Source organism: Ananas comosus, linkage group 5 (assembly GCF_001540865.1).
Source record: "Ananas comosus cultivar F153 linkage group 5, ASM154086v1, whole genome shotgun sequence".
In the NCBI taxonomy this organism is placed as follows: domain Eukaryota; kingdom Viridiplantae; phylum Streptophyta; class Magnoliopsida; order Poales; family Bromeliaceae; genus Ananas; species Ananas comosus.
The window spans coordinates 3,321,455-3,390,319 of record NC_033625.1 but is presented as its reverse complement, the minus strand read 5'-3'; the positions used below and the strand labels follow the sequence as shown (position 1 = coordinate 3,390,319).

Here is a 68,865-nt window from a genome sequence, read left to right as displayed (position 1 = left end):
GGATGGGGTCCAGGGTCACACAAAAGGTACCGGGCCCCTGCGCCCAGCGCCAATCTGAGCGGGGACTGCCACGTCAGCGATAATGCGCGTGGGCCCCGCACCTCGTTCCTATCGCACCCACTCCACTCGCTTCCGTTTCTGTACCGGAGAGGCGTCAGAAGGAGCCGAAACAAACGTGAACGAAGCGAAACCCAGACCCACCCCTGTTTTTTTATTTTAATTTTTTTCGCTGTTCCTTACTTTTTTTCGTGTACGTACACAATACGAAGCTCTATCGAAGGAGCTCGCAGAAGCGAAGCGTATGGCGGCGATCTCCGCCCCACCGCCGCCGCCTTCGACCGCCGCCGCCGCCCGCGCCAGAGCCCGTGCCTGTGCCCCGCCGCTCCTCGCGGCTGCGCCGCGCCGCCGCGCTCTCTTCGCCTCCCGCGTCCGCTCCTCAAAGAGCCCCAACGGGTCCCTGGAGGACTCCTCCTCGTCCTCGTCGTCGTCGTCGTCGTCCTCCTCCTCCTCTTCCTCCTCCTCATCGGGCGGGGGCGGCGAGATCGAGCACGCGCCGCCGCCGCCCCGGCGGTCGGGGAGTGGGGCGGCGGTCTTCGTGGCGCTCCCCGCCGACGCCGTCGGGGCCGCGGGGCGGGTGGCGCGGCGGAGGGCGATGGCGGCGTCGTTCGCGGCGCTCGCGTCGGCGGGGGTCGAGGGCGTCGCGGTGGAGTGCTGGTGGGGGATCGTGGAGCGGGACGGGCCCCGGGTGTACGACTGGTCGGGGTACCTCGAGCTCGTCGCCCTCGCGCAGCGCCACGGGCTCAAGGTGCGCGCGATCATGGGGTTTCATAGCTGCGGCGCGCACCCCGGCGATCCTTTCTGGTTTGTTCTTCCCCCAATTTGAACCCTTCGTCGTCAATTCTTGAGTTTAAACGCTTTTGATTTATCTTTTCATCTTTGTTTCGCTTTCTAGAGTTTGATGATCTTATGTTGTGCTTTTTGTGAATTGAATTAATGATTACTCCAATTCAGAAAACAAAGGAAAAGAAAGCTTGGTGGTATTGTTTCACTTCACTATGGATATATCTAGCAATATGTTTAGAAAGGCAAACAGATTAGGAGAACGTGATGAAATTCCATTTATAGTAACCATATTCTTAATTTTGCTGCTTGTAGTGGATCAATCCGGAGCGCATGCAAGTGCGCATGACCCATGTCTCTGGAGTTCAGTGACATGAAACACTTTCCTAGTTGGTATGTGATGATGCAAAAAGGAGTTTTTGATCAATAATTCAGTTGCATTTAAGTAGAGTCATGGATTTGGTTAGAATTTATTATGGAATTCGGATCTTTGCGCCAGCCGGAGATGCTGGGCCCTTTCTTGATCCCCTAAACGAGTAGTTGGTCTAATAATGGAAAATTAGGATTAAAGATAATTCGTCAAAAAGCTGCCAATATTTGCCTTTCCCTGGGTTTTGTGTCTGTAAACTTTGATCTTCACTGGAGTTTTTTTAATACATTAAGGATCTTATTTAGTGACAAGGTCAAAGGTTAACTGACCACCTGAAGGGGGTGAATAGGTGGTAATCTCTAAAAATAGTAAGTGAGGCAAATTATCAAACACTTGGTATACACAATATCCATAACATTCCAGGCATAAGAATTAGCACCATTAACTCAAACAAGAAGTCATGGAAAGCAAGTAAACTTCTGAATGAGAGAAGTACACATCAAATTTATGTGGAAACTTTTTTCTGGAAACAAATTGCTAGACCCGAAATACAAGAGATGGTTTAAACACTTTCATCAAGTGCTACAGTGGAACTCAAATCAACGAGCAGGGCGTCGACCTCTCAATCTTCCTCGGAGCTTCTTCATCGAAGACATCTGTGCTGATCCGGTGTACACTTGAGTGCAGAGGTTTACAACAAATTCCTAGTCAGCCGAATCCTCAAGTATTGCGAATTGCTCAGCTTAGTAGGTAAATAAATGACAATATCATGAAATTTGGTTCCTAAGAAGTTCAAATGCCCTAGATCATGTTTAATGGTGTTGACCATAAATTCAAATGCCTTATCACCGAAGAGTAAGCGGCAGTACCTAGCAGATTATACCTAGCAGATTATAGAGGAAATAACATAAACCTTTATGAAATAATATCCCGTTAAAGTTGATTCAAAGACGATAACAAAGCCTCAACATTCTAATCCTTCGGTAGTAATATCAACTCTTTTTGAACTACTCTTCGCTATGTAGTTTACGTCATAGTTAATTGAATACTGTCTTGTGACTTTTCTTACTTTTGATCAGAAGATTACTTTTTGGTCTTGAGCAAAACTAATTGCTTGATAGTTTTGGGATACATTTGATGGAAACCAAACTTTACAAAAATAACTGAGCACTCAAGATCTTTTGGGTTAACAGAAGCATGAGATATTTCCCAAAGAATAGGCTAGTTAGCTTTCAATTGCAATTCAAGATTTCAATCTATAACAAAAATATTAGCTGAAGTACAAGTAATCCCTTTGAAATAAGTTGAAAATTACTTTTCTCTCTAATTCTAAAATTTGAACATCCGAAAGGACGTCAAAAGTAGGAAGAAAGTACCTAGATACACTTTAATTGTATAAAAAGCTTTTCCCCATTAATAAACCAGAAAGTAAAAAAAAAACAGTAGCTTTTGTGCATGCGTAGGTTGTGTACATTGTTACACTCTGTGCTGTCCAAGGTGCTGAGAGGACAGGTTAGATGCAACAAAGCAACAACTCAGAAGTGGATCCCCTATTGACAGCACGACAAAAGACGACCATCTTGAGGAACATCAGGATCAGGAAAGACTGAGGAGACTACTGAAGGCAATACTATTGGAAGTTTTGGTGGTACCTAGATCTTCCTGAAATTCATATATATTATTTTTGTAAGTAAGGTGGACAAGAGGATGGAGAGAAGCTGTGGCGAATGGAGATGACAATGATGAGGTGGGTCCACAACTACAGTGGACCTACCTACTGACCTAGGAACATGGGAGAGGTTGTTATAATTGTGAAACAATTGGTTGTGCTCTGTCAGATGCGTGATTTGTAATTAATGGCTCAACCTGGAAGGTGGTAAGCGCCTAACCATATTTGCTATGGTGCATGGTTGACGCATAAGGCAGCCCAAGTGGATTTGTTTGAACTTCAGGCGGAAGGTCTTCCTCCATCCTACCTTGTTTCACACTAAACCATCACTTTCTTCTCCATTTTATTCCTTCGCACAATTTTGTGATCTTTGGGTCTTGGTGAAGGAGAAAAAGAGGGGAGAGGAAGGGAGTTCAAAGGAAGTTGTGAAGCAATGGAGGCTATTTTTGATATTTTAAGTATCTGTCTCTTTTCTATTTTATTTTTTGAATGTCCGTGGTGGAAAGCGAATATAAGGGTTTGGACATCTTGTTATGCAGATGGGTATACAAGTGCAGAATTTGTTTGTATAGTACGAAGTTTAGTCGCTGATGTTTATGCTTGAAAAAGTGAAAACAGGAATTATTTTTTCCAGAAACCAAGTTATTATAATTTTGTGCTCATTTAAGGCGTGTTTGGTATGGTGGAGCTCAGGGTGAAACTCCATCGGGGCGAAGCTCCATTAGCCTGAGGAATTTCGATGCCAACTAATTTTTGTCATTGGAACATGGCCAACACTTGTGACATTCCAACTACGGCAAATAAGAGCATGCAAGCAATGTGCATGGCTTGGACTTGCGACTTTGTCTACCCTGATATGAGTGGAGATGCGAGTTCACCATGCTTACAACTTCATCATGCCAAACATGCCCTTACTCGAGCTAACATGCTTTAGCAGTAAACCCTTTTTGTGCATTAACTTTAACTAAATTGATTAAGTACAAGGGAGCTATAAATTATAGCTCTTCATTTTATGAAGTAGAGAGTGTATTTTAGTTACGTCAAGGATTTTTGAGTTAATTGGCACTGTCTAGCATATTAGGCAAGTGCCCATCTTGCCACCATGCTAACATATAAAAGTGAATCTATGCTGAAGTTTGTCAGCATGCAACGCCATGCCGGTCTTGGGCCTCGGCAGCTCCCATGCCAATGATACTGCAATTCTCGAGTTACATAATGTTTGATATTATCAGAAATGGTGGTATTTTAGATATACTTTTTTTAACATGTTGGTATTTGCAAAATAAGGATCACCAAAGCATACTTCTACTGATGTTGATTTGGTTAGAAAAATGCAACTTCGGTAATAATAGCCAAGCATTCCATAATTGTTATCGTTTCATGTTTTTCATGTTGGACACTCTTCCTTCTAGCTCTTTATGGATGCATGCCCATCAATCTCCAACGTAGGAATGCAATAATGAGATTTCATATTTGCCTACTCTTTAACATGGACAAAGGCAGATCCATTTAGGATGTGGCTGAAGTTTTATAATTCGTAGGGACGTGATGCACACAATTGTTAATATATTTTTTCGCCTTAAGTTCACCCAAGACATGTCTTGCTGCTAAATCCCTAGTCTTAACCTTTGGGAGTGTTCGATTGGACCTAAGCATACAAAAAGCATAGTTTTGAGAACTTGACTTTCGACTACATGCGGTAGTCAAGTTCTTAGAAGTAAGTTGTTTTTTTTTTATTTTTTGACTGCCACTTCAATATTTAATAGATTCCAAACAAATGGGAGTGATCACATCAATTTAAAAGTGCATTTCCCAGCTATACTTCTAAGTTCAACCCGAAGACCCCTTCAACCTCGTCGATAATTCCTTAATCAACCACCACCAGCACCACCACCACCATGAACACAGCGATTGAGGGCCTCTAGGGACTATTTATTATTAATTTAAGAAACTATGAAAAAAAGGATACTTCTTGTAATTGAGAAAACATATAAACAAGAAACATTTATTTAGTAATTGTGCCCCTATCATATTTGTCCTAATTTTGTTAGATTAGTCGAGTTTCAGAGTCGAAGTTGTGTCATACCACATTTCTTGTGTCTGTGTCCATGCAACATAGCTAAAAGTCATCAATGTTGTAAGTGTTGGTCGATAGTAAATGGCTGTTTGTCGGCACATCCTTGTTGCCAATATTTCTCTAGTAAAATAGTCTGGAGAACTTGTATGTGTTCGCACAAGAGCATCAGCGCGATTAGCGTAAAACATTATGAGTTGAAGGAGGGAGTATCAAGATATATTTTAATATGATTATTGATAAGGTTCTTGCATGAGCACGTATCAAACAACATGGGTCAACTATGCCTAACATGTGTAATTCTTTTCGTTTGACGCTCCAGTGTGTTAAACATAACTTAGGCTGCAAACTGTAGTAATTGCCGCAGAGAAAAAAGAAAACACAGGAAAACTAATGACTAAATTGTTTTATGCTATTTTGGGACATTGGATAAATTGCAAGTGTAAAGTAGCTACCATTGTGACTGTTATTCTTGGGTTCATTTTTGATATTGGGTTCATTTTTGATACTAGCGGCTGATTGTTAACTAGGAGTGAGTATACTGTTTCAAGAAAGTAGAAATGAAGTATACTGTTGCAGAAAAGTAGAAATGAAGACTATCTACTTATCACTAGCTATAATCTTTCTTGTTTGACTCGAGAATCTTTTGGGGGATTAATCCTAATTTCATAAGCTAGAGTTGCTAGAATATCCTACTCGCCAGCTCACTTTACAAAATATTCAGTTTGGTTTGGTGAAGTCTATGAATTCACTACTCTTGTATACGAGAAAAATTTTTTATACTTAACTGTGCTTTATGAACTTACAGCTATATATAAGCCCAGTTGAATGCTGAATAAGATGCCAGAGTAGTTTTAGTGATTGCGATGGTAAATTAACATCCCGACTGGTTCAATGCATTATGTTCAAACCGGCTACTCCAATCTGTCTTAGTTAAAAGCACCATGTAGTGTGAACATAATCAAATACACATGCTGACTGTATGTTAGATTGACGAACATGCTCTGCACTTGAGATACTTCACCATTCATATCAATGATATACTTTATTTGTTTTTTCCATTATAACAGGATACCTCTTCCAAAATGGGTACTTGAAGAGATGGAAAAGGAGCCAAATTTGGCGTATTCTGACAGGTTTAGGAGAAGGAACAAGGAATACATCTCACTGGGATGCGATACTCTTCCTGTTCTCCAGGGCCGGTCACCGATTCAAGCTTACTCGGATTTCATGAGGAGCTTCCGAGACACTTTCAAGGATTTCCTTGGGTCTATTGTAACAGTAAGTCTTTGCTTCCTTTTTCAGTGTATTTATTCAACAGGGTTGAATGGTTTTTTTACTGTTAGGTTACTGTTATTCTGCATTGTATAGGAAGTTCAAGTAGGGATGGGTCCTGGAGGTGAACTCAGATATCCTTCATGCCCTACCGAGAAGCTAATGGAAACGACCAGCGAACCTGAACTTGGTGAATTCCAGTGCTATGATAAGGTGCGTCAGCAGATTTAGTATTTTTATGTTCATGCATGTGCATGTAGGAATGTATGTATGGTGTATTCCCTATGGCACAATGTGGTTTGGTGATATGATTTTCCTTTACCCTGAATTTTTATGCTATTCCAGAATCATTTAGTTTTATGTCGATGTTATGCTTGGTCTGCCTGATTGATTTATTTATTTGGTTGGTATTCAAGTGAACCAACACCTAATTATCTGACCTTTTTTCTTCTCTTGGACAGTACATGCTTGCATCACTGAGTGCCTCTGCGCAACGTGTCGGAATGCATGAGTGGGGAGACAGGGGTCCACCCGAGACTAGCCATTTAAAAGAAAATACTGAGGAAACAGATTTCTTCAGAAGCGAGGATGGCTCTTGGAACACACCATATGGTCGCTTCTTCCTCGAGTGGTATTCTGGCATGCTCCTTCTCCATGGGGAGAGGCTATGCATTGCTGCCAATTCAATTTTCTGGGGCACCGGAGTTTCTATATGTGCAAAAATAGCAGGAATCCATTGGCATTATGCTACGGCTTCTCACCCATCTGAACTAACCGCGGGATATTATAATACCTTAGTTAGAGATGGTTACCTCCCTATTGCCCGATTACTCGCTCGATATAACATGACTATATGCTGCACGTGCTTCGATTTAAGAGATCCGGAGGATAGGATAAACCGTAAGAGTAGTCCAGAAGGGTTTCTCCGCCAACTTGTTGCAGCTGCTAGAGCGTATAACTTGCCACTAACAGGGGAAAATTCTCTCACTAAGCTGGATGATAATTCAGTGAATCAGGTCATAAAGAGCTCGAGGCTCTATTCAAGCGGCGCCCATGAGAGTTCTCTCTCTTTTAACTATGTGAGAATGAACAAAAACTTATTCGAACCTCAGACCTGGAACAGGTTTACTAAATTTGTGAGGCAGATGTCTGATTCCCGAACTTTTCAGGCCAAGCTAGATTTCAGAAATACATCATTCCTCTCTTCCTTGTCGTCAGTGGAGGAGACTGGGCGTTCGCTTATCCATGCTTAAGAAGAGCTTTGGTCCTTTTTTTACCTGCACCGAGCGCCAATTAATGCTAATTTATATAGAAAATTGAACCTGTGGCCCTTTTTAAGATGCCAGAAGAGATGAAAGTCTGTAATTGTCCTTTATTGCGTTAGTTTGTACCTGTAATATGTATATATCAGTTCCCATCTAATCGCGTTGGCTCTGTTATGTTTTTTCATTGTTCTTTTTAATGAACCTGGCATGAAATGGCTAATATTTATGTTGGACAATTTTCCTGAGTATGGACAAGTAGGCTGTTTAGTATCTTTTTTATCATTTGAAACTATTTGGATTCTGATATAATTAACATTTATTCGGAGATGTGGGGTGCAAAAACGGCGAATGTATCTTTGTTCCTCAAGTTTCTTACAATGTATAGTGAGATAAATTTTACTTATTTGCTTATGTTTCTTTTTCGCAATTTCTTATTGAACTCTTCTTTTTCCAAACAAACGTTATATGCAATTTCTGCAAGTAATGTGTCTGTCGTCCACGAGCCAGGCCTATAAGGCTGTATAATTGAGAGTGTTGTAGCTATTAATTTAGTTTTTGTTTTTGTTTTTGTTTTGGTTCTTTGCATTCGGCAGTTGTATTTGCAGATTTTATTTTTGTATATGTGATATTGAGAGATAATCTTGGTAACTAATTTTTTCCAGCAGCTACATTATTTCAATGGAACTTCTATCTGTAGCTCTATCTGCGTAATTTCAGAAGTAACCACAACAAATCAAACATAATTTTTAAGTTTATTTCCAACTTAACCTATAGTACGGCTTGGAATATGGTCAATCAAAATCGTCTCTNGCCAAACATAGCATTACATTTTTTTGTACCCAAATTTAAAACTGTTTACAATAGGACTCAATTTTCCAATGTCATCAGGTGCTACGAAGATAATTTGGGTGAACAAGAGCAAAGTTATAAGACCTTAAATCTCAAGTAGATCTGAAAGATCTCTCGAATTAAAATACTAAAAGCATTGCCATAATACAAAAAACCCTAGATAAATGGCCACATTAAGAACAAAGTTGCCGACTTTCCCATGCTCTCTTCTCAATTCTACAAAATTCACAAAGATTTCTCATTTATATGTAAGATCCATCAAGATCAACGCCCAAATCCCACAAATCGTGATGAAATCAACGGAATCTCAAGATAAAAAACTTTAAAACGGATCGGAAAACGGCGGATCCGTACCTGCCCTCCGACGACGGCGATCGCGGGGAGCGAATCCCACAACGAAGGGAGCGCGCTATCCTCGCCCTGATCCCCGAGGGCGGTGCACGCCCTCTGGATCTTGTTCACCAGGGAGATCAAATTATCCATCGTACCCATCTCCTCCTCCTCCTCCTCCTCCTCCTCCTCCTCCAAATATCGCCCCCACGGACGCCGCCTCCGCCCCGCTTCCCCCTCCTCCTCCGCCTCCTCCTCCTTTTCCTTTCCCCGCAGCGTTCACCACCTCCTTCCGCATCCTCTGCCCCGACTCCAAGGCCGCCGCCGTCGTCGGCCGCGCCGGCGCCGCCCTCCAGGCTGTCCGGCGCGACACAGCCGCCTGGGTCGCCGTCCACCAGCTCGCCCCCGGCGATGACGAGCGCGTCGTCGAGACCGCCGACGACCGCCGCCGCGAGCCCGACGGCCGCCCCCCGGTCGTCTCCCCCGCGCAGGACGCCCTCCTGCTGATCCACGAGCGGATCGTCGACGCCGAGCTCGACGGGGAGCCGGACGACGATAGCTACGGCGGCGGCGGCGGCGGGAGGGAGCGGGAGCGGGAGAGGGGGCGGGTCACGACGCGGCTCGTGGTGCCGCGGATGCACGTCGGGTGCCTGCTGGGGAGGGGCGGCAAGATCATAGAGCAGATGAGGATGGAGACGAGGACGCACATCAGGATCCTCCCCCGGGATCAGTACACGCCGCGCTGTGTGTCGACCGCCGAGGAGGTTGTTCAGGTACTGCCGCAAACCCTGCCCTAACCCTGGCCTACATTTTGAGGTAGATGAGGCGGAACACTTTACAGATTATAGAATGAGCATATAATAAAACGAGTCGTTGAAACAATTGTATATAACAACTAAGAATAGTTTACATGCTGAATTTTCGCACTCGGAATGTGCCGTCTTTCAGGATAATCATGTTAATTAGTCAGTTTTGCCGTATATACTTGGGAAGCCATCAAAATGCCGGTCTCATGTCAATTGCCTGCTTTTCTCTTTCCTTCTTTTACAGATTGTTGGCGACGGTAGCTGTGTGAAGAAAGCTGTAGCAATCATTTCGGACCGCCTGAAAGAGAGCATGCATCGCGACCGTGGTCCCTTTCGTGGACGTATGCATTCGCCGGATGGCTACTTCCCCCCTGAAGAGGAGTTGCTGAACAACGGGATACGCCTGTCTGCCGCTGAAGAGGCTGAGCTGGGCTCGCGGTATTCTGCGGGACCGGATAGAGTTAGGAACAACTTTTATGATGCAGAGCCGTCAGGATATGCTTTTAATTCAGATGGTAATCCACCGAACAACCATTCAGAAACATTTCCCTATGAGGACCTCGTATTCCGAATTCTGTGCCCCAGTAACAAAGCAGACAGCTTTGTGGGATCATCAAATGGAATTATGGACATGCTTCGAGATGATGTCGGCGTCGATGTAATGGTTAGTGATCCTGTTGCTGGCTCGGATGAAAGGGTCATCATTATCACTTCTAAAGAGGTATAAACCATGATATCCCCTTTATTCCATTAAAGACCTTGAAATTTCATTGGACCTTGATAGTTTCCTACCATCCATAACAACAACAGAGAACTAGGCTTAAGTTTATTCTGATAGTTGATTGAATGTAAAGGTGAAAAATTGTTCACTCTCCTGTTAGATTCAAGAAAGCATATGTGCTCTTAAGCATAGATTGTCACGTACGGAGCCTCCGCCTTGCTGTATGACATCCTCTTGTTTTATATCAAATATTCCTCCACCTTGCATTCTTGCATGTTGATTCATATATGTCTGTCAACATATGCTTTTCTTTCAAGGTTGTCAAGAAAACAATGTGTTTCTGCACAATTACAATGCCGAGGTTTTGTTACTGTACGATTTTGATCTTCTTCAATAAATTCCAATACATGATAATGTCGGCTATCTCATTCTTATGTGATAATAACTACTTGATGCTGAGCCATAATTGTGTAAGTGCATTATTCTTTTCAACAAGTTTTATGCCGGTCTTAGCCCTTGTAGATTTGAAAATGTTGTGCCAAGTTATTTTAGTTGGCATGGAGGTGAGCTACTTATATAAGCTGTTTTATTGATTAAGATCTATTTGGTTACTCTTTAGGGTCCGGATGATGAGCTTTTCCCAGCTCAGGAAGCATTATTGCATATCCAAACTCACATTGTAGACCTAGGTCCGGACAAGGATAACATCATAACAACAAGGCTTCTTGTCCCCGCGAGTGAAATTGACTGTTTGGAGGGAAGGGATGGGTCATTATTAGATATACAGAGGTCGACTAGTGCCAATATACAGATCTTACCAAAAGAGGACCTTCCTCTTTGCGCATTGGAAGCTGATGAGCTTGTACAGGTTGGTTGTTATGGCTGTCAAGAATTTAGTCAACTTTTCTAGTTGAAACTTTTCATGAGGGTGTCTTTGCATGTTGACTATTTAACATGCTACACCTATTTAAAGTTGAAATTTGTGCCATACCATTGGAAATTGCCCATATTTAAGTAATGCACGTCTGCTCAACGTTTTTGTCACAACATGTTAGAACGCTAAATCATGAAATGGTCATTATAATGCTATTCATTTGCACCAATAACCTCTATCTATAGGCAATTACTTTGGCACCTTAAATTCCAGATCTAAATTTTCAAGGTCTATTGATGCAAAATAAGGGTAATTTTGTCCTTAACTTACTTTTGGTTTGTGAATATATTTAAAAGAGTATTATGCAAATTCTGTATATTTTCATGGACACAGGTGCAAATATACAAAACATCGAGCAGTTCTATAAATGATATTTTGTGCATGCATATTTCTCAGATTACAGAGCTTAATCGCTATATAATTCTGGAGCAACATGCCTGACACTGACTACCACTTGCAGATTGTTGGTGAGATTAGAGCAGCCCGAAATGCTCTAGTCCAAGTAACTGCAAAGCTGCGCAGTTATTTATACCGTGACATCTGTATACCAAATGATATGCTGCAAGCATCGATTTCTGGCCTAAATCAAATTGGCAGCCTCGCTGGACGTGAATCTAATTCTCCTCCAAAATGTTCACCTCGTGGTGAGAGCAAAGGGGCAGCTCTCTACCATCATAAGCAAACTGCTGCAACTTCGTATCATTCAAAGGTATATTTATTAAGTACAACATTTTTTTTTCATCTTCCACTTTTTCTTTTTTTTTTTATTATGATTTTCCTTCTCCAGTAATACTGAATTCTAGTTTTAGAAAAAAAAGGGAAAAGAAAAAGGAATCTTATGAGTATATATGAAGTGTAGTGGCATTAGTAGATCTTTATCAGAGAGCCTGGATTTTAGAACTTCCCTTTTCTTTGTTCTCTGACATCCCTTTGTTAATTCTGTCTATTATAACCCTTTTGTTACCAGGATACCAGAGCCAGTGCAAGTGGGTCATTTGAACAAGAAGGCAGCAATGGTGATGACGAAGGGAGACAAAGTAGTCTGAAAAGGTCTACAATTCCCTCTTTACATTGTTCTTTCAATTTCTTTTTCACTTGTTTATTAGTCTAATCTTTTGGTGTTGCATCAGATTTCCTGTTCCTTTAGTCACCAGAAGCACGCTGGAGGTTGTCATACCGAAGAGTGCTGTTCCAAACCTCATGATGAGATCTAGAAGCAAGCTTGCACAGATTAGTGAGGTTATGCAACTACTAAAAATTTGTCTGTTTCAGCAATAAGCATGCTACTGTGTTTCCTTGACAATATTCGTTTGTGGCTATTTGATTGAAAGCAGATTTCAGGAGCAACCGTTACGCTTATTGACGATAGACCTGATTTGACCGAAAAAATTGTTCAAATATCTGGAAGTCCAGAACAGGCTGATCGAGCCCAGAGCCTGCTCCAGGGATTTATACTCAGCAGTGCGTCTCTCTCTCTCTCTCTCTCTCTCTCTCTCTCTCTAGGATCCACTTATTTTTTTTTCAAACTTTGAACTCATTCCTGAGCATGACGTCTTACTAATAATTGTCTTTGGGAAATTATCAGCCCAAGATGACATTCCTGCCGGCTAATTTTACACATCGCCGTGTCAAGTTATTCTTCCAGCGCCCTGAAGAACCCTTTTTGCTCTTCTCATGTAACAAGTCGCACTCTGCCATTTTCAAGGTGGTATTGTGACCTGCCAATTTTAGAAGGTAGTTATTCTTCCTTTTCTCATATTGAGAATGTGGTCATATGTTTAAACATCCATATTCCGGGACTTGCGGCTTGTTTAAATCTCAATATCATATTCTAACCTGGTAGTTGATATCATGTAGCATGTTTATATGCGCTCTCTTGATACATTATAAAGCTAAGTTGCATGTCGGGTCTCAGACTTTTTTTCATTTTTGGGGAATGGAGGGGGTGGGTTTTGGTTTAAGCGTGATACACTACCATTTTGAATTTTTCCATTTTGGGTCCCTAACCTTGGTATGTTAAGAGGTTCATCCCGTCCAAAAGTCAAAACCTACGGATGATCCGATGATCCCTTGATTAATTAGAAAATTGTGGCAAGTGCCAACATTTTGTAAATATAGGCTGATCTGTAAGTTTTGATTATTGAGGGAGTAAAGCTCAAATTGCAATATAACCAAGGGGTTATCCGCATTTTAGCTTTTATATTAGCCAACATCTCTTATGAGCTCCTTCTACTCTCTTGACAACTATTTTATGATGTGTGTCTACTTGAGGACATTTCCAGAAGGTTAATTATACTTTGTTTTGTTTTCTCCCCTCTTTCTACTTGAAGATACTTAACCAAATGATACCGGCTCAAGAACGCCAAATCAGTGGCTAATTTTGTCGGAAGTTATGTTACATAGTCATGTTAGTCTCAGGAAGAATTTTGCCCTGGAGGAAGTTCTTATCAGGTATATAATGTAGCAAATTATCGCAGCAATTTCTCGTGCTTTGTCTATGTTTTTTTTTTTTTTTTTTTTTCCTACGTTAATTTATTGATGAGCTAAGAAAAATGATATGATTTGTATTTACTGCATATTCTAATCAATCAAATCTTAATGTTTTGTAAGATCCGCAAATACATCACTACTATGAGAGAGACCGCAATTCCAGATATTTCATCCTCTCAGCTTTTATATTTCCCTTTTATTCTGGGCCATACAAACATTTTTTTAGTTTTGGATAAATGTTTGGTACACAAAGTATTGTGGAACTAGCACCAGTCATCTAGAAACTTTATATCGTACTTTGGTCTCATTTGGCAATTGCTAGGTGCCTACTATAAAGCTTATTGATTGCATAGAAATCGCGGTGGGAATCTCTAATATGCGCTTCAAAACTTTAAAATTATTTTATTTATTTATAAATGACTAAAATATTACGCTGGTTTTAAAATTTTCTTTCAAATCTCTCTTTTTTTTTTTTAGGGTTTATTAATATAATTGAATTTTTAGATGGATATTTAGGGGTAATTTTTTTTTTTTAAATACTAGTAAGGGATATGTAAGCAAAAGATTCAAATATATATATATATATATATATATATATATATATATATATATCTATATAATATATATATATTATTTAGAGTTTGGCTGAGGTCTACTATCGATAGTACTAAGGATTTGGTGCTATCTGAGTTTTTCACTGTTAGATTTAACCCTTTGATTATTTTTATCCGTTTAGATTATACTATTAACCAACCCTCACTGAATCTTAGGGGGCCACATCATTCTAACCACCATTTCTCAATCCAAGAACTAAAAATCAATAGCACCAATAGCTTGGTGCTATTGATAGTATTCCAGCCTAGTTACATATATATATATTATATATATAATATATAATATATATATATATATATAGAGAAGAAGAGAGAGAGAGAGAGAGAGGAGAGAGAGAGAGAGAGAGAGAGAAAGAGAGAGGAGAGAAGGAGAGAGAGGCTGGAATCTATCAATAGTACCAAATTATTGGTGCTATTAGTTTTTAGCCCTTCGATTAAGAAATTGTACGGTTAGGTATGATATGGGCCCCTCAGGTTGAGTGGGTAGTTGGTTGAATAGTAAAATCTAACGGATAAAAATAATCAAAGCGGGTTAATCTAATGGTAGAAACTTGATAGCACAAGCATTGGTGCTTCGATAGCATAGCGCCGGACTCTCTCTCTCTCTCTCTCTCTCTCTCTCTCTCTCTCTCTATATAATATATATATATATATATATATATATATATAGTTGAGCTAGAATACTCTTAAAAGTACCAAGAGAGTGTGCTTTTGAGTTTTTAGCCATTAGAGGGAGAGATGTAGAATACTCTTAAAAGTACCAAAAGTATTCTATATAGAATACTTTTATGAAGCACCAACCCGTGGTGCTTCTAAGTTTTTAGCCCTTTGATCTACTCCTTGATTACTAATAATTTTTGGATCAAACACTATTCACCTACACACATACCACCATCATCTCAACCCTACATCTCTCCCTCAATGGCCTAAAAATCAAAAGCATCATCTTCATGGTGCTTTTGGGAGTATTCTAGGCTCAATTATATATATATATTAATATATATATATATATATATATATATATATAGGCTGGAATACTATCAATAGCACTAAGCTATTTGTGCTATTGATTTTGTAGTCCCTGGATTGCAGAAACAGGTGGTTAGGATCGAATGGGCCTCTAGGGTTGAGTGAGTGTTTGGTTGAATAGTATAATTTAACAGGTAAATAATCAAAGAGTTTAAATATAACGGCGGAAAACTCTTAGCATCAAATCCTTGATACTATAGATAGTACTTAACCGCGATATATATATATATATATATATAGAGTGAGGCTACTATGCTATCGAAAGAGAGCCTTCCGTGCTTCACACTCGTTTTCGATGTGCGACTTTGAATCGTCGGATCGGCTCGTTAAATTGATCTAAGAGTATTTGGAGTACTAGAAAAATAATTTTATTATTTTTTCGATATATTTGCCTATGTGATCGAATGGGTCAAAATCAACAAATTTCAATGACCGTAGTGAGCCGTTTGCAAGTTTACGGTGTAGAAATCTTCCAAATCATGTGAAATTTTGATAGAAAATTCTTTATACTATATAAAACCAGATCAATATTTTTGATTTAAAATTTTAATGTCATATTATTACATTTTGTAGATTTTTATTTTCAGCCGTTGATTTTTGAGCCCCTTCGTTACTAGAGCAAATGATATCGTAAAATCATAAATATTATTTTCTAGGTATTCAAATACTCTAGATCAAGTTTAACGGAGCGATCGATGATTCGACAAGTCGCAACATCGAAACAGGTGGAAGCACGGAAGCTCCGTGCTTCCGATAGCATAGTAGCCTCACTCTATATATATATATATATATATATATTATCATATATATATATATATATATATATATATATATATATATATATATATGTATATATATATTTTGTTCAAACAGGCTAGCAATTTGGCCTTTGAACGTTATCGCTATCTCCTCAACATTTCCTCCTCGCAGTGCGTGAATTCATCGAAGGACTCAAATTGGGCTCTTTTAAGTAGCGGCTACGACCCATACAAATAGAGAGGTTAGCTCGACCATGCTACTTTACTAGCGGAGCATTATTATTTTTCAATTAAAAAGAGACTCAGAAGTAAAATAAAAACAAAAAGTTGAGATCAGTGGGAGATGCTTTCATGGCTTATTCCAACAGCTTAACTAAAACAAAAAACAAAAAAAAAACAAACTTTTCGTAGAAGCTTCAATCTGATCAAAGAAGTTCAAAGAGCGGCCGAAAATTTGCACGTGGATAAAAACATTTTCTATAGAAATAATATTGAGTCACGGAAGTTATGAGCTACTTCCACCTCATTAATAGCCTTAGAAAGTACTTTAATTATAAAAATAGTTCTCTAACAAATGTGTTTACAAAATTAGGTCTATACGGTAAATAAATTATTTATTTTTTAAAATACCTTTCTTCAAAATATTAAAATTATTTTGGAAAAACTTCAAAAACCCTCCTTGTGGTTTCACTCTTTCTCACGTTAGTACCCTGTGGTTTAAAGTGTTTTAAGTTAGTATCTTGTGGTTTCGCACTTTCTCACTTTAGTACCCTGTGGTTTAAAGTGTATCAAGTTAGTATCCTGTGTTTTCGCACTTTCTCATTTTAGTATCCTGTGGTTTAATATTTCATTAAGAGAAAAATAAAACCACATGGTACTAACTTGATACAAAAATAAAATCACATTATACTAACTTGATACACTTTAAACCATATGTACTAAAGTGAGAAAGTGCAAAACCACATGGTACGAATTTGATATACTTTAAACCACATGGTACTAAAATGAAAAAGTGCAAAACCACATGGGTTTTTTTTTTTAAGTTTTCCCAATTATTTTTAGTGTTTAATACTATACATCTTTAAAAGTTTGGATTTAGAAAATATATAAATTAGAATAAAAACGGTGAATCATTACTTTTATTAGCCTATTTTTATAAATAAAAATTTGTAATGCCTATTTTTATATTTAAAAATTTTTGTAGGATTAGTAGTCCAAAAGCTCCTCAATATATAGATATATACACTGTGAAGTTGTGCTTTTCAATGTCTGTAACAAACCATCCCATAATTAAATACACTCATATTGACTTTTCTTTTCGAAGCGGATAAAATGAATAATTTCAGGGGTCTATTTCCAATACCATATAAGTTGATAAAATAAATAACTCTTACAAACAAATTTCACAACACTTTATAAACTATACAATATAATAGTTAGATTTCAATCTCGAAATTGTAAGTCGCGCTTATTTCTCATGATTTATAATTTTTTATCAATTAAATACTTTCATATTTGCTAGCTTATAAAGTATTGTAAAATATGTTTATAAACATAACATTATATAGCATTAATTCTTTATTTATCCTATCAATCTTTTTATTTTTACTAAAAATTATTTGAATTTTTATGAACCCTAGGATAGGAAGTGTAAGATTGATCTACATCATTCTTTTGCGGTGTATATATAAATAAAATTTCTCTTAATATATATAATAACCAACGTTACTGGTATATTCTAAAATGGAGTGCACATCTTAAACCTACTCCATTCAAGGATCGTTAATTTTTTATTCGTTACATCAACTCTTTTTTTTTATTTTCACTAAAAACTATTTGAATTTTTATAAACTCTAGAATGGAATGATATAATATCTACACACTTTTTTGAAGTGTAAGAGTAGAATTTCTCTAATATAATCCATCCAAAACTTGTGGGTGTAAGTTTTACACTCTAGTATATATATAGGTTAATTGTACGTACGGGTAGAATTGCTCTAAAGAGAATATCTCCAGTTGTAAAGAAATTGACACCACAATCTCAATTAATTAAGATATTGAATTGTTGAGGGATGCTTTCTTTTCCTTCCTTTTCTTCAAAAGTTTTTTTTTTTTTTTTGGTGTGTATGTGTGTGTTGAAGTGTATTTTTCTGAAAAGATTTTTTTTTTTTAGAAAAGAAAAGATATATTAATTTGCACCATTATGCAGAGATGCTGATCATAATGTTTTTGTACTTTAACCCCTCCTAGCGTAGGATAGCTTTCTAATTTATCCTTGCGAGGTTTTAATTCGTGTTGGGTTTCAATTGGATATAAAAGAGGTTGATACCACTATCTATCACCCTCAATAATTATAAACTTCATTTTGTTATCTTCTTGCTTTGCATCAATAAGTTTATGTCACTTTACACCACCAAAAAAAAAAAGGGAAAAAAAAGAATAAGCCTATGCTATATTAATTGTAGCAGCCCAATATTCCCCAACTATAACCCAATATTCTTCAACTATAACCACTCCCTAGTGTTTTGTACGTGGATTCTTTTTGCCTTTTATTTTGTGCCTCATGCAAAGGAATTTTCCAGCAATTCAATGGGAAAAACACTATCATGTGACAAATTCCCTGGATAAAACTTGTATGTTGACATTTGTTCCAACTTTAATTATTATATTACCTCTTCCACACACTTAATAGCCTTAAAAGGGCTTAAAATTCCCTCGAATTATAGAATAAAGATGTTTCCACTCACTCTCATGTAATTCTCGACATGACATTAAAAAGTTTTTCTATTAATTGTTTCTAGTGTAGCTTTTAATTTTGTTTTTGGCATAATAATTAACTCTAGGAATGCTCTTCTGAAATTTTGTGGTATTCCTAGATTACCAACTAAACACAACACAAGGCTGTTTGATATGACACTTTAAATGTGTTAAAGAGCTCAAACCAATCTAATTATAACTTAGCCCAATAAGTAGAAATACCGTCGCATATTATATATATATATATATAGATTAAGATTTTTTCTCAATCCAATATAGAACTATTATCCTTAACAATTCCCTTGGCATGCATGTGCACTGGGTGCTACTATCACAAGATAGAACACGTCCAATCAACAGGTTGAGCGCGAGTTTATAGCATCAAGTATAAATGATTTCACATATTTCTGCACGCGACTAGTATGTGATCACTACGTTGGCAAGATATGATATGCATCTCGTTTTTCGATAGGAAAATCTCGTACATCGGACTAATCGAAAGCGCCCTCCCTAGTGATAGTAACCAAGGGAGAAATTGCATTTAAAGAATTGATGTGATGAAATATAAATGATTTCACATATTTTTGCACACCATCAGCTAGTATGTAATCACTACGTTGGCAAGATATGATATGCATCTCGCTTTTCGATAGGAAAATCTCGCACATCGGACTAATCGAAAACGCCCTCCCTAGTGATAGTAACCAAGGGAGAAATTGCATTTAAAGAATTGATGTGATCAAATATAAATGATTTCACATATTTTTGCACACCCTCACTATAGTATGTAATCACTATGTTGGCAAGATATGATATGCATCTCGCTTTTCGATAGGAAAATCTCGTACATCGGACTAATCGAAAACGCCGTCCCTAGTGAAAGTGAGAGAAATTGCATGTAAAGAATTGATGTGATGAAACCAGTGAATTGCACATATAAATATATAGCTGCTGCTTCTGAAAACCTATTGTTATAATTGACTACAATGTAGGTTTAATACATGTAAAGCTCTTGAATCACATCTCACACCCTTTGCTATCTCCTTCATGTCCTTAAACCTAGCTAGGTTGATCAATACGAGTCATACGGATCCAAACCATAGTCGCCTACCGCGAGAACCCATAAGGTTATTACACGTGCCATCACTAAAAGCCAGAATAAAATTAATTTCTTTAATAAATAATGAAATCTAGAGATATGAAATCTGAATCTTATTTGTTCCTTAAAATTAATTAATCCATTGACCCCATAATTAATTATGGTCATATATCCTCACTCCCTTCATTGTAGTAATGGATAAGCACCTCTAATTTACTTGCACAGCAACAAAAGGCACTGCTATAAACATGCAAAACACCCCCTTACTCCGAATCAAATGACAAGTGGAGTTCACACAGAATTAATTGCTTATTAATTGGATTTTTATTTTCCATTAAATGTGCTTCTTTTTTTTTCCTTTTTCTTTTTTGTTTTTTTGCGGAGTGCTTTGACTTATCCTAAATAAATGGCAGTGGATAAGCCTTGTAACGCTCACTAGGGACTGGGAAGAGTAGGTGGGCTGGGTTTTTTTGCATATTTGTGTACAATAAATGCTATTTATTTATTTATTTATTTATTTGGCTCACTGGTGTTGCAAATTTGAAATAGGACTTAACAAGTTTTAACTGTTTGTGGTCATAATGTTGTTCAACATGCATGGGAATACACCAGGTGCACCGTGCGCGAAATCATAAAAAAAAAAAAATTATGTATGTGAAAGTTTAAAATTTTAGATACCTAATCTTTTTATGAATTGAATAATACCTCTGCGCCCTCTGTTAGGGTTGCATGATGTCTATCTACGTACGTACGTAACTAGTCTTTATAACTTACGATATTTTATACATGCATGGACCCCTACAGGTGGTAGCTAGAGATCACATATATATATATATATATACTTTTTGGATTATGTAAATGTATATTGAGTGTGGTGTATGAATTAACTGCATGGATGCGCTTGGTTCAGTTAACAGTTTCTGAATAGGCACTAGGGCTTTGGCATCCTCGAAAGCAGTGCCAAGTCCCCTCATCCCTCTCTTAACTCCCACCCTTACATGTGTTGCATCCTATCCATATCACCCATTACATGTCATGCACCAAGCCACTTAGAGAGAGAGAGAGAGAGAGAGAGAGAGAGAGCAATTAAAGGTCTTAGCCTCATCCCTCTATTTAAGGAGGCCCTTGTTCTCTTCTTTGAGGCATACTCTTACAACAAGTAGTGATTTGTAGTTTGTAGAAATAGTCCTATAGAGTTTTTTTTTTTTTTTTGTTTCCAAGTGCTCTCGATCTATCTCTTTGAACAGCTTGAAACAGCCATGGTTTCTGCTGATACCATCCGAACTGCAGTTGGTGTCGTAGGTAATTTACAAAATTATCTTTTTTTGATCCTTAATTAGGGTACATCTAATATTCTTTTGTTGTTTGTTAGTTTTTTTTATCCTAGTCACTCACCTCATATCCTGAGTGCTTGTTTTCGTTTTATGTATCATGGGGTGTCGATCGATCAAATTAATATTTCTCTTCTTGAAAACTTCCATTATCTTCTGTATATGAAGAACACCTTTTTAGTTTCATTTCTATTGAATTTGTTAAAATCCTATAGTTTTCTAACTTGTTTTTATGAATTTATTTGTTTTTTGAAGGTAATGCAATTGCTCTAGGGCTATTCTTATCACCAGCGTAAGTGCAATCTCCATTTTTACACTTGCACATATATTACTACCCAATTGGGAAATTATTTTTCGTAAACTAGTTAGAGTTTCTTTTTGTTTGTGTGTGTGTATGTTTTATAATATCCATGCATGTAACAGGCCAACTTTTTATACAATATGGAAGAAGGGTTCAGTGGAACAATTCTCTCCAGTGCCCTACCTGTGCACCCTCCTCAACTGCATGATGTGGGTGGTGTATGGGATACCCATGGTGCACCCCCATAGCATGCTTGTCATAACCATCAATGGCTCCGGCCTGGCGATCGAGCTCGCCTACGTGCTCCTCTTCCTCGTATACTCCCGGGGGAAGAAGCGGCTTCAGGTGTTCGTCGTGCTCGTCGCGGAGACGGCCTTCGTCGCGCTCGTCGCGCTACTCGTCCTCACCTTGGCCCACACTCATGAGCAGCGGTCGATGATTGTAGGCGTCCTCTGCGTCATCTTCGGGACCATGATGTACGCCGCGCCGCTCTCCGTCATGGTACAAATTATTATCATCATCTCATAAAAATGTGAGAGAGTTTAGAAAAAGTATCAAAATCATCTTCTAACTATTAGAGTGGGCTACAAAGATATGTAATTAAGACTCAGTATTTTACTCTACTGTGTGAAAAGTTTGGTTAAGGTTTTGTTAAGTCCAACAAATTAAAGTGCATGTTAACAAATGCATGGTTAGTTGGACAAGGCCATGTGCATGCATGAGCTTCTTGGTGTACTATATATGGATTGATCAGATATTTTGCATGAGAGGGATGTATATAAATATGAAAACATTAGAAATAATGGTTACATATATATTTGTGCTTTTTTTTCCTCCTTTTTCTTGAGAAATTTATATAAATAAGGTGTTGATTAATTAATTACCTGGGCTTTTGTTGGTTTTTTGTGTGTGCTGTAGAAAATGGTGATACAGACAAAAAGCGTGGAGTACATGCCCCTGTCTCTCTCCCTTGCATCCTTCTTTAACGGCATTTGCTGGACTGCTTACGCTCTTATCCGCTTTGACCCCTATATCACTGTAAGTTAGTTACTTTTACTAGTAGTTTAATTACTTTTCTTCTTTTGGGGGAGTGATCTTCGTATCACCAAACCACCTTATCTGAGTTGGTAGGATAGCATCTCCCTGTAGGGGAGGCTAAAGTTCAAACCTTAATTTATAACCAAACGTACGGATTTTATGGTTGGTATTTGAGATTCCAAATTTAAAGTCTAGTTGTTTCATATTTCTAGTTAAGTTTTTTTCTAGAAAATAAATAAAATAATAGCTTAATAACTTTCTATCTTTCTCTCTCAAAAAAAAAAAAAAAAAAATCAACACCCCATTGAGCGTTTGGGGCTTCTAGGGGCCTACGGGCACATACCAAAACAAACAAAAAGGAAAAAAAAAAGAAAAAAGAAAAAAAAAAGAAAAACAAAGAAGTGGTCTTTATATTCTGAACACTTTGTCTCCATTTGCATGAAACAGTGAGTTGTGGAGCCTTTAGACCCGGCAACAATAGAAATTATTGCATGCATCTGGTGCACCGTGCACCGCCTTCCTAAGATTTTATTATATTGACCTCAAAATTAGCATTTATTTATTCAATACAATCTATGACATTTATAAGATATCCAAATAAAATTTTTCATAAACTTTGGGCATCTATTTCTTACAAATCGAACAATATTCCTTTCATACAATTGATTTCTCAAATAATTATTTGTACATACATGTGACATATATAGTTCGCTTTGAGTTGTTTCTTATTATATGAATCTTTTCCGTAACAAATAAAACTGTTAACTTTTTAGACATAATCACTTTATAAGATGGCGCTGCAATCATATATATAATCCATTCATTCACTGCAATCACTTACTTATATAATCTCTTTGATTAAAATCAAAATTTTAACACATTGATTATCAAATATATGTTGCGTGTGTATGTGTAAGATGTACCAATACACCGGGTTCTGACAATAATTTTCTGGGGCTGGATGCTTTTATCACTACTATTCAATGCTTTTTGGAATTTGGCCCTCAAAGTCAATGAATTCAATTTATGTGTTGAACCAATTTTAAGTAACACACTTGGATTGGTATTTATGGGTCCAAAATAGTAGTTAGAATTGCACATATTCCATATCCATTTACAAAGGTGTACAAATGAAAAGCTGCATATCGTTAATTTTAAGGTGTATATTTTACACCTATAAAATCCTAGGGTTAAAAAAATTCTATTTGATTTTTTTTTGTTGTAAAAATAGACATTTTTGATAAAAAAGGTAAAAATTTACAATTTTACAAGTACATGATATGTGTACAAATAATACTGCTTGTCGAAACAATTGCATTTTTTTTTTCCTGCTTTTGTAAAAGGAAACAGAGTTTCAAAGCTTTAGAAACAATTGCATTTTGACGTGTTACTTTTAACAACTGCTTTTATCTTTATTCCAAAAATATATGCATAAAAAATTTATGTGACAAGAAATAATTTAGAAATTGTCTTAATATCTTAAACATAAATATGTAAGAAAAAGAACAATGTGCGTTACAAGACACGGGGAATTGAACAATAAATACTAGCGGTGGTTAGTTGAGCTCACAAAACCTCGTTAAATTATGTGGGCTAAGTTCAACTACCATGTTAAAAGCGACCGTTTTGAGGCCTAAAAATAAAAATCCTAATGTGAATGTTCTGATTCTACTGTATCTGTAACACTTTTCTATAATAGTATAACTTGAGCAATATTTTACCGAACAATATTATATCATACAGTTTGTGCGTCTATGACAGATCCCTAATGGGCTGGGAGTGATGTTCGCGGTGGCGCAGCTGGTACTCTACGTCATGTACTACAAATCGACGCAGCAACAGATCGAGGCGCGGCGGCGGAAGGGCGAGGTGGGGATGGAGGAGGTCGTGGTGATCGGGGACGGCCACAGGGTGGGGAGTTCGCAATCCAACGGCCAAAAAGCTCAAACCTAGCCGTGCAAAGGCTAGCTTTAATTTTGAGCTTAATTTTAATTTAGTTAAAAAATCAAACATATAGATGTCCCCAACATTTAGTGTTGTGCTCATCCCAAAGGGATATGTTACTCATATGTGTCTTTGTGTGCTTTTAAATGGTTAGTGTGGATTCCTAAAAGGGACTCAAGAGACTCGATAGGCCAAGGTCTTGGAGTTCCTAAAACCTTTTGCTCTTTGGTGAGCATATATATATTTCTTGTTAACTCCCAATGTCATTGTTAAAAATTTATAAGTGCTTTAGTTTCCCTTGGGTGAAAGTGCATTTATGCTTCTTTCCAATTTTGCTTTACATAGTTGATTAAAAAGATTGATTACTGCTTAGTAAAGTTTTTTCTTTTTTTTTTTCTTTTTTTTTGAGGGATAGGTAGCACGCTACCTGTTCGTTTATTTTATTTAAAAATAAACTTAGCTAGAAATGTGAATCAATTAGGATTCGAACTTAGGTCTCGGGTACCAACCATTAAGTCATTTGTCACTTGCTCTAGGGACGATCAGTGATTATTGAAGCAGTAAAGTTGGTTGTTATTCTTAAAGATTTCTGATAAGTCGATAATTTAAAATTCGGTTACTATGATGCCTTCACGAGAAAAAGGAGTTTGTGCATCCAACTTTTCAGATTATAAAAGTTATATCATCTTTTTTTTTTTAGAGATAGATAGCACGCTACCCGCTTCGTTTATTTCAATTAGAAATAAACTTAGGTGGAAATATGAATCAACTAGGATTCGAACTTGGGTCTCGGGTACCAACTACCAAGTCCTTTGCCACTTGCTTTAGGGGCGGTCAGTAAAAGTTATACCATCTTTATGGTAGTTTTTGAGGTTAATTAGGAGTTTATGGACAAGTTTATAAAAAATGTATATAATAAAGAGAATAGTCATGTTCAAGGTAGAATCTGGGAAGCTTTAGCATTTGGAAGAGTTAGCCCAGAAGACAGGGAAAATAAATATCACTTGATAGTCATTTTGGAACATACAAAACTCAAATAAGCTTATAGAGAAGGTGAATGATAAAAAAAAAAGTAAGGGTTAATTTCATACATGTTACTGTAAATATAGTAAACGACAAATATATTACTACAAAGTTCAATTTTCATATATTATTCTTACAAAAGTTTTAATATTTTCAAGTATTTTCCTTTGGTTTGTTACCGTTAGAGAATCATTTATATTTTTAATTTTGCCATCACAAATATATCCCTCAAAAAGTCATAACAGTATAATATAAAGAGGTAAAAATGTCAAAAACTAACTAGAGTTAAGTATTTAACCTATAGTTAACTAAATTTTTCTAACAGATTCTAACGGCAGAGATATATTTGAAAACATCATAACTTTTATAGAAACAATATATAAAAGTTGAACTTTATAGGGATATATTTGTCATTCACTATTTTTGCAATGATATGTATGAAATTAATCCAAAAGGTAAATACAAAATACAAAATTAAAGAAAAATCATGGGCCACAATCTATAGATCAAGGTTACTGGGCTATTTTTGAATAATCAGTATTCAAAAGTCATACCAAGAACTTTGAAAATACTAATATAAGCTGATAGGGGTAGTCTACAAATTCTTTCCAAAAAGTTTAGCAAACCCTCAATTCGACTCAGAAAATTTATTCAAATTAAAATAATCAAATGATAGGATTATTATCAATAATTAAAAAAAAAAAGTGTCTACATCAAGTAGCCTATAGATTAGGGGCTCTCCATAAATTTTAACTGGGCCGAAACAATGGGCCGGGCTAAAATTATGGACCTACTCTTGGCCCATTCTAATCCGTTAACAAAAGCGAAACTACTACTAATGCTTTATTATCAGCGTCGTTATCGTCTCCAACCGAGCCGAGCTCCGAGAAGCGCCGCGCCATGGCCGCGTCTCTCCTCCACCTCTCACCCCTCCTCCTGTCCCCTCCAAGGTAAAGCTTTTCATGCTCACCACATGTTCGATCTAATGCCTCAATAGAGAAGAAGAGACCTTGCTTTACTCGTGCTTCTTTGTGCCAGTTTCAGAGTCCCTCGTCGATCCTCGAATGCCGATATTGGGGTTTTTGTGAGGTGTGGAGTGTTGGGAGCACAAAGAGATGGATCTTTGAAGCTCCGTTATGCTTATAGGGAGGAGAGCGTTCCTTTCTCTAAGGAGGAGAATTCACAAAGGTCTGTTGTTTTTGTTGTTGTTGTAGTTGTAGATTATGCTGCTTGAGCTACAATGTGTTTATTTTGAGCATTTTTGCCCTAGCTGATTCTTCGTTGAGTTCAGATGAGGTGCTTTGTTATGAGATAGGGAAATTTGTTGAATATAAAACACTAAAACATCATTCTGTAGGAGCCTAAGCTTTCAGAGAATAACAATCATTTAACAGAATTTGTGGTTCGATTCGATGAATATTCATTTAAGAAGCGTTAAATTATGCTAATTGATCTTAATGAAAGTTTGAGTCATCTAGCTGAGTTAGATTAAGGCAGTTTGTTGACATAGCTTGTGTGTTGATGGTTAAAAAAAATATATGTAAACTTGTCCTGTTTCTTGATGGTTGTTCTTATTCTAATTCATGTTCCAACTTTGTTTTTTTTTTTTTGTGTATTTATATTATGCTTTACCTTAATTTGTTATTCTTTACCCTATGGTGGTGCTTCATCATCTTTTGGCCCTAAAATGTTATTCTTTTGGTGTCACACTTCTGTGTCTTTTTTCTCCTCTGACATTGCTGTGCCCTCTAATTTAATTGCATTAGTCTTTTCTATCTCATACGATGTGTCGGAAAAACCATTCTATTCAACTTAGGTTTAATACTTCTGCTAATTTTCCTTTAGCAGATCAAAATTGCCTGATAAGGCATACACTGACATGGACAGTATGGGCGAGTTTGAGAGACAGCTTCAAGATTTCTTTGTTGAGATTAAAAGCCAGCTTGAAATGGGTAATAAAGATGATGCCATTGACCTACTTCGAGCAAATTATGAATCAGTGAGGGAACAAATAGAAGATGGTTTAAGAGGCATAGAGCAAGCTGCTACTCTAGACATCATAGCGTTAGGATATATGGGCGTGGGTGACTTCAAAATTGTTGAACATCTTTTAGACACGGTAATTTTCCTACATTTTCCTAAACACCATTTTCCTATTTCCTTCGACTCATAAGAAAATCAAAATCTTACCTGGAGCAAATGGATTGTGATATTCCCATGAAGCATCACCTGTAAAAGAATGTACTTAAACTTTATTTTTTAACCGGTAAGTTTTTATGGTTTTGGACTGAAATAATTTCATGTCTTTTGCTTTACTTATAATTTCTATGATCTTGTGCATGCCAGTTGGATGAGATTGTGAGCATGCTGAATGATGATGTTCCACTAGTGGATTCAATACTGGTGCATATGGGCAGTATGTTCACCGCTTTATGCAAGTTTGAGGATGCTCTTCATGCATATGAAAGGAGTCTGAAAATTTTAGAGGTGTACTTTGGTAAGTACCAAAATTGGTAAATGCTTCTTTAAACTCTAAAGAGTTTAGTTGAACACCAGGGTTTTTTATGTAACATATGTACCAAAGTGAGATAGTCCAATTTGTTCGTTCTGTCGGGGACCTAACCATAGCACTAAGTTTGATTTGGCCATTAGTTACTTCAGGTAAACAGAAGTGCCTAATATTTTAAATTGCAAGAAATGCTTAATTTCGCTGGAATACTGTATAGGTTGTTTTGCTGGTGCATTTACCACATTATGGAAAGATAGTAAAAGAGGGACCGTGATTGCCATTAATCCATTTCATTGTTCTTTATTACAGTTGGCATTGATAGTCACTAGTGTACTACTGTATTAGAAGAAAAGTCCTTCATGACTTTGTGTATGTAATTTTATATTTACTGGTAAAAGTATTGTAGCTATCCATTTCGCCATTGGTTGGTGTTTCTTGCTTTCAGTTGCTGATGAAAAATTGTTGACAGAAATACAATTTTTGTAGGAAACCAGAGCCCTTTTCTCATACTACCACTTATGGGCATTGCAAAGGTGTTGAGATCAATTGGAAGATCTACTAAAGCTATAGCAGTCTATCAGCGAGCTGTTGATATCTTGGAAAAGAAGAGAGGAATGGGAAGTGAGGAGCTTGTCGTACCTTTATCTGGCCTCGGCAATTTGTTGCTTAGTGAAGGAAAGGCAGTAGAGGCTGAAAATTGCTTTAGCAGGTATTGTAGTACGTGGTATGTTTCTTGGAACATTCACAAGCTCTACTTACCCAATTTAGCTTGTTTCTCAAATCCTGTATTCTGTTCTATTATGGCATAATAAATTATGGGTAAGGGTACTCTATAATACCGTCTAAATTTTCTATAGTTGATGTTCTTTTACTTTCAATACTCAGCAGAGTTTACTAATATCATTGATCAAGTAGCTATCCCTTCCCAAATAAATAAGAATCAAACCATAATCTAAACTAACGTAAACCCAAACGGTCTCCAACTGGGCTCAATAAAATCCAATTACAGTTCGAGTGAATGCAGACTCCAATAAAGACCCAGAAATAAAATACCACTGGACCCTATGATCTTCGCTCACCCATCCAGTATCTGTATCCAATGATGGAAGACTAATTAATTCTTGCAGGACCCATAATAACAAGATTCTAACGAAAATTAATACTATCATATACAAGTTTTTATCCCTGTTGTATTTCCTACCTTTTTGAATAGGATTTAAATGCTACTGTAGCTATCTTTTTTTGGTAAGATATTACTTATTTCCCATTTATCTTCACTTTCTAATTATCCTTTTCTCTTTGTTTCTCTCTCTTTTCAAGAATTTTAGAGATATATAAAGAAGCATATGGAGAGAATGACGGAAGGACTGGGATGGCTATGTCTTCATTTGCACACGCTCTCTGTGCAAAAGGTGGATTCTAGCTTCACTTTGCTATTGTCATGGAACACTAAGAGCCTATTCTGTTTATTTTCGAGTTCGAAGTATCTTCTATAGGCAGCACTTAAAGAACTACTGCTTGTCATATGTTTATGTTTTGTTTTTCAACTTAAAATTAGTTTTGCAGGTAATGTAGAGGAAGCTATTGATATGTACAAAAGAGGCCTCCAAGTTATCAAGAATACAAATTACATGGCTTTGGATGACAGTCTTCTTGAGAAGATGAGGGTTGACTTGGCAGAACTGCTCCATGTGTCAGGAAGGTAACCATTACAATCACTGTAAAAATATTAGTATAGTCACTCTTTTTTTGCTTTTAGTTCTCCATTGACCTTCTTTGTTTCTATCTTTACTTTTTTCTTGTCCTTCGCTTTCATCAGAATAATTAGTATGCGCTTACCCTTAGTACAAGAACCTGCTATATTAAAAGGCAACATTTGTTACAGTAAATGTAAAGGGGGCATCTTATCTAGTTCTGTACTACATATTTTGATTCTATTATTTTTGATATCCTTATAATATCTCATTATTATTTCCAAACAGGGAACAGGAGGGAAGAGAGCTACTACAAGAATGCTTGGTGATCACCGAAAGATTTAAAGGGATTGAACATCCCAATTCAGTGACACACCTTCTGAATCTCGCCGCCTCGCATTCTCGTTCAAAAAATTTTGTGGAGGCAGAGCGCCTACTGAGGACATGTTTGCATATTATGTCGAAATCAGTTCGCCCAGATGATCAATCTATAACCGTCCCTATGTTACACCTTGCTGTTACTCTGTACAATCTAAATCAGGATCAAGAAGCTGAGAGTCTGGCTCTAGAAGCTGTAAGAATACGGGAGGGTTCATTTGGAGAAGAATCTCTTCCAGTGGGTAAGGATGTTATATGCTGCCTTGATTTCGCAGTAGTTGTGTTTGGAAATACTTTGAGACCTCGCAAGTTTTTGTCTTAAATAATTGTGTGTGTAATGTTATCACTTGGAGTAGTATTATATCCATTTCTATTATCTGCAGGTGAAGCTCTCGACTGCCTAGTCTCCGTTCAGGCAAGATTGGGAAAGAACGATGGTGATATATTGTGCAATCTGAAAAGGATTTTGAGCATCCAAGAGAGAGAGTTGGGTTACGAAAGCGAAGAAGTAATGCTCACTCTAAAGAAAATCGTATTCTATTTGGATAAAATGGGGAAGAAGGATGAGAAGTTACCTATTCAGAGGAGGTTATCCATGCTTAAGACCAGATATAAGCAAAATGTTCCAATTTAAGAGACGCTAAAAATCCTCTGTGCGATGACTCTGACAGGTATTTCAGATTTGTCCTAAATCCTTTTCACTCACATTCCAATGTTTTAAAAGTTACCTTCTGGTAGTGTAGTTACATATTGGAACCTGGTATTTGAAATAGGGTTTGGAACTGTGTTTGGTCTCTCACAATGAAGATCCATTGCGCGATGAATGCAAATGCTAAACTACAAAGGTCGAGGACGAAGCTCCATTGTTCGCAAATATCGTGGCATCGACGGTCGCTGATGCCTCGTTTGTCTTTTTCACAACAAAATTAGCAGATGTATAACGCAGCCTGAATTGTAATGCCATTCTGTATTCTTATCTATGTCGGCAAGCCAGCTGAGTTTTTCAGTAAACGTGATTATGTTTCCCAGAGTCAAGACGGTATATAATCGTGGCTTGTGTGCGCAGTTCTCATCTGAATTATTTTCGGGCCTGTAATTTTGAAGCTTGACGGATCAAGTCGGCGGGCCAACGACATTCGTTTATCTTCTAGTAGGGCGAAAACAGATCGGATACGGTCGGAAAGTTGTCGAAATTATGTCTGTATTTTTTTGTTTTATTTGAAGCATAAGGATATGTATTATTGGATGTTGAATTTTTGTTACTATAAATTGAGATGTTCTTTTGGAATTCAAATATAAATCGAATTTGTAGTCCAATAATAATATAAACTAATATGCATATGAACATGAGCTAGAATTAGCACAAAACAAGATATAATACAATTAAAATCTCATGCCCTTGTTCAAATCTTACATATCTGAATCATTATTCGGTAAAATTTAAAGGTTGGTGCTAACTCACAGTGACGAGCGAAATCAAAATAAATCGGAACGAAAAATAGAGTGATGAAATATTCTAACTCGTTTGGTTAATAGCGGGAATCAAAATCACAATCAGCTCATTATTGTAGTTTGCTCAACAAAAATTCAACGAACCATAATAATGTTTAAAATAAAATTCACAATTCAAAATAAAATTACATGCTCAAAATTTTAAAATTCGAACCTAAATTTTAAATTTGAATTCGAATTCATCGGCTTGTATTCAAATTCCTCATACAAACTCGGATCCACAAATTAAATGTAAATTTAATTTAAAGTTTAGTCGCATCCGGATTCGGATACTCTACTCGGATGCGCATAAGATTGAAATATCGATGCGCGGGTATATAATTAGAACAATATCCGATCCGTTTCATTTCATACCGACTTCTACTAGGTTTCGTGATTCCAACGCAACCCTGTTCTCCTGTTTCAACAATATTATATTAAATAATAATATAATAATAATAATAATAACAATATAAATATAAAGGCCTCATCCGTTTTCGCTCTGTTCGATCTAGGGTTTCCGTCTCTCCTCGTCTCTCCTCCTCGTCTCGTGTCGTCTCGTCTTCTATAGAGAGGGTTCCTAGGGTTAGGGTTTGGGAGGTCGGTCGCGATGCCGAAGAACAAGGGGAAGGGAGGGAAGAACCGGAAGCGGGGGAAGAACGAGGCGGACGACGAGAAGCGGGAGCTGGTGTTCAAGGAGGACGGGCAGGAGTACGCGCAGGTGCTGCGGATGCTGGGGAACGGGCGGTGCGAGGCGATGTGCATCGACGGGACGAAGCGGCTCTGCCACATCCGCGGGAAGATGCACAAGAAGGTCTGGATCGCCGCCGGCGACATCGTCCTCGTCGGCCTCCGCGACTACCAGGACGACAAGGCCGACGTCATCCTCAAGTACATGCCCGACGAGGCCCGCCTCCTCAAGGCCTACGGCGAGCTCCCCGAGACCACCCGCCTCAACGAGGGCATCGCCGGCGGCCTCGACGAGGAGGACGACGGCGCCGCCGACGACTACGTCGAGTTCGAGGACGAGGACATCGACAAGATCTAGATCCGATGATTCCTATGGATCATCGGTAGGTACCATCCCCAACTCCCAAACAGAGAAAACAAAAATATTTAATCTTTTTCTTCTTCTTTTTCTTTTTTTGCTCTCTCCCTTTTTCTAATAGTATGTGATATTTGGATCGTATGTGAGCTTGTTTCCTGTTATGGAGCATTTATGTGAGTTACTCGCACCTCTGCTGCTTATATGAATGGTATTACGAATATAATGATGTAGTAATTCTGGTGGGGATTGTAATGGCTTTACATATAATACCGTCATAATCGCTTTGTTATTATTAAGTGAAGATGGAATGTTGCCCAAGTTTGTTATGTCGTCAATTTTTGATGCGATTTGTGCTGTTTCTCTATTATGTGATTGGAGGTGCTGGAAAAAGTGGGGATTATTTTCTTTCATCACTTGCTGCATTATGATTGCTTTTTTTAAAAAAATTGGAATCTTGTTAAGTATGGATGTATTGCATACATGAATTATTAGTTCATTCCCATCAGTCTATTCAGTTGTGTGGTGATATATGGTTATCACTACTTCAAAATATGCGCGCGACAATATTTGTGCTTTGTTTGTTTCTTACTGGTGCTTATTCCTGCGATTCTAAGAGCCAATTTGTGTATTTTCGGTAGTTATCTAGTCTACCTTGTGCTCGTGCAAGCTGTTGTGCAATTTGCATTCTTTTGTGTTGTCGTCAGGGAATACTTGCTTCTTTCGTTCATACTCGAAGCTTATTTCTACACTCTTCGCTGCTGTTGTTGATTTACTTAATGGATAATTCGATTATGTAACCATAACTGGCTCTTCTTTTTTGTTTCTTTGCTAGCGTATCGGTTCCATTTCTCATGAATTGTCGTCATGTTTGAAGTTGGTGCTATTTTCGCCGTAGCTTTATGGGTGATGACCTTTTCCACTTCAATTGATTTCTTCGTGGACTATTTCACTATTTAATTGATAATTTTTACCTCAGATTTTGTTTCTTCTTGGGTTGCTTTTCGGGTTTTATCTGAGATTTATTTTTTTCATATACATTATGCTAATTCATCCTACCATTAGTGTCTGCAAGTGATGGTAATAATAATACTTGTTATATGTGGTAAATATATCTCACGTTGGTTTACAAAGATGAATGTTAACATTCTGTCATCTTGTTGTTGTCGGCCATGCGTAAACTATTGGAAGTGTGTGTATCTAACTGAATGCCCTTTTTCTTGTTTCATTTAATAAGTTGGTATCACATCTTGAAAGAAATTGAAGAAAATGGATTGATTGAGGTATCTTGGCTTGTTGAATCTATCATTTGGTGATGATAGTTGGGGCAATAGATCTTTCGCTGCAAGAGGCTTGTAATTGAAATCTGGCTCTTGAAAACCTGTGATCAGCTGATCACCGGAAACTGAGTGCAACAGATTATTACACCAGAGTGGCATTCATTTGCGCTCGTCTTGCGACAAACCAACAAGATTGCGGTTTATTGTTTGGTTTGTTTTTCATCTTACTGGACACCGAATGAATGTTTTGCATATGTTAGTGAAGAGGTTTGTTGTGTGAGTGGTGCATTGTTTTGGTTGGTGGAAAGTTTTCGCATACGTCCTTTGCTTTTATGCTATTGCACCTTGTACTGCGTATCAGAGATTTCGTCGCTGATATTAGTCATCCACGGCATTGAATCATCTTGGAGTTTTTTGTACTGAACCCTTTACATTTGCAATAAACATGAGAGACAGAACATGGCTACAACGCGGAGACTCTCCTTCGCTTTCTCTAATAATTATGTAGACTTAGATGTTAGCACGTTCTGAGATTTAGTTCAAAATCTCTCACGGCAAAACAGCGCGTCCTTCATTACTACTCAATTTGACAATTTAAGAACTGCCTCGGTACTTTCCTATCTTGGTTTGATGTTCATATGCGCCATATCAACTCAAATTAATTTAACTCATCGTTCAATAGTTTTAAACTGAAACTAACTCAACCGGTTAACTCTATAGATTCTATCTAGTAATCTTTACTCTTCGTAACTTAAGAAGAGGTGCTTTAAAACTGATAGTCTTGCCTACACCTCCAAAAGTAAAGCTTCGACTTTCCACGCGATGGGAGGGAACAGTGTTGGCAGCTTCCCTTGTGTTCGGCTTGGAAAGGCCACATCAACGTTAGTTCTAGTCCAACACTCGAATGCAAGTTGTCAACTGGGACTACTATCTGCCGTTTCGCAATCGGTTGGTTCCTTTGCAAAGTACTCATTTTGTCATCAGAACAATTTTGTTGAGCACCACATTCCGGAAGAAGATTTTTTCTGACGAGATATCCAGCGATTCTATGCTTCCCTTACTCCTCGTCAAGTAGTATTGGCAATAACTAGGACTAGCAGGCATCCTCCAACTGGCTGGGGTGCCTAGGATCGGAGGTACTCGGATCACCCATACAATGCTCTGAAGTTGATAGAATAGCGCAATTTTCTGCATATTCCTTTAATAGGGCATTAGCTCACTAACATGCAATTTTCATAACCACAGAAGTTTCCACATTAACTTTACACTGATATTCCAACCACCAACATCAGGTGTCCCAGATGAAGAACATTCTTGCGGTTAAACTTCCAGCTAGAAAATGTCTCTCAGACGATACACATGGACACAGGCCTAGCTTGAAATTGTAGCGTCTGAAAGTGGGGACTTTTGACAAAGCAAATCCCAAACTAGATATAGAAATGAATGCGGCAAGATTACAGCTCTACATATAACAACGCGAACGATCAAATTGAATAAGAAAAACTATTATGCAAAAAGACCCTAGATACTTTCGGAAAGATGAATGAATTATTTGATAAGCTTAGATGAGGATAGGAATCATCTCCTACAAAAAAAGTGCAGAAAGAGTCGCAATAGTTTGCACTAAGAATTTATAAATAAAGAAAATATACAAACAAATAGAGCAAAAAACATTAGTAGTGAGAATTTTTTTAAAAAAATGATAACAAGTCTTCTACAAAACCTGAACACAAGTCCACTTAATACAGGTAGATAAGTTGGCACAATATATATCTGAGTGTCAGAAAATGATTATCGATACCCCCATTATAAAGCATCCGAGGGCTACCCAAGGGCTTAGGCGTTCACCTGAATAAGAATCGAGAAGACTGATGTATTATATACAGATAGTGAGATAGAGCTTAGGCTACGACTAGACTGAAATAAACTCACAAATTGAAATGAATCAACCTCAACTAAACATGCAAAAGAGCAAATCATATTTCTGCTTGACTTCGATCATTCATGATTTGACAGGAAATGTCATCAATGATTCTCATGGTGCGCATCCAATGGATGCTACTTTGAGCCGGAGAGCTGGAGCTACATAAGGCTGGCTGGATTTTTCATCTTCTAAATGTCGTTATGTTCCCCACGGAACTAGGCACTTGGAATTGACATATTCCATTTTTCTCATTCAAAATGTCTGGAATGAGAAAATCCCTGATATCCATCAACTCTACCTGCTTTTTATCCTGTAGTATTTTCTTTTATATGTGTTGTATCTATGTACTGTAGATTAGATTATTCCCAAATTGGTCTAATTTGAACATTCTCTCTTAAAATGGTCCTGACTAAATGTTTTCTGCCACATTGATCCTCATAGCAGTAAACTAAGCAGTACTCAGTGTGGCACTCTATATTTTGATCCACATCTTAAAAAAAAAAAAAAAAAATTTATCTTTTCATACTTTTTTGGTTTATTATGAGCCAAAACAAATTGGAAAGTGCCAAATCCTTCGGATTACCTGTACTGATCCTCATAGATACCAGCCAAAACCAAAACCCAAACTAAAACTTCAAACTACATATTTCTCGCCGAAACAAACATATATGATATATGTATGTGTGCAAGCATACACATGTATATACACACACACACAAAAGTAGATTGCATGAACATAAATGGATTTGTGAACAAACTTTGGCATATTAGAACTAAATGAGCATACCTATTCTGGCTGCTTTCCAGAAGAAGCCACGAAATCTGCCAATATGAAAAATTTCTTATAAGAAATTGTGAACATTAACATGGATATGAACAACAATTCCTTAAGATCTACGTGCAACGATAATTGAAGGAGTTTCAAATTGAAAGAAAAGGCAAGGTAAAAAAATATGACATAGAAATAATACAATATAAGCTGATTAGCAGCCTTTAAAAGATCATGTAAAAGATCATGTTTGACGCTACATACTAGTTTCTATCTTATTTCGTGCCTACGAAACATTCACAACTTGTTATATCAACATTAGTACATTTCACTCTTAATCTTGAACTTATCACAGACAAAGAGAGTTATAGAGCAATAGTCGGACGGGATTCCTTCCCAGGTGAGTAATCCGATCTACAACATCTAAAAAGAATACATACGAAAAAAAAGTAAAAAAAAATCATAAATTGTGAAAACCTATATCTCGCACATACGAACAACAGCCATTATCGAAACTTATCGATCATTGATTTTGGCACTAATTGATACGGAGGAACTAGGCTTGCAGAACAAGTGATATTTCGTAGGTGGATTTTTTTCCCAGCAATTTAGATTTCAATTTCAGGGCATCAATGCTTGATTTTTCACACTTGTCACGATGCTTTTGTATTTGCTTGCTTGTAGCGGTTTCCGTTGCCGAGAAGGGTATGACTAAGTAAGTCAATTGCCTATTACTAGTTTTTGTTTTTTTACAAAGCTGAGATCCTATTAATCAATACTATAATCATACTATTATTCATCCGGACTCTCGTAAAAGAACGAATCAAACCGAACTCAAAATTTCAGCTCAGCATATTTCCATACCTTTCGCTACCATTCTCTTCAGGAATCTTCCAGACCCTTTCTGGAACATAATCAAGCACTAAATCCTTCTCAATTACAATAATCTAGAAAGGAATCTAAAACACCAAAACCCTAGCTCACTAAAAACAGCCGGGTTTTTATCCCCAGTTTAAGCGAAAGACAACATATACTTGGCATCAAAGTTAGGGTTTGCGGGTGGATCTATCATCAGGATACCAAATTGACGAGGACAAATCGCTCGTTCCAGATATGAGAGTGATTTTTTCACATTATTGTGGAATTGAAAGAGAAATTACCCGGTTTTGCGATCGAGGATGGTGGGGAACTGCATCTTGATGTAGGTGCAGGTGCAGATCACCAGCAGCACCACCGTCAGGAACGAGTGGAAGTTGAACAGCGCCGACTGCAGCCCAATTAAATCCCGATTTCAAGATGATTTATTTACGAGCTCGAAATCGATGGGCGAGAGATGTGAGGGAGAGAGATTACGGATGAAAGGTAAATAGAATATAAAAAAAAAAATGATGAATTTTACGTTACCATGGAAGCTTGATTCGGCGATTCGACGGGAAGAGGAATTTGAGAGATCGAAGTGGAGAGAGAGAAGGAGAGAGGAGTCGGAAGCGGAGGAAAGGAATTTTTTTTTTTATTAATATACTTGAAAATTATTGTATACAATCTTACAAGTAATATTTTAAGAATTTATTTATAAAATTAAATTTATACAGTTAATGAATTATTATTTTGTACATACGTTGAATTATTTGCTATATTTTTTAAAATATTAAAATTTAAATTTGAAGGTAAAATCTTTTAAAATATTTATTTAAAGATATTATAATTTTTATTGTTAAATATTAAAATATATAAAAATTTACTATGTGAGGAAAGAAATTTATAATATTAAGAACCTGACTTGACTCAAATTCAAGATCTTTTTTTTTAATATTAAATAAAGCAATCGTTATACTTTAAAAGTTAAGTTATTAGAGAACGGTGTTTATATATTTTAATATTTAACATTCATTTTACGAGTGAGGATTGAAAAATATTATTTAGATATTAAGTTATTTTAAAATTGTGTAAATAATTTACTGTTTAAAATTTATTTACTATTCTTGTTAAAGATAAAACCACCCAATTATTATTCAACGCCTTTATTAGCGTCGGGGAACAATTTACTGTTGTTTAATTACAGAAATTTTTAAAATATAGATGAGAAGAAAAATTATTCATGGCTTTTCAATTACAGAAAAATTAGAATTATTGATAAAATGAAAAATTATTTAATGCTTTCCAGAAGAAAAAAAAAAGGTGAACTTTTTTCCATTTTACACAATTCTAATTCAGTGTCTATAAGGCAATGATGAAGTAAAAATAACATTAAATTTCCGAATAAATTGTATAGAAAGTTAGATCACCAAAAATAAAATTTTTTAGAAATATTAGTAGAAAAAAACTAAAAAACGAAAGTAAACTTGGTGGTGCCAAAAAATCAAACTAAGCACGATAATCTTTGTTTGATTTTAATTTGATTCGTTGATTTGAGCAAAAAAAAAAAAAAAAAAAAAACTACAAAGCCAGTTTTAGGACTTCGTCTATTTGGCTGGTTCAAGTTTGGTTGGTTTTTTCTTGGAAAGTTTTTTTTTATTAATAAATTAATTTGCCAAATTGCTAATTAAGCTATGTAGCGTGTATATATCACCAACCGTAGCGCGCATGTGACAAAGAATTTAATGCCCAATATACGAGCTTTCAAGCTTGAAGTCCGATTACTTTATATTTTTCAGTCATATATATTTCTAAAAAATTAGAACAAACAAATAGCATATTTTATTTCTCTCAAAAACTTAGTAGACATGGTTGGTGATATTATAATCAGGTTTTAATGATACACAAAATAAAAGAACATCATCATTACACATACTTCACATAGATTTTTTTAATAAAACCTCTTTTTAATTTTTTTTAATCATTTTGAGCTCAAACCATAATTTTTTCTGTTTTCCACCTGATCCAGCCTGGGTTGACCCAAAGTTTAATTACAAGTTTGATTAATCGCCGCATTATGGTTAATTTGAACTGAATTTGGGCCTACAGATTTATAAGTTGCTTCTTGGTATGGCCGGAAAATTAGGCCCAAAATCAAGCATCAGGTATAATTCAAGTTTGAAATCTCACTTTTGTAGCTTACAAAATTTTTTCAAATTGACATTTGAATATTTTATGAAAGTTTGAGATTTATGTATGCGCGTCTGAGAAGTTTGAAAATACATATATATATATATATGCTTTGAATTTTTCCTTTTCAAATTTCGTACAAAACTCTAAAATTTGAGAATATATAAAATAAACATAAACATCTTTCTACGTATTATATACGAACCCCTTCAAACTAGATATTTTTATAAACACTCTATAGCTCTAAAGTTGAAAATTTGAAGTAATCTATATCCTTGCAAAATTATCTATAATTACATAAAATTAAGCGCAGGTCACTCGTGCTATCTTGCACTTAAGTTATCAAATTTTGATTAATTGCATACTAATTCTCAAACTATTTTTAGTTCGCTTGTTCAAACTATAATATTCGGGAACAAATACAATATATTCATACTTATTAGCAACTCTACTTTTGTACCTCTAAACACACTATTGGAGAGCAAACTAAAGAGGAATAGTTTATTCCCTTTTATCAAATTAAAGCTAAGATTTGTATCTCCAGTCAATCAAAACCCACTTTAACTTTTTAATTATTCCCCTAATACATGCATCCAGATGAATCCCTTAGTTGGATTCTACAAGGTAAGCATATTGTAAATCTTTGTCCTCTTTATCATTAAATTACATTATTGATTAGCTGCTTAATTAAGCTTTACTTAGCATTCCGCTTTAGACAATTCTCCCAACCAATTGTGTTTTGATCCTTCTCAACTATTCTAACTTGGTTTAATGTAAACAAATGTTTCCTCCAAACACCTCCAATTAAACAAAACTCAACATCTCTTTCACAATTAGAATATAAAATATAATTAAATGGAGACCTCCTCAGCGATAAACCATTTGGAAATAGCTCTATCAACGTTCACTGTTTTGATTAAGGTTGAGCGCCCTACGTAAATAAACGCCTTATCTCACATCAAAACAAAAAAAACAAAAAAAAAAGAAGACTAAATTACATAAATTTTTTCTATCAATTATCTTTTTTTACTTTTTTTTTTCTCTGTCATTTAAAAATCTACATTCTGTTTCTTTGTAAAATTAAAAATGTTCATAGAAGGGTATGGTGTGAACTATGATGACAAAATGACCAATTTGTCTCTCACCATTTTCGTTCCCTCCCTCATCTTGCTTATCTGCTGCCTTGATCGGTAGCGGTTCGCGTCTCGATCGGCCGCGGTTCTCTCTATTTTTTTCTCTACCTGTTCCCCTTCTCTTCCTGTACCCTCGTCGCCCGTCTATTTCGGCAACAATAGAGAGGAAATCCAGGTGGGTGTGGATGGAGAGGTGGGCAAGGGCAACGAGAGCGAAGGCGACGTGGCGAAGGAGGACGAGGGGTTGTTTGTGGGCACGGACGGAGATGTGGGCGAGGGTGAAGCAGCGGAGGAGGGTGAGGTGGTGAAGCGGCGAGGCGGAGGAGGGCGAGGGAGCAGGAGAGAGAGGGCTAAAGATATTTTTGATATAAAAAATATATAATAATATTTCATAAACTGAATCCTAATGGAGCACTAACGACAATGGGCGAAGTGAATATTTTTTATTTTACAAAAGAGTAAAGTATAGGTTTTTAAATGACAGGGAGGAAAAATAAAAAAGTGAGTATTGACAGAAAAATTTTCTATAATTTAGCGAAAAAATAAATGCCGTAGCAAGGATTAAAGCCAAGAACTTTTAATAAACTTATTAATAGAGCTGTTAAATTTAACAAATTTTTCGGACTCGAACTAATTTCAATAGAGCTACGAATTAAAATAGTTTTTTAAGAGAGAAAGAAAAGGCTTACTATATATTTTATTCATAACGAATATAAATTGAACTACAAAAGTCGGGCAAATGTTCCCGAAAATCATAAATGTTCCAAAACAAGAGCAGACTTAAAAAAAAAAAAAAGAAAAAGAAAAAAAGTATGTAACAATTACAAGCTTTTTTTAAAATAGTTAAAGTTGATGGAACCACTTCGGGGTTTCCATATATTTTAACCTTTTTAAAATAAAAAACCTCAACAACTCTCTCATGATTTTTTTATAAAAAAAAATAGTAATAAAATGTATGTTTGTGTATATGCGGATTAAAAAAAAACCTCAAAGGCCGACCCCTGGTGACCACATCCAGCCACCGCCCGCGAGTTTAATTATTAATCTCCGCTGCGACGCGGCGGTGGGTGCGCGACGCGGTACACGGTGACCGGTGCACGGACCGGAGCGCCACTCCTTCCCTGCGCCACGGCACACGCGGAACAGCCCGGCCGACCAATGACGACCCGCCACGTGTGCAGAAGCTCGCGTCGCGCGTGGCGCCAAAACGCCCCTCGTCGTGGTGGCGGGGGGACCTCGGCTGACCACTCAATTCGCCATTTCCCGTTCATCCAGTTGCGGTTATTTTCATTGGTTGAGATAAAATGTACGAAGTACCCTCTCAATTATTGCGTTACTTTTTTTAAGTGCACCCTCTAATTTTTGTGCTTGTGTGAGTTGTTTTTCAAATTGAATGGAGGATCTGGTAAATGGAACAATTACAGGCCGGTTTAGTATTGAAAATCCATCTAACGCTCGCAATCCAAAAAAAAAAAAATCTTGCGGATGCAGCTTTAAGATTCTACTATTATCCCAAACTTTTGTTGATCTTTTTTGTGATGTTCGATTTAGTACATATGGACATAAAAAAGCGGTCGAGGGGATTCACTTAAGAATATTTTATTTTATTTTATAGTGGAGACTGGAGGGGTCCCTCAGACAGTCAGTCCCTGTGCGCCTCATTTTAACCTTGTGTTATGTTATTCGTCTCGTCCACTGGTAGTTTCAAGTGGGCGAGGCACCAAGTAAAATATATGCGCCCACCACAACCCCAGCGGATGGAATCACCGCCCTCTCCCCGTCCCCTTCCGCCCCCGCCCCCGCCCCCGCCCCTGCCCCGCTGGTGCTTCCTCCTTCGCTCAATGCCGGGTAGGGACGAGGAAGCCGCCGAAGCTCGAGGAGCTCTCATGGACCTCGACGATCTCGACCTCGACCTCGACCTCGACCTCGACCCCGACCCCCCCTCCTGCCTCCTCCCCCCGCGCCGCCCCGCCCCCGCCGCCGACGACGCCGAGTGGCCCTTCGACGCGCTCGTTTCGCCCTCCCTCCTCTCCTCCTCGTCGCCGCCGCAGAGCCTCCTCCACCTCTCCTTCCCCTCCCCTCCCTCCCCGCTTTGCCTCTTCGAGGATCGGCCCTTCGACGCTTCCACCTCCATCGCCGAGCTAGCCCTCTGTGAGCTCTCTCTCTCTCTCTCTCTCTCTCTCTCTCTCTCTCTCTTGCAATTCTAATTTTTTTTTTAAATTTTGATCCTTGTACGAGTACTTTGTAGTTGTTTGCGTGAACAAACGTTTGCTTCGTATTTCAGCGACAATTGTCTCCAATAAAGTATTAAGCTAACGAGAACAATCCAACGTTTCTGCTGCCGCGGGAATTAGAAATGAGATTTTGAGGCGAAAAGTAGAAACTCAATGAGCTCTGCTTCTTTTGCAGAGATAACCTAATGGAGAAATTTTAATATAGTTCGTCCAAGCCGAGATTTTCTTAGGAGGAGGGGAAAAGAGAGTCTTAGTTGAGTTTAGCTCTATTTCCTGAGATTTTCTTTTACTTATATGCTGCCGTTTTTGAGTTCCTTGGATGTAGAGATACCTTTAAATTTAAGGGAACTATTTAGTCTCTGTTTCGAGAATTAGGATACGTTTTTAAGACTTAGTTTCGGTGGATTATTTATTGTTATAGTTAGAAACAATATGCAAGTACTGTGCACAATTGCTTGGCGTTATATAGACATGAGATTTGTTTGGGATCTTTCAGTTTCTTCTTTTTTGTTTTCTCGGTAGTTGATTGCATGCTAGTAATCTTGCATCTGCTTATTGTTGTTTGATAGATCAATCTACTAAGAAAAGATTCAAGAATAGTCTTTGTCCTTCTCTCTAGTAGTAAAAATGTGTTCTTCTTTGTGATTATTTTTTTTAAATTTTTTGTAGACTAAGATGTCTTGTAAGGTAGAAATTGGATGGACTGGTTAGAATATATAGAGCTTTCATTGCTTTGAATTTTGTGAAGGTATGGTAACAACATGGCTTGCATTAAGTTATAGTAAACGAACTTGGAGTGCTTATCTTCTTAATTTCATGTCCTAATACCTCCATCTAGTTCTCACACACTTTGGAATGGTATTCACCTCTTTGTCGTGTTTGCACCTCTTTACTTTTTGCTTCCTGCGTAGATGATTTCTTCTTCTGCATGCAAATGCTTAACGCCATATTGGCTAAACTCATATCCGCATTTCAGACAATCCCGACACTGTAAGCAGAAATATTAATGGAACCAACGATAAAAGAAGGCCGCTTCAATTGCTAGTAGAGGAGGATAATGCCGACCACACCTATATCATCAAGGAGCGGATGACTCAGGCACTTCGACAATTCAAAGAATCAACAGATCAACACTTACTAGTCCAAGTTTGGGCGCCAGTGAAGAATGGGGACCGATACGTACTTACTACATCGGGCCAACCTTTTGTCCTAGATCACCAAAGTGTCGCTCTGCTCCAGTACCGCACAGTGTCCCTGACTTACATGTTCTCAGTAGATGGGGATAATGATGGTGAACTGGGTCTTCCAGGCCGGGTTTACAGGCAGAAAGTTCCGGAATGGACTCCCAATGTGCAGTATTATAGTAGTAAAGAGTACCCGCGGCTTTGCCATGCCCTCAATTACAATGTACGGGGCACTGTAGCCCTTCCCGTTTTTTATCCTTCTGCTCACACCTGTGTTGCTGTCATCGAGCTCATAATGACATCACAAAAGATCAACTATGCGGGTGAAGTTGGTAAAGTCTGCAAAGCTCTCGAGGTTAGCATCTTTTCGATCCTGTTCTTTTGCCTTTTGCCTTTTTTCCTTTTCTTCTATGAGTTTATGTTTTTAGTTAGTCAGTTTTCTCTATCAGTACTTTTCTTTAAGTGAGTTATTAATTAGATTTTATAAGATCAAACAGTATTGAAAATGCATTTTGTTCCTCAACAAACAGAACATATTGTCAGTGAATCCTTTACGGCATAGTGCTGAATTCACCATTGCTTATAACTTTTAGTCTTGGAAAGTAATGATAAAGGCCTTTTATTATTGGAACAAGGAAAATACACAAGGTGATTCCTTTTCTGATATAATTCAGTCTTGTTAAGGATTTCTTTCCATTCATAAATTCTATTGCTTTTTGCTCACGTGTATTCTTTTGTCTTATTGAAATTTTTTGGATCCAAACAATAAACGCCAAGCTAGAAAAAAAAAAAAACAGTTTTATTATTTTATGCAACAATGGAGAATCATAAATTTTAGTGAAGGGGAGAGAGTCATCAAGTTGAGGCGTAGGTAAGGACATGATTCTTTCGGCATTTTCTAATATCTTTTGGCATGTAAGCAGGTGGATATTTGACGTATGCTAAAGTTGGTTTAAGATCCGCACTTAAGCTTTTTCAACCATTAGGACATGAAAATTGTCATAGAAAGCTTTAGTGCAATAACTAGTTATAATCTGCTAACTTTTCTTTTATTTAGATCTACTGTGAATTTTATTCGATAACCGAGTCAAAGTCAATATTAAAGTCTCGAAGTTTCATTTCCAAGGCATCACTAAATAGTTACTGAATAAGCTTATCTTATGTATTAAGAATGCATATATTAGTTGGGTGGTTGCACTTTGCTTAATATAAGTATTTCATGCAGGCAGTAAATTTGAAGAGCACCGAAATTCAGGATCATCCAAGTGTTCAGGTAAGACCCTAATTGTCGCAAGTTTAGTAAGGGTCTATTCGGCCTGGCTTGAGCTTTGGCAGAAATGGTGTTTGAGTAGAGCTGTTCATAAAAGCATTAATTGCTTTTTTATTAAATTATTTCCAACAACTTTTGCTACAAGGAAGCAAAAGATTCCTATTGGAGCTTCTGCTTTTGGGGCCTAAAAGCTCAATTCTGCTTTTTTACTATTGCAAAAGCTTTACTTTTTTTGTTTGCCAAACACATGGCTGCTTCTCAAAGCATAGAAGCTGTTATTAAAGCCAGGCCAAACACCCACTGAGTCATGTCTTTGTTTTCTTACAAGGAAGATTCTTCTTGCCAAACCAGATATGCAACAAAGGCCGTCAAACTGCTTTGGCTGAGATACTGGAAACCTTAGCTGTCGTATGCGAAGACCACAAGTTGCCCTTGGCGCAGACTTGGGTGCCTTGCAGACACCGTAGTGTCCTGGCCCATGGTGGTGGCTTAAGAAAGAGCTGCTCTAGCTTTGATGGAAGTTGCATGGGACAAGTGTGCATGTCGACAAGTGATGTGGCATTCCATGTCATTGATGCTCACATATGGAGATTCAGGGACGCCTGTGTGGAGCACCATTTACAGAAAGGACAAGGGGTTGCTGGAATAGCATTTGAATCTCGAAGACCTTGCTTTTCAGAAGATATTACCCAATTTTCTAAGACCCAGTATCCCCTTGTTCACTATTCTCGTATGTGTGGATTGGCCGGCTGTTTCGCCGTATGCTTGCAAAGTACTTTTACAGGAAATGATGATTATATACTAGAATTCTTTTTGCCCCCCGAGTGCAAGAATGCTGGGGAGCAAAGGGTATTATTGGAAGCTATGATAATTTCTATGAAGCGATGTTTTCGTAGTTTGAAGGTTGTTGCTGATGTAGAACTACAAGAAGGAATCACATTACAATCCATAGATATGCTGGTGATTGACAATCGAGAGTTTGCATCTGGTCATCCTCGTGCTTCTCTGGAGTGTAACTTTGATAAAGGATTTAATGGGGCAGGGAAATTGGATAATAGAGTTTCTGATATGCCCGAGAAACATATTCTGGCGAATGGTAATGCTGTAAATAATGGAATAGTAATTGAACAGAATGGTAGTGGAACATCTAGTTCCTCACTGGCCAACAAGAACAATAAACCTTCTGAAAGGAGGCGCGGAAAGGCTGAGAAAACAATCAGTTTAGAAGTTCTTCAACAATATTTTGCTGGAAGCCTTAAAAATGCTGCAAAAAGCCTTGGCGGTAAGCTCATACGCTTAAGTTTGCATGATTATTATTAATTTATCCCATTTGGCATTGTCACTTCTAAATTGCTGAAAAGTCCATTTTTTATAGAACTTACATCTTTTTTTTTTAATTTTTTTTGGATTGGCAGTATGTCCGACGACAATGAAGCGCATATGTAGGCAACATGGGATCTTGAGATGGCCGTCTCGCAAGATCAACAAGGTCAACCGCTCGCTTTCAAAATTGAAACAAGTCATCGAATCTGTTGATGGTGCATTTACTTTACCGTCTCTCCCATGTCCTCTTCCTGTTGCTGTTGGTTCTTTGCCCTCTCCCTCTAATGTAGACAAAACGAACAAAACAAAGGAAAGTGAACCTTTGAAACCTTTTACTCTCCATACTGAAAGAGAGAACAAATTGTCAACAAGAGATACATCACCCGACAATGATGGCTCGGGGAAAAAGCTTTTTCCTCACTGTTCAAGATCAGGAAGTTCCTCAGAAGAAGGCAGCAGTAATACCCACACTTCGGAAGGTTCATGTCATGCAAGCCCACAAAATGAAAACGTAGTTTCTGGGCCGTTTAATTCGACATTCTTGGGACCAGAATTAAAACCTTCTTGTACACTCGGATTGATTAATCCGAATACAAATTTTATTTGCTTGAATACTACGGCAGTAGAGCCGCAATCTCCACTTAATGGAATGCTCGTTGAAGATTCAGGAAGCTCCAAATACTTGAAGAACCTTTGCCCTTGTGCTGTAGAAATTCCTCATGATGAGCACAATGTTGGGCCGACCAGCAATAATCCAACGAGTATGGCAAATTCAAGGGTTGTAACTATTAAGGCGAGTTACAAGGACGATATTGTAAGATTCCGCTTCACGGTTGCAGGAAATGTTACCGAATTGAAAGATGAAATAGCGAAGAGGCTGAAGCTGGAGGTTGGTATGTTTGATGTTAAGTATCTTGACGATGATCCCGAGTGGGTGTTGTTGGCTTGTAATGCGGACTTAGAAGAGTGTGTGGAGATCGCCAGGCTCTCTGGTCGACATGTCGTCAGGTTGTTGGTAAGTGACATTTCTGCTAGCCTCGGGAGCTCGTGTGAAAGCTCCAGAGGATGAGAGCAAAACTCGGCTCTACCTGATTGGGCTTATCAACTGTAAATTTTCATTCCTTGGGGCTCGGTTGTGTTGTTGTAATGTACTCATTTTTGTTTCATTTTGTTTTTGCTGCAAATTTTGTCACCAAGTGCTTTTTCTTTTTCTTTTTTTTTTGGTAGGATTATGTCCGATATACTTATGAAACTTGTAGTTGCTCTTGTATAGATCGAACTATTTAATGTTGTAAACTCTTTTTTTAATCTCTAGGCATCTTTTGATTACAGTTTTGTTCTCCATTTGTACTTAAAAAGTCTATACGACTAAATGCGTCATAGAAACATGTTATAAATAGAGAAAGGCTCGATGTAATCCTGCTATTATTGTTAAGTTCTAACATCATGTGAAAAATTATCAACTTTGGTGTTCGTGTTGACTCTCAATCCATGGCCGAGCCTTGTCAATTAACTTGTGCTTCCCCCCCAAAAAAAAAGAAAAAAAAAAAAGCGCGAACCTTGTCTCTGAGGGTCGAGTAACTCATACCCTGATCGATCAGAATGATGAGAACTTAGATTACCGAAGCTTCTTCAATTTCTGGAATGAAAGAGATTGAAAACTTATGAATACATAAAAAAGGCGAAAAACTCTAGGAGACGATCCAAAGTCAACGTTTCCTAGGGTTTTGTAATAGTAATGTAGCAATCCAATATAATTTATATAAAATTGAGGTATTTGGGGATTGTCTATGACGCTGTTTCTTATTTGATCAAACAGCGACTAACACATTGAATATGAATAAACAGAAAAAAAAAATGCTTAGATATTCCGCTTGTATCGAGAAAAAAGGTTACAGAAAAATTACATTCTTTCATTCCAAACGAAACATGAGGGGAAAAAAGGAATAGAAAAATACAAAAATCTTGATATGCGGATGGTTGTTTTTGGTTTTTACAATAATCAAAATGCATTGGCCTAATTGATACATCTATTATCTTACTTATTTTTATTACGTTTGCTGGATTATAAGAATACAATAATATGAAAATTAATGACTTAGCCAAATAACTTAGCCACAGAAAAACAATCCACATTAATCAACGTATTCAAATAACGATCAAATTAAATAAAATCTTCGATCCATTGAATAAAACCATAAAGCAAAAAAACTAAATTAAAATGACCCATAATTGAGAGGATCAGATTCCTGAAAAATAAATATTGGGTCAAAGATGTTGACCCTAGGGGATATTTTTTGACCCGAGGATTTTTTTTTATTTTTTTATTTTTTTTTATTTTTTTTTAGGCTTCATAGAAGAGTCGCCCACCTTCCATAGTTGACTCCCTCTTCCCACCAACTAACGTGGGCCCCACCCGACCGTATCTCCGACGTGGCACTCATCTCTAGGGGTAAATTGTTCCCTGCACCAGGTGTAATTTATATTGCTCATAAATTTTAAATATCTGTTTCTAGCAAGTCAAATAATATTTCTTTTAACGCGATTAATTATATTAGGACTAGATAATACTTGTATGATAGATTTTAAAATTGTGATATTCTACATAAATCCTGCTGCTATATATTTTTAATATTCTCTTTACAAATAGTTGATGTGTTTGGATACATAATATGAAAATTTTAATTAATTTATGCGTTAGATAAGTAGCCGAAAAATATTATACTTATTTATCTATACATCAACAATCTGTAAGAATAAATATTTTATTTTTTTGGTATATATAGATAGTTAACGTATTGCACATCACACGCTATAATATTAAGATTTTAATTTTAATTCTAAGGTGTGGATTATTAAATTTTCGGTGTAGAACATGGATACACCACGTGCATGCAAATAGTTTCTCAATTTTTTTTTTCTTTACCAATTTATTGGGCTCAAACTATAAACAAACATGTTGGACAAGCACAAAATTAAAGAGTTTATATGTTATCATCGCCAAAACCGCATCTCCCATTTTCCTCCTCACTTTTCTCTGTTTGATTTTAAGAGATTAATTAAACACCAAATTTGGGCACAAGAGAGGAGAGGGGAGGAGTTAAGATGCCCTATTGCGTCGTTAGCAAACACCCTGAAGAAGAGAAAAAGGGGAGCCATGGGAACGGGATCCGTATCTTCTACCAAAGATATGGCCATGGATCCACCAAAGTTCTCCTCATTATTGGTTTTTTTTTTTTTCTCTATATAGTTTCCTCAACTGAGTTTCAATTATTTATGGTGAATTTTGATTGAATTATGTTTTGATTGAATAAATAATGATAACAACGAACTGTTTTCAAATTGCAGGGTTCGTCGGTTTCAATTATATATGGTGAATTTTGATTGAATTATGTTTTGATTGAATAAATAATGATAACAAGTAATTGTTTTCAAATTGCAGGGTTCGTCGGTTTCAATTATTTATGGTGAATTTTGATTGAATTATGTTTTGATTGAATAAATAATGATAACAACTAACTGTTTTCAAATTGCAGGGTTCGCCGGCACCCATGACATGTGGTCTCCGCAGATAAAGGGTCTGGCGGGGACTGCAGAATCGCAGGACGAGGAGGCGCCTGCGACGGCGGCGGCGGAGGCCGCGGAGGATGGTGAAGGGATAGAGGTCTGCTGCTTCGATAATCGCGGGATGGGCCGGAGCTCTGTGCCTGCAGAGAGATCCCAATATACGTGAGATCACGTCTCCAATCCCATGTTTCTGTTTATCTTAATCACTGATGTAAGAAAAAGAAAATTTTGCATTTTTGGAGATGTAGATGATTGTTTGCGCGCGTAGATCATACTTTGTTTGTTGTTTGGATTCAGTACAGAAAAATTGTATTGTTGGGTATAATTCACGCCTCTCGGATATCGCGCGGTGATGCGGGGAGTGATGATCCTCTTTGCAAGTATGTGCTTAACTTGTTTTACGTGTCGCAGGACGATAATCATGGCGAAGGATGCAGTGGCTCTGTTGGATCATTTAGGTTGGAGAAAGGCTCATATCTTTGGCCACTCGATGGGTAACTCTCCCTCCGACTTTTAATTTCTTTCTTATTTCATCTTCCAAAAACTAAGGATTAACAAGTTTTTGATGTGAGAGTATTATCAAAAGCGGATCACTTACATGTTTGTACATAACATAGGGTCTATGATAGCTTCAAAGTTGGCGGCAATTGCGCCCGAGAGGGTTTTATCATTGGCTTTGCTAAATACAACTGGAGGCGGCTTCGAGTGCTTCCCAAAGGTTTAATTGCCCATCGCGAATGTTTAATTTATATGTGGATTGTTGTTCTGGTGTTTAATGTTGGATCTACATTGCGTTCGATACTATTTTGCTTCATTTTGTTGCAATAAAGCAGGCTTATTCTATTTCAGTCTTATACTAAACAGGCGCATTGCTTTCTTATTTAATAGATCGATCGCAAAACCATGTCCCTTGCATTTCGTTTTCTAAGAGCAAAGACTCCAGAACAAAGAGCTGTTATTGATCTCGAAGTCCATTATACGAAGGTTAGTGGGAATGTAGTTTGATTTTTATTTCCTGCTGGAGTAGCAGCAGATTAAAGAAAAGATAGTTTGAAATTTGTGCTTCTTAACTAATTGACAGTTGCAGTCGATTAAGTACTTCTACTCGACGTCATTTGCAGGAATATCTTGATGAACATATTGGATCGAGTACGAGAAGAAAAATTCTATATCAGGTCAGAAACTTAGACCTTGAACTAATGGCATGAACCAAGTCTCTTGGTTGTTGATGCTTTCGAATATTTCACATTATCACTTCTACAGATCATGTTTAAATGCCACTTAGCGACTTCATACTTTCTTAGGCAACTCATTTCCTTAGTGATTTAGATGTCTAATAACATTGATTCCCTCAGCGAATGCACTCATCAATTTGTACATTGACACTACAAGATCAATTTGTCAAGGACATTCGAATTTCGGAATCTACATCACTGTAGTGCATGCGTCAAGACGTAACCGTCATAACGAGCAGTCCTTTTACAAAACGCCATCGTTAAACAGTTGTTGACAATTTAAGAATGCTAGATATGCAATTCTTGTTCCCTTATAATTGGAAGAAATACCTTGTGCTGCTATATGAACCGGAAAATGCTATTTCCACTTTTGGCAGGAATACGTCAAGGGGCTTACGTCGAACGGCATGCAGTCCAGCCATGGCTTTGAAGGCCAGATTAACGCATGCTGGACGCACAAACTGACATCAACTGAACTCGACCGGATTCGTTCAGGAGGATTTTTGGTTTCTGTTATTCATGGGAGGTTCGATTACTAACTCTCTTGATCTTCCCCCATCTCACTCATGCCTACGAGTTAGAATGAATCAACTTTTTTAATTCTTATATGCTGAAAAATATTTCGCCAGGGACGACATCATTGCTCGACTATATCATGCAAGAAGGCTTGCGGAGAAGCTCTACCCTGCTGCTAGAATGGTCGAACTTCACGGGGGTCATTTAGTAAGCCATGAAAGACCTGATGAGGTAACTAATGTTGTCCCTTGAAACTGTATTTCGCCATTTTGTTTTCTCCAGAGAATCATGCTTAAGCTTCAACTAGATTAATCCGTGTTCGAGAATTCTGTAAAAATCACCGATAATTTAATTAACGCAGGTTAATCTATCTCTTGTTGAGTTGATTAAGGCATCAAAATCAAAGCTAGAACCAGAAAACTGGTCCAACATTCCTAAGAATGCCCCTGGTATGTACTGCAGTGCAATTTTGAAAAATTGTAATCTTAACTCTGCTTGAAACAAGAAGCTCTAGTAATCTTATGGTTTTCTCATAGCGGAGATCTTTAATTTGAATCAGGTTGTATGGTGCCTGGGCTGCTCGGTTCGCTGACCAAAAGGAGCGACGATGAAGTTAGTTATGTTGTATTAACATACAGCGTGCTGAGAAAGCTACAATTTACCTTGCTTTACTTTTTCGGAGCAATCCTTCTCTGCTTCGAGCATGCGAAAAAAGTCCTCAGAATTTTGAAGCCTGTTCGAGTTGCGCCCGCCATCTCCTAGGTAAAAAGAACCTGTTTGTTCTCACTATATGCGGTCCTATTTTGAGCTCCTTAATGATATCGCGATTTTCTCATTACTCCTCTCCGATATTAGAACACTTTTTTTCCAAAAATGAAAGCGAGTCAATCAAAAGCGCCTCTTTGACAACCAAGGTTCGTTTTTATCAATAGAGCTGAGACTAGCTCAGAGCTGTGCATGCCAAGGGGCGAATATCGGCTCTAGGACAATGCTCCTGCCGACACCTTGACCCAGGCTTTTACCTTAAATTCATGTTTGCGGTTTAATTGCTCGGGCTCTTTTCATAAACTCTTCTTTCTAGTTTAATTACTCTCATTCCTACTTATATTCAGAATTTGTACTTTAAGTTTACACACTTTAAACGCATTTTTAGTGTTTCTTTTCAATCAATCTGATGCTTCACTGACTCAACCACTTCTAATAGCAGTGCAAATTGGGGATGCAGCAGAAAGTAACATTGAGAACAAGGCATGAAGATCGAAAAGAGGGCGCATTTTTCCTTCATCATAATATATATATATATATATATATATGATGAGTTACAGAATGAGAGATAACATATTGTGGGCCAATGCCTGATGAAGATGTTGTGAGAGCGGCGAGAAGTGTTCGATACATATACAGAGATTTAAATGCAGGTTCTCCTGGGATGTGTTGCAGGAGCTTTTTACTCTTTTGTTGTGTCTTCTATCTTTTTTGTCAATGAGGAACACAAGAAAAACAATTCACACCCAAGTGAGGAGATGTGTAAATGCAACATGATAAACATCCTTTGCTTGTATATTTGGTTTTGTTTGTGGAAATGATTTGTCTCTTTCATGTTTTTCTTCTTCAGAACTGATTAAAATCTGTCAATATATTGCTGGTCAATAGCTACTCTTTTTTTTTTTTTTTCATTTGAGCTATTTTAGTTAGTTAAGTTGAATATTATGTCTAATTTAATAGTTCTATTAATTATTACTGTTAATTGGTTCAGTTTTATTTCATAAAAGGTGATTATAAAACCATTAATTTCATAAAATTAGCTATGGATTTGATAAAATCATCTGATATGTTTGGGTAAGACTATTTATTTCTAAAAACTAAAACTAGTTTTCACTTCTGCGTATTTGGAGGTGTGATTAATAATGATGTACTGAGCATAAAATAAGCACTTTTGACTTACTGAATATTTAGAATTGAAATTAAAATAAACTATTAAGTGTTAGCATCAACTGAGAGCTCCAGTCCAGAGGTTGATGATTTTACTATAGGATAGTGAATGGACATGTTCTCGGTAGAACAGAAGGGAAAAAGAAAATTAATAATAATAATGATAATCTCATAAATCACTTGTTAGCATAAATTAAGCACTTTTGACTTCTTAATATTGAAATAGGAATTAGCTAAACCAGTTTTTATGTTAGCTATTAGGGTGCGTTTGGTTCGCGCTATCTTTTTAAAATTTCTAGTAATCCAATAGAAATAAAAAAATATGACGGTGTTTGGCTAAACGCACTAAGTAATCTAGTTGGTAATATTAGATTTACTTGGGAATGAGATTCATCCCAAAGTACTAATCTCATTCCCTTGAGAGATGGTGGGTATCCTCATATTAATGGATTGCGGTAATCATAATATGTCTAATCTCTTTCTTTCTCCCTACCCGCCGCCGGCTAGTTGGTATTATTTTTCTTTACACTTTAACCTCATATCTCTCTCTAAACTTTTTTTTTTCTCTCTAAACTTCAACTATTTTTCTCTCTCTAAACTAAGCTCTCTTTCCCCCTCTTTTTTTAAAATCTTAACTTTCTCACTCCCTCTAATCTCGACTCTATTTCTCTTTCTCTTCCTATTTCTTTAATTATGCTCTCTCTCTCTCTCTAACCTATGTTCTCTCTCTCTTTTTTTCTAAAAAGATGTTGAAATTTTTTGTGGCATTATCTAAAATTAATTAAAGAAATAAATTAATTAATTGTATATTTTTTTGTAAACTTAAATAACATGACTAAATAATATAACCGTATGAACCAAACACAGAAATGACACATTCTTAGTAATAGGATGAATAGGAATAAGATTCTCGGACATCTTTTTATTGCTAGTAATCTTTCATAGTGCGAACCAAACACACCCTTAGTGTTATCTAATAGATTATTAATATTGATTCAGCACATAGACCCTGTATCAAAAACTCCTAAAGTTACGGTACGAGTCTCATATTTAAGCTTAGACAAAAACTTGAACTCCTGAGTTTATTATCGCACCTGAATACATGATAAATATGCATACTGTTGAAAGAATAATAGAAGAGAAAAATTCCAAATTTACTGTTTAGGAGATTTTTGCCAAAAAAAAAAAAATCTAGGCTTTTCCATATGTTGTAATGCTAGCCCTTAATTTTGGTTTTTGCAAATTTAGGCCACAATCAATTTATTACAAAATTGCTAGAATGCCCCTTCACTGACACACAATAATAATGAGAAATCAAGGACCACTTCTGAAAATATGCAGGCAAATAATGGTGGTAGATATGGAAAGAAGAATCTTGTATGCAAATATCTCATCGAAATAATATCAGTAAGTATATGAAAGAGACTAAAGATGAGTACTATAAAAAGATATTGAGATGGATCACTATAAAGCTTGATATAAGCCTCCATGTACCTTCCAATCATTAATAGTGGAAAAAATTTGACCTAACACCAATCATTGTCCATAAATTGCACAACTATGCAACCGACTCTGCGATTAGCAAATGCTTTGAAAATAAGAACTTAACAGGCGAGTAACAACTGTCCGATTAGCAGACGCCAAAAGAAAAGCTTAACAAATAAGTAACTACGACCGTCGGTATCCAGTTCACAAGAAAAAGTTACGAAATTAAGCATGATTCAGCAAGAAGACAAAGTGGTTGCAAAGAGAAGGCTGCCAGGTTCATTTAGTCAAAAATTTACTTAAAAATGAACATGGTACTTGAAGATGGTTTGTGCAGAGGAAAACAAAAAAAAAGGAACAACACCCAAATTTGGTAACATAGAGTGAATGGCATAAAACAGAAAGTGTCTAATGTGGTTGGCACAGAGCTCTGCATTGCTTGTTTTATTATCTAATAGACAGTTCAGTTAGGCATCTAACCATGTATGCGATAAATTATAAACTTCCCTTCATAACTTGGATTGTCGAAACAAAACCAAGAGTCTCAGTTTCTCTAAGCAAAATGATGTGAATCTTTCACAGTTGCTTGGACTAGTAATCATTGCACATATGCATATGCAGTTCCATGCAAGGAAAACAAGAGTTCATTCCTTGAAGGGCATTATCTTTATTTTAGGGTTTAGTCCTTAGGAAGATAGTAATTGTGAAGGATTGAATATAATGATTTCTGAGAGTGCATTGGGTGTTCAATTTACTGTTCAACCCTATATACAAACAACAGGATAAGTATTCAAATTATGAATTTAGTAAATATATCATTTACTTTTCCACTCTTTTGGTCTTCTCTGGTAAAAAATATATATATTCTGCAGGCATTAACACTAGCATAACAATGGGCTCATTATTCACTGTTTCAAACTCTTTACTAATAGGTTACTAAATTATTCTTTTTGACTCCCTAAATTATAAATTATTATATCTAAGTAGAACTCCCGGAATCTCCGAAATTGTGATGCTTTGTAATATTCCCTGGTAGCTATAGCTTCAGAATCAGCAAGATATTAATTCACCAGAAAATCTCGCAATATAGCTACGAAGCTCTATAAGACAAATAAGAAGTTTTTCAATTTTATAAATAAATTTCCTTTACACCATATGAGGGAGAAAAATGAAAAACAAAGTAAAAGGTGTTGAACAAGTTACTTGGCTTTTGCACTCTTTTTTTTTTCACGTATACGCTTCTTAATATTCATCCAAGTAACTGTACAATGACTCATCGTTCCTTGATCTGCGCCTTGTGAGCAAGGATTTGAGGAAGCCTCTGCTTTTCTTCAAGCTTTTTTCTGCCTCTTTACCATTCATATTTTCACTATACAAGGGCAATGACACTGAATGAATCTCCCCAGAATACTGCAACATAAAGATGAAATTATATTAGCTTCCGCCGAAAGCATCTCTGTTGCTGAAATTGCCAGCAAGAACTCTCCTTATAAAGGTAAAAAGATGAGATTCTGAACTAACAGTCGCAAAATAAAGAAGTTTATCTCTGGATACTTCTTACACCAAAGATTGTGAGGAAAACAAAAAAGAAAAACAAGTAAAGCATACTACGACTTAATCATTTCATATTTGCTGATTTATTGAAACCGGGCCTCAAGAAATATTTGCTTCATCTAAACACCAGGACAAATATGCAAGCGTGAAAGAAAGGGAAGTTGGCATACCGAGGGGACAAAGTTTGATGAACTTCGGACAGCTGCTCGACTTGAGAGTGATGCAGTGCGCAATAATGGATTTGCGGGTGATACTGGTGAAAGAGGTCTTTTTCCTACATACACGGCAAAGAGGATAAGAATGATTGCAAAATATAACACTCCTTCAGAGGATTTGTAACTAAGCCAATACCTTTGACAGTAGAATTCCCAACTGATGGGGACGGGGATGGTGAACGTGCCTTCCGATAGGGTGATAGAGAGCGCGACCTTTCGGATTTGGAAGTAGAATGAGGAGGAGGTTTACTGCAAGAAGAAAAAAGAAATTGAGGTGTTATAAAATGTAAAGCCAAGATTGACCAATCAAAAAATTGAAATAACTTCACTTCCTGCGACTAAACTGTGTACCTGAACAAAGGTGGCCTTTCCCTAACTGTTGAAGATATCACTGGGAAAAAATAATAATAATAATAATAATAATAATAATAATAAAGTATAATTTTGGCACTCTTTTTAAGTGTATCTATGGAATAATGGGATAGAGGTGGAAATACCAGGCTGTAGAACTAGTGGTTCACCATTCGCCTTAGGTTGCCTAGATTCTCGATAAATTGGTATTGAATGTGTCCCTAACTCGGTCATTGTGCTACCTACTGGAAGGGAAAAAAATTCAGTAAAGTAACCACATTTGCACCACCATTACTGGAGCGACTTTTCCAAAGGAAGATCACAAAGGAATAAAATTTGCCTGATAAAATGCAGTGCTTGTGAAACTTGGGAGTTTTGATGACAGGAGATTGTTGCAAACGCCCTTCACGGTCAATGTAATCTTGACAGGTCTTTATTCTCTGACAGCAGCACAACAAAGATCATATGTTGTATATTTCAGAATAACTATCATTTTATAAAACAATGTTTTGGTGGGGATCCCATCCTAGGGATAGAGATTAAGATCCTTCACAAGAACTTTAATTCTAGGTGCTATTCCCACTATGTTTCGGTTGAGGATAGTGGAGACAAACTAGAATAAATAGCTACTCAAGGGCCTATCCCTTCCAGTCTACCCACGGTTGAGGATAGAGGAGACAACCTAGAATAAATAGCTACTCAAGGGCCTATCCCTTCCAGTCTACCCACGGTTGAGGATAGAGGAGACAACCTAGAATAAATAGCTACTCAAGGGCCTATCCCTTCCAGTCTACCCAATCAAACAGAATAGTTATCCCTAGGGATAGGACTGCTATAAGCCAATTCCAGGTAGTAATTCCACTGATCCCCACTATTGCTCGGCTGGATAGTGGTAACTATTCCCACAACATATCCCAATCAAATAGTGTTTTCAAGTACTAAAAGTACCTGTTCAACACAAGAAACTCGAAGTTCGGTTCCAGAAACCTCTTCAACTCTTTCGTTGAGAAGATCATTCGCCTTATACGACACAGAGCCCAAATGATCTACAGTACTAACAAGAGCCTCGACAGTGTAATCTTTCAGACTGTCCATCATCCTGAAAGAGTTCAAGGGAAGAAGAAATTCATTTCTGGACCTCCAATTAAATAATAAGAAAGGAGCAAAATTATAAGCATACATCTGCTTTTGTTTACGGTTATTGTAAGCTAATTCAAAATATTCTGCTGCCGAATACAACTGTGACCTGAGATTCTTCAAATCCTGAAAGCATAAGACAGATTAACCTTAAAATATAAACAATTATAAGCAACGGCAGAAAAATTGCAGAAAAAGCTGCACAGAAAACACACAAAAAAAAAGATCAGAAGATATCCAACAATCGGAATTACATTCATATGGGTTCAACTTTAACTGGTACAGATATGCTGCCCGATATGAACTATATTCCCAGAAAATACAGAATCATCACAGGGCGCAATTCGCCAACTTAACTGTATTACTTTCTCTGAAATGAACTTTAACTCCATTACTAAAGTGAGTGGCAGCAAAATATTTATAAAGGAAAAATTTCTACAGGGAACCCCATCTGTCTTTGAGACACAAATGAAGAGTATTGGGAAAGGGTGAAGTCCAATTCCTACTTTCTCCAAAGAAAAGTACAACTTTACAGTTTCCTGAAGATGGGGTATAAAATTGGGTAGTAGACTAAATTTAATTGCAAAAAAAAAAAATTCAGATATTAGCATACACCTTCACTAAAACACACAATATTCTAATGAAATATTTAGAGAAATTGGAAATGTGAACATTATACAACTAGTTTTGGGAAAGGTGTAAATTGAAGGACATGGTCTTTTCCATAATTGCAACAAATGTCTCAATGTGAACCAAAATTGGATGATGCTATATATGCAAGTTCCCAAAGCCCAAATATTGCAAACACTTATTGAAGGGAAATTATATGTAAACTGGGAAATGTGAGCATAAGCACCTTGAGGCTCTCAGAGAACAGTAGGTTCTGCTGCATCACTAACTCATCAATGCTTGATTCTTCCTCATGATGGGCACATAAGGAAGATGGAGACACAGTCCCCATCGATGGACCAAAATCAGAACTTGAAGCTTCTACAGCCCTTTCCTGCAAAAAAAAAAAAAAAAACACATTTTATAGTTGGATAACACCATAGAACAACAACAAGGAAATGGCCAAATGGGTGGCACAAAAGTGAGTAAAATCTCTAAAAACTCTCTCTAAACTCCAAAACCCATTTGCCCATTTGGTTTCCTAACCTGTTAAAAGAAGGAAATCAAAGAGAGGGAGCAAAAAACAGAGATTTTGGGCTTCTTTCTGATGCCTCGAACCAAAACCCTTCCCAGTTTTCTACCTAAACGAGAGAAATGTGAACCAAAAAAGTGAGGTGGGGAAGAAGCCGAAGCTGGTGATTTTGATCTAAATGTAGGGTAATGTACAGAGAAAATGAGGTGCAGGGACACGGAGAGAGAGAGAGAGAGAGAGAGAGAGAGAGAGGCTCCTACTGAGAGGAGAAGTTTTTTTCGCTGGACCGTGGACTACAATGGACCAGTTGCAAAACTCAGTTACAGATAATAAAATTTCAAATTACAAGATGTATATCTATCTATAATGCATAAAAAGTGAATCAAAAATTCGGGGTTATTCGTTTTACACTTATTAGTTCACATTCTATTGTGTGAGTATTACTCTAGATTTTGCACTTCAATTTATTGTGTTTTAATTTTCTAATGGTTTAGAGTTTTCTAAAATAATGTAAACATAAGGATGATGCTGAACTCTTAGATTTCTAAAGATAAAAATATTTCATATAATTAATCGTTCCTAGCGTAAGTGGCAAAGAATTTGATGATTGGTATCTGAGATTTCAAATTTGAATTCTAATTAATTCACATTTCAACACGAGAAAGTCTTTTGTTATCCGATTAAATATCTCCGCTCTGTAAAAAAGTACTTTTAAAAAAAAAAAAAAAAACAAGCCATCATTATAATATATAAGTATTGTATTATTTTTAATTAGACTCCTCTTCATCTCAACATAATTATTTTGGCACAGATTCTGAGCCCTCCACCAACACCGCGTTGGATTTCAAACAAAAAGTGAAGCGGCCGAAGTGGGCTCTTTTAACAGCCGTCGTGAAAAAAGGTTACTCGGAGTTTGAAGACCCCAGTCACCCCACACCATCTTCTCAAGCGAAACTGGCGCAGCAGTGCGGCACCTTCTCTTTTCTTTTTCATTAAAAAAAATTACAAATTATTATTTAATTAATAGATCAACGCGGCAGTAGTGTTACATGCCTTGAGTGCTGCTTTTTTTTTTCTGTCTTTTTTTTGGGTCTAAACTTAATGTAGAGTCTTAAATCACACATGCCTCGTCCACAATTTGGAAACAATAATGTTATGGAGTACCGCACCAAGAGTCCTGTATAAGGTTATATATTTAACGTGTTTGGATGCCCCAAAATGATGTTCTAATATACTGATGTATTAACATTTATAATACGAAAGATTTTGATCAAAAATATATATTATATTAAATTTGCGGCCCACAAAAATATTTGTGTAATTTGCTGCTTCCCCTTTACCTTTATGTACGAAAAGATAAATAGCCAATAGCTGCTGAGACATTCAGATTTAAGGAAGATGATTTTAAGTGGAGGGATGAAACCAATCAAACCCTCAAAAAAAATTTTGTCAAAATTGTACGTTTTCTACGCATTACTTTGGTCCAAGTACAAAGAACACGCAGAAGCAGCAATCACGTGAACGCTCCGGAAAAATATCAATGCTTGCTATAGTGGTTCAAAGTTACAACTGCACCAGCAGATTCCTCCGATCCAGATGCATGTCGACTTTCGCATGAACTAGATGTCACAAAATTCACACGCGCGCTATGTAATTATGGGGAGAGTAAGAGTGAAAACATCCAAACTATGAAGGTATTTCATTTTGATCCTTTCATATGGGTATCGAAGAAATTATTTCGCTCCATAACTTAATGTTTACTCGCTGATTCAATCTAAGAAATGCTTTGGACCCCTCGACAAACACATGCAGCACCTTTGAGCTGTGTGTCCGAACTAATCAACAATTTTTATATGATAAGCATCAACAACACATTGATAATGTATAAACAAAAATAGCATTCTACAAAGCCTATAACAGTACTCAGCTAGAAGCTTCGTATCAAGAGATCATGATGACACGTCGGATTTCCGCTATGTAATATCACATAAATCAACAGCATGGCATCATTGAATCATCTTTTTTTTTGAGAAAGAAGTAGCGCGCTACCTACTTATTTCATTAAGCAAAATGCACTAAGCGTACAGTATGGAACCAACCAGCTAGGGCCTCCAAAAAGAGCTACAACAAAAAGGCAAAGCAGGAAGAAAATGAATCATCATATGCAAACAGTTCTAAAATTGTTAATAGAGCAAAAGATTTACAAAACAAGAAAGTCGCCTACCAATAATCAGTTTACAATAAGACTCGCACTTAACTTAAGACAGTTATGCTGGCACATAACCGGGTCAGACATGAAACCAAGAAGGGCATGCATACCCTCTTTTCTAGAAAAAATTATATTAACTTAATTTTAACATCTTTGCTTGTACAAAAGGTTTTAAACACATTTCAGTTCTCATGCACTGGCACTGACACCGACGCTACCATGGTGAAATTTATCATTTCCGATACTATGTAATGCCTTTCAGAAACGATCTTGTCACTGGCAAACTTAAAAAGAGCCTACAGTTGTTCCACTTAAAGTTGTAAATCTAATCTGCAAAACTATATTCTGGCTTTCTTCAAACATCTTGATCTTCAGCTGAGAAATTTAATTAGTACGGAACAATGAAAATTACAGATCAAAACATAATGGATCGATCATAAAGGGGAGGATATCACCTTCCAAAAGAGAGTCGGCAAATCAAGTAGAACCCGATTCACTCAGAACAAAGGCCTGAATAAGACTCTGGGCAGCATGCGTCTGCTCAGGAGTTCCAGATATTATGATCACAGTCTCTGTAGCTTCAGGTCTAGGTTCAGTTATAGAAATTTTAGCTTCTGAGATCTGAAAAAGGAGAAGAAGTCAATCACTAAATTTTAGACGTGCCTAAAACTTAAAAATAAATTTAAAGCAAACCTCACGAATCCGTCGCAAACATCCTCCATCCTCCCCATATAAGGAAGGTACAAGAGATCGGGGAACAACAACATCCACAGTTGTATTGGTAATTACAGGCGGCTGATTGGCACTGCATAGAAAATGATGAATTATGCAACAAAGAGGAACTCAATGAACATCCGACAGAAGAAAAGGGCTTTAAAATATTAAAAGATTGTGGGGGCAAGAATCTAACCCACTAAATCCACCCATTCTTCTTTGAGGTCCTCCTGGGTAGTCAGGTGGAGGCATGGGACCACCTTCCCTCATACCCTATTATTCAAAAAGGAAAGAAATTTGTACAGCAAGTAATTTCAAAAAGCGGCGAGTACTATGGTAAAAACTTCAAAACACACCGAAGATACCAATTCTAATTATTGAAAATAGATAAAGCCACGTTTTCAAAATTCCAACGTCAAATTATACAAGAACCGATGAAATGCATTTTCAGGCCAATGAATATCCTAATCTATTTTACATATTAATAAGAGTTACCAGAAGAACCATAATACATCCATTCCTGAAAGCTGAAGAGCTAGAAGATACATAAAGCATATGTAATTCACTTCTAAATTAATTCTTAAGCGCTAAATTACAGCATCAATTTGTAAAGCATCTTTAATATCTAGAAAGAGAAGTGAAATCATAAAAATTCAAACTTCCACTAGGCTAGGCCCTATAGAATATTGACTTTCCAATAACCTTTTCAAGCTTTTATAGTTAGTAAAGATTCAGAAATTTGTTTAGCAAAGAACAATATTTCTGCAAAAGTTACATTTGCACCACAAAATGAAGCTCTGTTTATAACGCCAAGGTAGGGAAAAAATGTACAACCCTTATCCCAGTGGCCAGTATAGAGAATCTTGAAATGGGTATCAGAGCAAAAAATTTTGATTTTACTATCTACTAAAAGAGAATCTGTCAAGATGCAGAATACTTTGATAGCTTACAGATATTCAGTCTAAAACAGTTAGAAATACCTAAGGACCGGTGGAAAGGCAATTATACTGGCATTTAGTTAGTAAAATCAAAATTGTTAAAGTTTAAGCTACCCATTTCAAAACATGCTTTAGTTTGGGTAAGCTCTGTATATTTCTAACACACCAAAATATAATGCCCCAAGAGGCAACAGGAACTGCTTGTAAATAATCTTAGGAAAGAGATGTCTGTTACCTGTGGCGGCCAAGGTCCTGACCTTTCAACACCATGAGGAACGCCTGGGCTGTGTATCATATTGCCAAATATAGGCCTCTCATCAAAAGGACGGCCAAAAGGATCCTTCTGAAAAGGGGGCATATTGGGGTACCTAGGGGGTGAAAATTCCCGTCTTCCCATGAATGGACCGAAAGGAGGCACTTGCTCGCCAAAATTATTAGGATTCGAAGCACGAAATTTTTCACGAAACAAATGATGCCTAAGCCTAGTCGTGATCTGCACAAGAGCTTCTTGAACAACCTCAAATTCACCGTTAACCTACAAAGGGAAGATTCAAAAATCAATGTTTCCCTTCGGTATGACACAGATTGAAGCAGATTTTGAGAAACATTTTTCTATAGCAAAAAAAATATGTAAAAGAATAGAAAGCACACCTGAACCACTTCATCATTATCCTGCACGCCTATTGGTATTTGATCTTTACCCAAAATTCGAATGTGAGCCCCTGAAAGTTTCCTCATTTCAGCTATTACAGAACCTCCTTTACCAAGGAGACAGCCAGTTTGATGGGATGCAACCAGAACCCTAGTTGTCACATTGCTCTCTTTTTTATCATGCACAGCCATCAGAAGTCTGCGTTGTACAAGAAGAACTGCATTCTGTGGTGGAGAGATCCTATCACTCGGGTGCTACAACATACAAGATGTAACCAATCAAATTAGTGAACCTTGCTTGTTGAATGAAATAATTGTGAAACTGTAGATGTTGGCAACCAGTCAAAGACCTATCACAAATGGTTCAAATGGAACGCACAATAGAAGTGGTTTTTCATTGCACGAGATTCATGCCAAACAACAGGCTAACAGTAGCTAAAAGACATACAGAATCAAAGACAAGTACATTTCCACCAAATTAGATAACGAGGACAAGAAGTAACATAATCACTGTTGTTAATTTACATAGGCATCAATTATACTCTAAATAAAGATAATTGGAAATTTTTGTTTCTTTTCCTGAAAGAAGCTTAACCATGCACCTAGGCGACTGAAAAATAATGTCGGAGCATTATCGCAGCCCCACGTACTATCAATGCATAGATTACTAAAGAAGGCTAAAAATAATGTAGGAGCATACCACAGGCCCAGATATTACAATAATGCGATCCTCCGACTCTGGAGTTGTCTCAAGAACTTTTATTTCACAACCCGTTTCATGTTGAAGATTCTTAATAACACTGCCACCCTTGCCAATTACACCGCCAACCTTAACATTGGAACATAATAACCTATAAACAATTATCTCTGGAGGAACTTCATGTGGGCCCGACACAACACTTTCATGGAACTTGGGGAATGGTGGAGCAACATTTGAACGGTAATCAACAGCATCAAATGACCTGTTGGGAAAAGGCGGTCCTTGAAAAGGGAGGTGATAATTTGCTGGCGGGCCTTCTGGCCTTTGACCCAACGGGTGGGAGAACGAGCCAGGTTGATTCAGAATAAACGAATCACGCTCTCGAGGGGGGTTGTCCAAAAGTTGCTGACCAACTAAATGAAGTGCTTTCCTCACAGAGTCCATCCCTCCAGTGATCTGAAAATCAGAAAGATGCAATAGAAAATTTCCAGCATCACTAAACAACAGTGTTGGATTCAAATAAATGGTGCCATTATGTATGAGTCTAAAAAAGTAAACATACAAGAATAAAAGAGATAAGTAAACAAATCAGTAAGATCTGAACCATGACGCACCTTAATTTCTTTTAATTTCAGATATTTTCATCAAACACAACTAGATGTTAGATCTTTTCAAAACTCATCAAAAGAAGTCATTCCACACTCTGCTAAGTAGCAGAGTATTCTGTTAACTTACAGAATATTTTGTTAGGAGTTATGAAATCAAACATTCTACAAGCTTAGGCTACTTAGGTTGTACAATCAAAAATTTTAAAACTTTAGATTTCAAAATTTACTATAGTTTAGGGCCTTTAGGCATCTTTATGACTTTACCAAAAAATTAACATGAGCAATAGTAAGAAAAATATCTTACCTGGACTATCTCATCATTCCAGGAGGCACATAGAGGAAGCTTATCCTTGGGAAGTACTCTGATATGAGCCCCAGTATCAGCCGACATCTGCTTAATTACACTTCCGCCTTTTCCTAAAAGGCGGCCTACTTGGCCGGATAACACTAATAATCTCAGAGAAACAGGATGACTGGACTTCTCACTTTCTCCTTCATCTCCACCAGATTTATCTTCTTCCATTTCAACGATCCTCTCAAAGACAAGCAAAAGAGCCTTCAATACCGATGGTGTTACCTTTTCTGGCTTTGAACCCTCGACAGCTGATTCCTCTTTGCCTTCATTTTTCTCAACACTTTCCTTTTCATTATCATTATCATCATCATCAGCAGCAGCAGCATCAGCATCATTATCATTATCCTTATCGTTGTCTGCTGCAGTCTGTTCATTCTTTTCATTCTCCTTACTCTGCTTATGACTAACATCCATGTCTTTCTCTTTCTCTTTCTCATAACTGGTTATAATAACAACTCGCTCATCACAGCCAGGTATATTTTCCTCCAGTTTGATCTTTGCACCAGTCTCTTGCCGTATTTTTGCTACAATACTGCCGCCTTTGCCTATCAAACCTCCAGTCTTTGATGAAGGGCAAAGAATTCGAAACATAGGAGCCCATGGTAGTACTTTGAACTGACCCTGCTGAGATGTAGCGGGTGTAGTCTTTTGCCACTTTCCCCTTCCATACGGTTCTGAAGGGTTCCTTTCGAAAGGCCGCTTCGAAGGCGTAACTTGAGAAGTCATACCTCCTCCACTCTGTGTGAATAGCCACAATAGATAACATCAAGCAACAGAAGAAAGGGTCACCAACTTATAATGAAGCTAAAAGGAACTATACAAAGCAAGTATTGTGAGCAATCATTTTACGACAGAAAACAACAAAATTGACCAGACCCACCACAAAACGAAGTACATTTATAACCGTCTATGAATGTCAATTTAATCCACATTCTAAGTTTCTAACTGATTGTAGAGTAAAGTTCACTCGCGCAAACAATCACAAATATACAACTCCACTGTAACATTAGATTCATGCAACCGCTCCATAAGAACAAAACCGAATTTGATCCTCCCTACATCCTTAATCATTCAAAACGTTGAACCGTTTAGCTATGTCCAGCCTATAAAACATTTCACTGAATCTAGCCACATACAATTCAACCACATTCCAATTGATGAAGATGGAACAACCTATACAAAACAAGCATCGTCCGCAATCGTTTATGACCGGAAAACAACTAAATCCCCGCGATCCGCCGCATAAAAGTGCACACATAACCGACAGCGTCTCCAACTATAATGTGACAGTAACTACAAAACATTAACTTGTTGAGGAAACCAACATCAGGAGAAGGAAAAGTTAAGGGGGAAAGGATGCTTGAGGCATCAGCAATGCGAAAACCCTAGTCTCTACAGAGAGATTAGATGTGATAGGAGAGGAGAGGGGGGAAGATGATGACCTCAAGGAAGGAGAGGAGCGTTTCTTCTTCGTCTTCGTCTTCTTCGGAGAAACCCTAGAAAGGGAGGGGGAGAAGGGAGAGGTGGTGAGAGGGAGCGCGCGAGTGGAGCAGGTGTCGGGGAACCCCCACTCGCAGGGGCGGAGAGGTTTTATGCCGTTTAGGGCGCAGGTGCGCCACACCGCCGATATAAGGCAAGGGGGACGGATCACATAGGGAGAAATTATTGGCTGCACCGGTGCATTCTTGCACGTTTTACACCGACTTTTTATTACTCTCCATTATTTTACCGCGTATTTATTAACCCGTCCATATTTCGATCAGAGTGAAGGATTGTGTTATATCGGACGGTTGAGATTAATACATGTGATGAATTGAAGACCGGTCTGCGAGATACATGGTGCACCGCGTGTAGATAACTGTCACCGACTTTCGTCATCTCGGGGTAGTAGGCTTGAAATTAAAAATAAAATATAAAAAAAAGGTGGGGTCAGATATTTCGAGGTACTCGTGAATGGGGAGTATAATGTCATTTTCTCCTTGTAGGTTTGGCGTGCATAGCGCATACTAGGGAGCCATTACTTGTTCGGCTTAAAATAAGTTCGATATTACCGAGCGTTCCTAAAGCAAGTGGTAAAAAATTTAATGATTGATATTCGAGATCCAAATTTGAATTCTAGTTGATTTTTTTTGAAAAATAGATAGCAAGCTATCTGCTTCATTCATTAAGCAAAATAAACTAAGCGTACAAAATGGAAGCAGCCAGGGCCTCCAAAAGAACATGCAAAAAAGGATGAAATAAAATTGAAAGGCAGGAAGAAAACAAAAAGAACGAAACGGGTAGCGTGCTACCTATCTCTCTCAAAATGTGAATTCTAGTTGATTCACATTTTCAGTTAAATTTATTTCTAAATGAAATAAACGAAACGGGTAGCGTGCTACCTATCTCTCTCAAAATAAGTTCAATATTAAATTTTTTATTTAATAAACGAATTAAACATGAGTTAAATTTTTTAGCATGTCAACGAGTCGGGGTCAATTTGATCATGATCAGATCGATAACAGCTCGAATGCATATATTTTATATTTATATATATAAATAATTAATTAATTTTTAGCTTAATTTAAATATAAAATCTAACTCAATTATAAAAATATTATTTATATGTAAAGTTTCAACTATTAGATCAAGACCAAAAAAATAAGATCTCACAAATTTATTTTCTATATGTATTCTTCATAATTTTTTAAATTTGTTGTTCATGAGCTAACTCGTGTTCGGCTTGTGTTAACACGAGCTAAATTTTTCGGCTTGATACTTT

General features: G+C 37.2%; 10 protein-coding genes across 16 annotated transcripts; 7 read left to right on the top strand and 3 right to left on the bottom strand.

Annotated features, from left to right (window-relative positions):
• On the top strand, positions 165-7,835 carry LOC109710837 (beta-amylase 1, chloroplastic-like). Its single transcript, XM_020233619.1, has 4 exons — positions 165-861; positions 6,024-6,234; positions 6,325-6,441; positions 6,690-7,835. The coding sequence occupies exons 1-4, from the start codon at positions 302-304 to the stop codon at positions 7,479-7,481; spliced, it is 1,680 nt and encodes a 559-aa protein (XP_020089208.1). The 5' UTR covers positions 165-301; the 3' UTR covers positions 7,482-7,835.
• LOC109710284 (RNA-binding KH domain-containing protein RCF3) lies at positions 8,681-13,047 on the top strand (the record flags this gene model as incomplete). The annotated part of the gene is made up of 8 exons (XM_020232792.1): positions 8,681-9,445; positions 9,723-10,199; positions 10,819-11,067; positions 11,594-11,842; positions 12,101-12,183; positions 12,264-12,372; positions 12,468-12,594; positions 12,719-13,047. Coding segments are annotated over 8 exons (2,085 nt in total), but the record flags the coding sequence as incomplete, so codon positions are not given.
• Positions 20,923-24,789, top strand: LOC109710588 (bidirectional sugar transporter SWEET4-like). Its single transcript, XM_020233289.1, has 5 exons — positions 20,923-21,182; positions 21,467-21,503; positions 21,635-22,013; positions 22,431-22,550; positions 24,312-24,789. The coding sequence occupies exons 1-5, from the start codon at positions 21,140-21,142 to the stop codon at positions 24,501-24,503; spliced, it is 771 nt and encodes a 256-aa protein (XP_020088878.1). The 5' UTR covers positions 20,923-21,139; the 3' UTR covers positions 24,504-24,789.
• On the top strand, positions 26,355-31,392 carry LOC109710587 (nephrocystin-3). 2 transcript variants are annotated; one of them, XM_020233288.1, is made up of 10 exons: positions 26,355-26,467; positions 26,556-26,705; positions 27,366-27,636; positions 27,864-28,014; positions 28,513-28,735; positions 29,347-29,438; positions 29,593-29,728; positions 30,009-30,340; positions 30,482-30,769; positions 30,872-31,392. In XM_020233288.1, exons 1-9 carry the CDS (start codon positions 26,418-26,420, stop codon positions 30,730-30,732), a joined length of 1,656 nt encoding a protein of 551 aa, XP_020088877.1. In that variant the 5' UTR covers positions 26,355-26,417; the 3' UTR covers positions 30,733-30,769; positions 30,872-31,392. The 2 variants fall into 2 exon arrangements, with proteins under 2 accessions (XP_020088877.1, XP_020088876.1); XM_020233287.1 differs by having other exon boundaries at positions 27,363-27,636.
• On the top strand, positions 32,053-32,963 carry LOC109710999 (eukaryotic translation initiation factor 1A). The gene has a single exon (XM_020233857.1). The coding sequence runs from the start codon at positions 32,200-32,202 to the stop codon at positions 32,635-32,637; it is 438 nt and encodes a 145-aa protein (XP_020089446.1). The 5' UTR covers positions 32,053-32,199; the 3' UTR covers positions 32,638-32,963.
• On the bottom strand, positions 35,512-38,142 carry LOC109709878 (protein kish). Its single transcript, XM_020232246.1, has 4 exons — positions 38,012-38,142; positions 37,768-37,874; positions 36,626-36,660; positions 35,512-35,762 (listed from the first exon to the last, which is right to left on the bottom strand). Exons 1-4 carry the CDS (start codon positions 38,012-38,014, stop codon positions 35,695-35,697), a joined length of 213 nt encoding a protein of 70 aa, XP_020087835.1. The 5' UTR covers positions 38,015-38,142; the 3' UTR covers positions 35,512-35,694.
• Positions 42,478-48,125, top strand: LOC109710614 (protein NLP3-like). Its single transcript, XM_020233326.1, has 5 exons — positions 42,478-42,936; positions 43,996-44,558; positions 45,429-45,476; positions 45,825-46,755; positions 46,889-48,125. The coding sequence occupies exons 1-5, from the start codon at positions 42,519-42,521 to the stop codon at positions 47,863-47,865; spliced, it is 2,937 nt and encodes a 978-aa protein (XP_020088915.1). The 5' UTR covers positions 42,478-42,518; the 3' UTR covers positions 47,866-48,125.
• LOC109709853 (putative aminoacrylate hydrolase RutD) lies at positions 49,770-53,731 on the top strand. The gene is made up of 11 exons (XM_020232205.1): positions 49,770-50,022; positions 50,333-50,525; positions 50,775-50,857; positions 50,981-51,081; positions 51,252-51,347; positions 51,485-51,538; positions 51,976-52,124; positions 52,228-52,345; positions 52,476-52,563; positions 52,674-52,876; positions 53,322-53,731. Exons 1-10 carry the CDS (start codon positions 49,902-49,904, stop codon positions 52,874-52,876), a joined length of 1,206 nt encoding a protein of 401 aa, XP_020087794.1. The 5' UTR covers positions 49,770-49,901; the 3' UTR covers positions 53,322-53,731.
• Positions 56,635-60,213, bottom strand: LOC109709903 (probable protein ABIL3). Of its 3 annotated transcripts, none has more exons than XM_020232272.1 (10): positions 60,190-60,213; positions 59,645-59,791; positions 58,832-58,914; positions 58,600-58,750; positions 57,992-58,091; positions 57,798-57,896; positions 57,652-57,691; positions 57,437-57,549; positions 57,256-57,359; positions 56,635-56,941 (listed from the first exon to the last, which is right to left on the bottom strand). In XM_020232272.1, the coding sequence occupies exons 2-10, from the start codon at positions 59,747-59,749 to the stop codon at positions 56,774-56,776; spliced, it is 963 nt and encodes a 320-aa protein (XP_020087861.1). In that variant the 5' UTR covers positions 59,750-59,791; positions 60,190-60,213; the 3' UTR covers positions 56,635-56,773. The 3 variants fall into 3 exon arrangements, with proteins under 3 accessions (XP_020087861.1, XP_020087860.1, XP_020087862.1); XM_020232271.1 differs by lacking the exon at positions 60,190-60,213 and adding an exon at positions 59,944-60,157; XM_020232273.1 differs by lacking the exon at positions 60,190-60,213 and adding an exon at positions 59,944-60,157 and having other exon boundaries at positions 57,798-57,893.
• Positions 61,715-67,706, bottom strand: LOC109710393 (RNA-binding KH domain-containing protein RCF3-like). 4 transcript variants are annotated; one of them, XM_020232926.1, is made up of 9 exons: positions 67,547-67,706; positions 66,054-66,842; positions 65,142-65,597; positions 64,442-64,696; positions 64,026-64,325; positions 63,049-63,125; positions 62,832-62,943; positions 62,594-62,759; positions 61,715-62,050 (listed from the first exon to the last, which is right to left on the bottom strand). In XM_020232926.1, exons 2-8 carry the CDS (start codon positions 66,828-66,830, stop codon positions 62,616-62,618), a joined length of 2,121 nt encoding a protein of 706 aa, XP_020088515.1. In that variant the 5' UTR covers positions 66,831-66,842; positions 67,547-67,706; the 3' UTR covers positions 61,715-62,050; positions 62,594-62,615. The 4 variants fall into 4 exon arrangements, with proteins under 4 accessions (XP_020088515.1, XP_020088513.1, XP_020088514.1 ...); XM_020232924.1 differs by lacking the exon at positions 61,715-62,050 and adding an exon at positions 62,088-62,513; XM_020232925.1 differs by lacking the exon at positions 61,715-62,050 and adding an exon at positions 62,088-62,507.

Excerpts from the sequence above, each read along its gene's own strand:
- LOC109710837 (XM_020233619.1), top strand. The coding sequence starts at position 302 with ATGGCGGCGATCTCCGCCCCACCGCCGCCGCCTTCGACCGCCGCCGCC. Across the intron at positions 862-6,023 it reads CACCCCGGCGATCCTTTCTG|GATACCTCTTCCAAAATGGG; the intron begins GTTTGTTCTTCC and ends CCATTATAACAG. Across the intron at positions 6,442-6,689 it reads AATTCCAGTGCTATGATAAG|TACATGCTTGCATCACTGAG; the intron begins GTGCGTCAGCAG and ends TCTCTTGGACAG.
- LOC109710588 (XM_020233289.1), top strand. The coding sequence starts at position 21,140 with ATGGTTTCTGCTGATACCATCCGAACTGCAGTTGGTGTCGTAG. Across the intron at positions 21,504-21,634 it reads GGGCTATTCTTATCACCAGC|GCCAACTTTTTATACAATAT; the intron begins GTAAGTGCAATC and ends TGCATGTAACAG. Across the intron at positions 22,014-22,430 it reads CCGCGCCGCTCTCCGTCATG|AAAATGGTGATACAGACAAA; the intron begins GTACAAATTATT and ends TGTGTGCTGTAG.
- LOC109710587 (XM_020233287.1), top strand. The coding sequence starts at position 26,418 with ATGGCCGCGTCTCTCCTCCACCTCTCACCCCTCCTCCTGTCCCCTCCA. Across the intron at positions 27,637-27,863 it reads TTGAACATCTTTTAGACACG|TTGGATGAGATTGTGAGCAT; the intron begins GTAATTTTCCTA and ends TGTGCATGCCAG. Across the intron at positions 28,015-28,512 it reads AATTTTAGAGGTGTACTTTG|GAAACCAGAGCCCTTTTCTC; the intron begins GTAAGTACCAAA and ends CAATTTTTGTAG.
- LOC109710999 (XM_020233857.1), top strand. The coding sequence starts at position 32,200 with ATGCCGAAGAACAAGGGGAAGGGAGGGAAGAACCGGAAGCGGGGGAAG.
- LOC109709878 (XM_020232246.1), bottom strand. Across the intron at positions 36,661-37,767 it reads ATCCTCGATCGCAAAACCGG|ATTTCGTGGCTTCTTCTGGA; the intron begins GTAATTTCTCTT and ends TCATATTGGCAG. Across the intron at positions 35,763-36,625 it reads CTGGAAAGCAGCCAGAATAG|GTGAACGCCTAAGCCCTTGG; the intron begins GTATGCTCATTT and ends ATTCTTATTCAG.
- LOC109710614 (XM_020233326.1), top strand. The coding sequence starts at position 42,519 with ATGCGCCCACCACAACCCCAGCGGATGGAATCACCGCCCTCTCCCCGT. Across the intron at positions 42,937-43,995 it reads CATCGCCGAGCTAGCCCTCT|ACAATCCCGACACTGTAAGC; the intron begins GTGAGCTCTCTC and ends TCCGCATTTCAG. Across the intron at positions 45,477-45,824 it reads AGGATCATCCAAGTGTTCAG|ATATGCAACAAAGGCCGTCA; the intron begins GTAAGACCCTAA and ends TTGCCAAACCAG.
- LOC109709853 (XM_020232205.1), top strand. The coding sequence starts at position 49,902 with ATGCCCTATTGCGTCGTTAGCAAACACCCTGAAGAAGAGAAAAAGGGG. Across the intron at positions 51,348-51,484 it reads TCGAAGTCCATTATACGAAG|GAATATCTTGATGAACATAT; the intron begins GTTAGTGGGAAT and ends CGTCATTTGCAG. Across the intron at positions 51,539-51,975 it reads GAAGAAAAATTCTATATCAG|GAATACGTCAAGGGGCTTAC; the intron begins GTCAGAAACTTA and ends CACTTTTGGCAG.
- LOC109709903 (XM_020232272.1), bottom strand. The coding sequence starts at position 59,749 with ATGGGGACTGTGTCTCCATCTTCCTTATGTGCCCATCATGAGGAAGAA. Across the intron at positions 58,092-58,599 it reads GAGTTTCTTGTGTTGAACAG|AGAATAAAGACCTGTCAAGA; the intron begins GTACTTTTAGTA and ends TGCTGCTGTCAG. Across the intron at positions 57,360-57,436 it reads TGGGAATTCTACTGTCAAAG|GAAAAAGACCTCTTTCACCA; the intron begins GTATTGGCTTAG and ends CCGTGTATGTAG.
- LOC109710393 (XM_020232926.1), bottom strand. The coding sequence starts at position 66,830 with ATGACTTCTCAAGTTACGCCTTCGAAGCGGCCTTTCGAAAGGAACCCT. Across the intron at positions 64,326-64,441 it reads ATAATGATGAAGTGGTTCAG|GTTAACGGTGAATTTGAGGT; the intron begins GTGTGCTTTCTA and ends TTCCCTTTGTAG. Across the intron at positions 62,944-63,048 it reads AGAATGGGTGGATTTAGTGG|TGCCAATCAGCCGCCTGTAA; the intron begins GTTAGATTCTTG and ends TTTTCTATGCAG.